This window comes from Cupressus sempervirens, chromosome 7 (genome assembly GCF_028749045.1).
Source record: "Cupressus sempervirens isolate cs-2001-9-10 chromosome 7, ASM2874904v1, whole genome shotgun sequence".
Classification (NCBI taxonomy): domain Eukaryota; kingdom Viridiplantae; phylum Streptophyta; class Pinopsida; order Cupressales; family Cupressaceae; genus Cupressus; species Cupressus sempervirens.
Genome location: NC_143124.1, coordinates 663,357,398 through 663,427,100, shown reverse-complemented (window position 1 = coordinate 663,427,100; position 69,703 = coordinate 663,357,398). Strand labels below are relative to the sequence as shown.

The following is a 69,703-nucleotide window of genomic DNA, read 5'->3' as shown; positions in this document are numbered from 1 at the left end:
TCTATCTAGTCTAACCTGAATACACTCCTTGCCTAAGTGTTTATTGGACCAAGTAAAGTCACCACCCATAAGGTCCAGATCTAGAAAAGCCAAATCATTGATGAAGTTAGAAAGATCATGCTTGCTATCCCAGTCTTGAGGTAGACCACCCTTCTTCTCCTTATCCAGAAGAGGGGTATTGAAATCTCCCATAATGATGCCTTTTTTCAAGTTACTATTCTGAACCAACCCTTCTTCTCTGGACCAGTAGGATTTTCTTTCTCTCTTGTTGTTGGGGGCATAAATGTTGAGCAAGAACCAAAATTCATTGGAATGAATATTGTACACTTTACAAAATAGAATGTTACCTGCATTGGAAACCGATTCCACCCTGAAAAGTTTTGACTTGTATAAAGTTAGCAGGCCCCTAGAGGCTTCATTAGAGTCCGAAGCCTCACCGCTCATCATGTTACTGAACTCTATGTTTCTCAAAGAATCCTTTTTCATTTTTGTTTCTTGGATCATCAAAATATCTAGTCTCTGATCTCTAATCAAATTCCTAATGATTTCCTATTTATGGTGCCATTTAGGCCCCTAATATTCCATGAGATGATCTTCATTTTTTACTCTTGGAAAAGTCCTTCAAGGTGCTTTGGCACCCGTTCGCCAAACACCTTCTGGTCTCCTCTTCTCTGGACTCCCTTTCTGATTTCCTACCTACTTTGGTTGTAGAGCCCACATCTGGTTTGCAACTGCTCTTGGTCACCACCGGAGAAGCCTTGGAAGGATCTCTGATTTGATTCTTCCTAAGTATCTCTCCCTTCTTTTCAAACTTCAAGGATCTAGAAGCCTTATTAGCATTCCTTGGGGTGCTGTGAAGATCAACCCTTTGGTCCTGATCTTTCACCAAGTCCTCCTTATTTCCTGTTCTGGTTGCTTCATCTCTGGTGGAGACCAAGTTTTCCTCTGGATCTTGGAAGATGATAATTTCCTTATTTTCTCTTTCCTTGATCTCTTCCGTGGAGCCTAGAACCGGTTGTTCCTCTCTAGGGAGAAGGTCCAAACCAGCCCCCTGAAGACCTTTCTATGAGACATCCTTAACTTCCTCTTCTCCAAGCTTGAGGGTCCTTTCCTTGACCTGATCATCCCCTAATAGCTGGGGTTCGGTTAACGGTAGAGAGGAACTGGGTCCTGACTTGAGTAACTCTCCTTCTTTACTTGTCTTTCCGTAAGGTTCTTGGTTTGTCCTCTTTGGGGCTTCTACTGCATACTGGGTCTCTGTAGATAGGTCCTTATGGCCTTGTGCAGCGGTCTTCTTTTTCCAAAATTTCTTCATCCTCAGTTGAGAAGAAGAAGGGGGATTCTTCTTTCTAGTCATCTTAGATTTCGGGCACTGAAATGCCTTGTGATCAGTTTTTAGACAGTGAAAACACCCAAAAGGAACACTTTCAAAGTCCAGCTGCTGGATATGGGTGCCAAGTTTGGATTGAAAACAAACCACTTTGGGCATATCCACCCCTTCCATCACTCCAACGCAGATCCTTGCATAAGTCAGCCTACTCTTTGAAGTAGTGATTGGGTCGATGGAGAGAAGCTCTCCGAAAGAGCTGGCCACTCCCTTGAAGACATCCTCATTCCAGAACTCCAATGGTAGCTCTGGGAGTCTGACCCATACCGGAGCTTGCTGGAGGAATGATTCGTTTAAGTTCAATTGGGACGACCATCTCTGAAGCATGAGGGTGGCCCTTCCAAAGCTCTAGGGGCTTTCACACAGAATGTCAGCCATGTCCTCTTGACAGGTGAACTCAAAAGAAAGAAAACCGTTAGCCATTGTTGTGACACTGACCTAACCTTTCAAACTCCATTTTTTCAGAGTGTAGGCCCAGACCACATCAATATTTGGTCTTGGGCCAATAAAATTTCTGACGAGCGTTGAGGACATAGAGGCAATGCTGTGATCAACAATCTCGTTTGGAATAGTGATCGTGCAAGATCCCTTTTCCAGACCTGACACAACCTTAACCAGAGGGAAAGAGGATTTACCTGTTGGCTTGACTCCAAAGAGTGAGGCCCAACACTTTGGGAGATTCCCTGGAATGTCCTCACGTGGGTCCCCATCTCCTGACTCCTCTTCGATGCCTGCCTGGATCACCTCCAGCGTGCCTGGTGATCGAGGTCCGCCTCCCTGTGAATTCCAGCCTGTCTCCATATTTGAATTTTGAAATTGTGCTCCCACTCCCATCGTGTCTCTTGATTAGGTGATGGTATTTTGAAATGGATTAGTTATTGTTATTTATTGTAATTATTTTATTTTTTATGTGTTAAACGAATTCAAACTCAACACCTCCTACATGAGAGACTCACAAGTTACCATTGTGTTGCAAGTTCTTGCCTAATAATAATTATGTTTGATGAGGTTTTATATGAATTATTAATTATAGAATTAATACTTTCTAATAATGAAATTTTATTCATCAAGAAGTATTTATGTGAGTGAATCTGTGTGATTGTTGTATTTGTGGTTGTGGGTTACTATATGGGTTTTAGTTGGCTACAAGGTTGTACGTAGAGGCTTGGGAAGTTTTTGATTTTGTGATGTTTCTATGTGAAGTGTTTATGTGATGTTTCTAGTCATGATTATTCTTTCTTCACCAATGTTCTAAACTCATGTATTATATGATGGTTTGAGGACCGATCTTGTTATATTGTGGTTTGAGGACCACACATGTGAGAATTATGATTTGAGGACCATCTATGTGAGAATTATATGTGAGAATTATGGTTGAGGACCAATGTGTATGTTCCTATTTACCTTCTTATGGAACCATACTTGATTATCATTTGATTTATGAGATTTTTTCTATGTGTTGAGCTTAGGGTAAGTTATCTAGATGTATGGATGGGGGTGGCTTGCAATAAGCATTGGATCCCATAAGTGGATGCTAGGATCACTCATTGTAAGTAATGTAATAAAGTGGTAACATGATACATTAAATAGGGGTTTTTATAATGAATTAATAAGACATGTTTCTTGTCCATGCTTCAGTACTTGATTGAGGTATTGGCTAAGATGGGAGTAGGAGAAGATTGAATTTATCTAGAGTCAATCTCTAATGTTTATTGGTTAAACATTATTGTATTTGATTAATTGTGATATATATATATATATATATATATATATATATATATATATATATATATATATATATATATATATATATATATATATATATATATATATATATATATATATATATATATATATATATATATATATATATATATATATATATATAATTGTTAATTATTAACTCACCATAGCCAATATTGATTAACATAGAGACGTTTCTCTTCTACTCCTATATATATGCATTTGGATTTGCACTTGGAACACACAGAAATAAATGATAGTGCATAGTACATTTGTAGAGATCCTTTCACTTAACATGGTATCAGAGCCACCCCGCAAATGTAAATAAGTGATGGAAGAATAGAGGAACTACAGAGAGTCAGGCATTATGGAGTAATCATAGATATGGAGAACACCATTTGTGTGAAGAATATATCAGCTCTAGAAATGATTTCCCTATGTAAAGTTCCTACAATAGAAAAATGAAGGTGCAACAAGAGCCTAAGAATCTACATTGCCACATCTTCTCTCCTAAAATAATTCTACATAGGGTAGAGTGTAACACTCATATAACCTATTAGTGCAAAATAAAATCTATAAATTGGTCAATCTAGAGAAATAAAAATCCAATTTTAAATGAAGTCTTCATATAGAATGGATAGAACGTTTGCATGAAATTTGGGTTAATCTACAAGTAATAGACCAAACAACTATCGATAGTCAGATGTGTGTGTGTGTGTGTGTGTGTGTGTGTGTGTGTGTGTGTGTGTGTGTGTGTGTGTGTGTGTGTGTGTGTGTGTGTGTGTGTGTGTGTGTGTGTGTGTGTGTGTGTGTGTGTGTGTGTGTGTGTGTGTGTGTGTGTGTGTAGCATCAAATTACTATGAAAAACTTATTACAAGAGCATACTAGACCAAAGAGATCACATAAGAGATTATTGTCTATATAGAAAGATCACAATTTAAATAAGGGGGTTTGCAGTTTATAATGAAGGTTGTAGTTTATGTGAATGAAAAATATATGATTAGGAGAGAACATATAATGGAGAAATTACTTTGACTGAAATAAATGGAATTATTAGGGCACACACAGACATGTGAACAACTCAAAAGGAGAAACACATTGAATTTCACTTTTTCTTTTACCATTTAATAATCTCATATGAACTAGTTAATGCCAGCTAAACATCAAAGATACTTAGAGGATGAGATAGATAATAGTCAACGCTAAAATATATATGTCATCATAGAGGATTTGAAAAAGAAAAAAGAAAAAAAAAAAAAGACAAAGAGAATAATCCATATAATACAACCTTCACAACTTTCTTCCTAGACTAGGAACAATCAGCAAAGTTTTAGTTTACACAGGTGGACAACTGACGCGGTATAGTACATGGATTAAAGTTAGCACCCTTGGCTAAAATTGTGCACCACAATATACATTAGTAGATGAAAAATTAAAGTGACTAGATATCTGGGAGCATCCATCATCCACACCCCAAATGAACGAACATCTTCAGAGACATGGAAGAAATATCATAAAACACGCCAAAAGAGAAATTGATTTACAAATAAGATACCTAAATTTGCATCAATCAGTGATTAGATCAAAGACAAATATATCTTGGTTGTGACAAATGGTATTGCACCTATAAAATATCATCTTACCAAATTGATTGGGTGGTCATATCGGGTAAGACAAATTCAAACTAGTGACTCATATGCCACATACAAATGGTGGCCCACCACTCAAGAAATGAGGAAGCGTGACATGTAGTAGGGAGACATACAGGCATATTCATAAGGAAATTGAAGGGAGATAAAAAGTAGACAAGAAGAGGGCTAAGGAGAAGGAATATATAATTGATGATAATAGGGGAATTATTTACCATTAAAAAAAAAAAGTCAATGTTGAGGAGTCAACAAATACAAAGATTAAAAGAAGAAGTATATAGACATTTCATGCACAAACAATAAGACACCAATCATTGCAATAACATGGGAGTCAAATCTAAAGAGAATATGATTCAATCAACATTGAATCTGAACCAATGTTACATTCCCCTTTGGAGGCATTTTCTGATTTGATGCATATGGATCTTCATTGGAGAAATTAGTATCAAGAATTTTGATGTACAACTAAGTAATTATTATTCTTAAGTATTACATTTATCTATTCATTAAAGTCTCTCTCTTATTCATACTTGTATATGTACTATATGACCTATTGCCCTTTATATTGTCCTTTGTATCTAAATATGGTATGTACAAGGCCAGATATTGCACATGTAGTGGGAGTCATGAGCAGGTATATGATTCATCCAGGGCTTGAGCATTGGAATGCAGTTAAATGGATTGTTAGATACTTGAGAAAAACATCCAGTAAGTGTCTACATTTTGGGGCTCTACTATTGATTTACAGAAATATGTTGACACAAATTTGGCAAAGGATATTGATACCAGGCAGAGTACTATAGGTTATGTATTTACTATTGGTGGGGCAGTCGTGAGTTGGGTTTCTAGAGAGACACAATACCTTGCTACTATATAAGCAACCAAGGAGATGATATGGCTTTAATTCTTCTTGGGAGAATTGGGACACCCTCAGAGGGATAATTATTTGTTTACAAATAGTTAGAGTGTCATTCATCTTGCAAAGAATTCAGCTCTACATTCAAACACAAAACACATATAGTTGAGGTACCATTTCATTTGGTCAATTTTGGATGATAGATAGTTAAAGTTGGAGAAGATACACACAGATGCTAATCCAACATATATGTTTACGATGGTAGTAACTAGGGAGAAACTGAACTCCTCTTCAACTTTGGTCGATCTTTTAGACTAAACTAAATAAAGGAACAACAGAGTCCAGCGTGGTTTGATATATTCCAGTGGGAGATATAGATTTAGTAGTGCTATGATCAGTCTCCAAGTGGGAGGTTATTATTGTGGAGTTTGATTAGCCTCCAACTGGGAGATTGTTGTGATGTGAAGCCTAATCAAACTTAGAGGTTTACTCAGTGTGGTTTCCCTAAAAATGACCTTATTTTGTAAAAGACGTCGGCTACTATTTTTATATTATTCTAACCCCAATTTTGTAAGTGGAAAAAAACTTGTATAAAAAGGCTTAGGGTTAGGGATTTTTCATAATGTGTGATGAAAAATTAGCTTCTTGTAGTGGTATTGAGCTGTAAGGGATTACAAATTGTAATTAGGTTGTAATCACTAGATAATAATAATATTAGACTTGCCTTTAGTGGTTGTAGCCTAGGGATTGGGTTAACCACGTTAAATCCTGGTGTCTTTTGTTCTCTTATGTGCAGTCTATTATTTTCTAATATTGGTTATATTTGCATGTAATTATTATTTGTCTGACATTAATCTTAACATTAGTTTCAAATTGGACTAGATCAAATGGATAGAAAGTTGCATCAATACCCTTAGGTTTTCTATTTTAGTTAATGATAGTCCTCATGGATTCTTTGATTCAAAGAAGGGTATTAGGCAAGGAGATCCACTTCCCCCTTTTGTTCATAATTATGGTTGAGGTTTTATAAAGATTGATCACTAAAAAAAATATTGGAAGGTTTGTGGAAGGGTATCTCTATTATAGAGGGTATTAACTTGTTATCTCACTTAAAATTTGCAAATGATGCCTATCTTGTTGAGGAGGCCTCTATCAGGGAAGATCATGTCATTAAAGATACTCTTCATAAGTAGAGTTGGACATCTAGGCATTGTATTAATTGGCACAAGTCCATGGTATATTTCTTTCACACTAGTCCCTAGAAACAATTGAAAATTTGTCAAATTTTAGGGCTGAAGATTGGTCTCCTCTCAAAAAAATATCTTGGGATTCCTTTATTTAGTGGTGCTTGTCATGTCATTCTATGGAAATGCCTCATGGATAGCTTCATCAAAAGGTTGGATGATTGGAAGAGGAAATGCTCACCTCAGCTGGAAGGATCATGTTACTTACATATGTTATTTCAGCCATCATAGTGTTCTCTATGAGTTACCTCAAAATCCCAAATAAAGTATTGCAAGTTATTGAGTAAGGAATGTGCAATTTTTTTGGGTATGGGGCTAACGAGGAAGATAAATGGACTCTTTTAGCATGGGACATGATTTGTAAATCTAAACCAAATGGCAAGGTGGGCATTATAAATTGGAGTCTAAGAATGAGGGTTTGGGTGCTAATCTTGTTTGGTGTATGTATTCTAACTCAAGGCTGCTTTGGGTTAGGGTCCTTAGAGATAAATATTTGGGAAACCATGAATATTCTTGAATACTTACCATCTTGAACCCTCCTAATAGCTCATCCATTTGGCATTTTATCTTGGAATGCATGCATATCATCACTAACCATATTACTTAGCAAATTAGTAATGAAAATCAGGCTAAATTTTGGGATGATTCTTCTAAAGGACATCTCACTTTGGGCCTTGTTTTTTATCTACACGATCTTAGAATTTTTTCCATGTAGCATTGGTGAGATAAGATCACTGATTACTTGTAGTTGAGACACCCTCATTTGGGTAGGAATGACATTGGAAGTGTTTGGATGGACTTGAGCTAAGTGAGAAACAAAAGTAGAGTATGTACTTGATCTTCAAAAATAGAGTTTTGATCAAGACTCAATATGAAGATAGGCTTATAAGGTGCTAAACCAAAAGTGGTGAACATTTAGTTGAGATAGGTTATCAAATGCTAGAGAGAGGTTGTGGCAAGTGATTGACCTATCAAGTTGTTATGGGGAAAAGATTTCCTTCCTAAAGTTGGCTTCTTTATTTGACTTGCAACCAAGGGAAAAATTCTCATTGGTGATATGAGGATAACATTTGGTTTCTAGGGTCCCACACTGGGTGTATTATTTGGAGAAGAGGAGAAAGGTGTAACCCATTTTTTTGTTGAATTGTAGTGTGGCTATGGAGTACTACAAAATGGTGTAAGGTAAATTAGGCTAGCAAGGTCCCTTCCTAAAGACTCTAAAGGATTTATTTTATTGTTGGTCAATCTCAAGGAAACAATAATTTTTTTCTTGGATTTGGTTTTTATTTCCTTCCATTATTGTTTGGTTATTATGGAAAGAAAGGAACAAGTGTATTTTTTTGGAAAAAAAAAAATCATTGGACATGATATATTTCATAATCATTCATGCCATTGAAGAAGTGCAACCTCAATAGACCTCAATCTGACTACTCCCTTCACCAAGTAGTATTGAAATCTACAAATATTTTGGTGGGGTTTTAGATACAATTTTAATACTTTTCATGGTGAGGGACCAAAAAAACTAAACAAATTAGATCTTAAATGGTAGAAACTAGATGAATGATGGATAAAAATAATTTTTGATGGTGTTCTTTATGCAAAATTAGGGTCTTCACAGATTGGATTCATTATTAGGGATCACAATGGAGATACTATAGAATTTGGAGCTCAAAGACTTGCGTTGGAATTTAATAATGAGTTGACGATAAGGTTTCCCTCACAACTTTCACATTTGGTTGCTCTCTTGGCTTGAGAAGGATCCATTTGGAGGATGACTCTTTAATCATTGTGAGAGATATTGAGCATGACAACATTACTACACGACACTTGAAACTGAGTTACCCCATGAGGATGTTATTCCTAATATTGTTGTAGAGGGGGAGGTAGCAAATAAACTGGCCAAGCTTGATGATGTGTTAAGAGTAGAAAGGGAAATGAAGAGAATAGATCCCAATTTCATGGGATTTTATATGGATATCCCCTATCCTCATAGGATTAGGAAGATGGTCATTGACCATGCTGAAATCATGGCCAAAATGCTAGGGGGACCCATGGGAAAAGAAGAGAGGATATTTCTTGACAACCTTGATCCTGATGTAATTGAGGAAGATGAGCATGTTGGGGTATCATGGGTCACAAAAGGGAACAAGAGACAAAAAGTTGTCCATATACCTGCAGCGGTAAAACAAAGGACTCTACAAATTTTACCAGGCAATAGTCATTATTTTGCTGACTTCAGGAAAAGCTAACTACAAGATAGAATCAATGCAGCTAAGAGCACACTCACAAACTTGGAACTAGCTGCAACAAGGCTGGATGATAGGATCATCAAGCCCAACAATTCATAGAAGATGATAACTTCATCAAGTCAACTGAGTTCAAAAGTTTTTGGTACAAGATAAAACAGAGTGAGTTGGTGCTTAAGATGAACCTAAGAGAATCATATGAACGAAAGCTAGAACTGGCTGAGAAGTTGTAGGCCAATGATCCTGAGAGTGAATTCATGACTCTAGAGGATGCAAGAGACCTTGTACGAAGGATTGATATGTTGTTGGTACCCAGTTGGGATTTGGAGCAAGCATTTATGCATGATCAGATAAGGATACAACAGAATTCCAACTCATATGAGGCATTTGGTGATGATGGGTTGTGGAGAGGAACAATATTCAACATAGATACCAAATCTCTAGTAGTTTGGAGCATAGCCCCTGCATCAAATAAACCAAATTTGATGGATGTGTAGAGCATAGAACAAGGTAACACGATCATATGGACTTTGCAAGGCATTTCAAATACAAAAATCTCAAAGGCCATGAAGCATTTCTCATTCATGAATGAGGCCAAGTTAGAGGAGATAAAGACCGAGCTTGCCAAGTCTATACATGATTACATTGATGTGAGGATGAGCTTAGGAAAAGCCATGTATACAAAGAGAAAATTGAAGAGCTTGAGGCTAAGGTCCAAGAACTAGAGGTTGAGGTTGCATCTCTTAGAGAGCAACTTGTAAATGTAGAACAAGTGGTTGTTGCCAAACAAAGCCAAGAATAGAAAGATCGGGAGCAACCAGCTAGGGACACAACTGAGGCCCCAACACAAATAGATGGTTTGGAGGTAGAGGATACAACAAAACCAAAGAGAATTAGCATTGATGTTCCACCTACTCGACAAGGAGATGAGATAAGGATAGTTGTCCTTAAGAGTTTAATGAGCCACACGGTTGAAACTCTGAAGAGTATATCACAACCGGCTCACAATTTTTATGTTGCTTTACAAAGTGTTGAGCAATTTTGCAATGAGGAACTTTCATGGTTATCAACCACATTTAATTTGTGGGGGGCATAGACATAGTTCTTAGAGAGGCTTATTGTATTGATGGCTGAAAAGCTAGATTTTCCTGATAAGATAATCACAATGAAGGAGGTCTTAGAGGTATCAAGGAACTAATTGGCTTCTTCACTAGTAAATTACAAATTATACAAGGGAAGTTGAAATTTCTATCTCAGGGAATTCAGCCTTGTATATCACAAATTTTGGATGCCACTAGTACAGTGAGAGATTGGTAGGACTGGTCTGATTCCTTTGGTGCCATTTTGACATAAGAGGCCACTATGGCAATTTTTGAAGAAAACTCTAATGCTCCTTATAATAAATTAAGTGATTCCCTATTCAGAGCAGAAATAGACATGAACAAGTTTTCTATTGAGTCTAAAGTCATTATAGATGTTAGGTGGACTAAAGACACTAAGGACCTAGAAGAGGTTAGAACTATAGAGTGGCCCACCAAAAGGGAGATCTATGTTTGGGAAGCGGTGGGAGAGATCAAAGCCCTATCAATAGGAGGTAGCTAAGATATTACTCACTGAAGATGGTAAAAGAAAAAGGGGAGAAAAGTTAAAGAGCATGACATAAATTTTCACCTGTTGACTTTTTCAACTACTTCCCCTTTTGGATTGAACACAGAGGAATGTCTTGTATATATTTTTGTTTATGTCTTGCCACTTCTTGTGTCCATTCATGTTTTGACTTGTGTCCTCCTCCCATCTATAGCTTGTTTCAATCCTATATAAGGATTTCTAGGATGTGGAGTTGAGGTTGGCTATATGTAGAGTTTTCTTATTCTTATATCTTTTTTACAGTCTATTCATTTTTCTATAGCTATATGAATGTAATCAATTTTTGTATACTTAAATATATACAGTGAACACCAAGTATCAGTGGTCAAGTTCTGAGTTATTTATCAGTCTTTGTTAGTATTGTAAGCATTTTCAAAGGAAATCAATGCAAGAAGAAAATTCTCTATATATCTGTGTCTTTGAGTTTTGTCTCCTTTCTTATGTATCTATAATCTTGAGATTGAAATGAATAAGTTTCATTTAGTTTAATGCAATTCATATAAATTGTATATCTCTTACTAATTGTTGTTGATTCAAAGAATTAGATAATCACGCTCTGTAATTGATAGGGTTTAGGGTTTATAAGAAGGATATGGTAAGACTGAAATTCAAAACTCATTGTTGATAAATTTAATTACAAGTTGATTAAATAGGTCCAAGTTTGCTGGTTTTGACTCTATATATCTATGGATAAGACACTGGTCAATTAAGTTCAAGAACACGTTGATGACTCACCTAATTACAAAATATACATAACAAACAAGCAAATCAATTTACCATTTTATATAATGATGAACTAGAAGTGTTGGTTGTTACTTATTTGTTTTTCCTTTCCCTTTGATTATAGTTAGCTACTGTGATCAAGAAGTTTATAAGCAAATCATAGAAGAACATTGACCATTTCTGCTATAGGGGATAGTCTTGAAGAGAAGAGTATCAAGTTAGTAAGATTAAATCCATAAGGTTTTCCCACCTTGGCCCCTATAGAGCCTAAAGTGAAGTGAGTCATGATGGCTCTATTAATATTGGCCCAGAACTAATATTTAGCCCTGGTGAATATAGGATTTAGTTGATCCTTAGGTTTGTCCCTATCTTATGCTTCTTAATACTAGGTTTAACCCCACCTAATATGTTCCTTACTAGTAAGAACTCCAACAGGTTAGAGGATACTAGAATCTTGTTAGAGGAGTGATTTGTTCGGGACTTGTTGTAAATCTAGTGGTAAAATCTGCAATGTGATTGTGGATGGTGGTAGTACTGACAAACTTGTTGCTAGGGAGATGGTTCAGAAATTTGGTTTGAGGAGAATGTTACATCCTTATCCTTATAGGATTGGATGGTTGCAAGGTGAGCATGCTTTGGAAGTAAGGGAGCAATGCCTTGTTGATTTCCAGATTGGGCAGTATAAGGATCAAGTGTTGTGTGATATTGTGGACATGAACAATTATCATTTGTTGCTTGGTAGACCTTGGTAGTATGATTGTAAGGTTATGCATGACTGTGTCAAGAATGTGTTTTTAATTGTGAAAGTTGGCAAGAAGCATTCCTTAATTCCTTTATAGAATGAAGAACTTGATAGGAGGAACCTAAGTATTGGCAATTAAGTTGAGTTGAAGGATTCTGAGAGGGTTAGAGATTTGTGTGGAAAGAAAACCTGCGGAACAGCAAGGATGGATCTGAAGAAGTAGAAGAATATCAAGAGAAATAGTGTACAAGTTGAGGACTTGGAGGATATGTATGTGAAGAAATAATTTGGGATTTATGTTTTGAATCCCAAAAGATGTTCTTCTAGCTATTAAGAACATCTTTTTCGAACATGGGGTGTTTGATGTAGGAGAATCCTTGGTTAGCTAGCAATCCTTGCGGGATGGTGTGGTTTGACCTTGGAGTTAGAGGACCCAATCAAAGAAGGATGAAGTGCTCGATATGTACTTAGAGCTCAATGATGCTTGGTTGCAGTGTTGACTAAGTAGCTTAGTTATTGAAGGGACTCAATCATCAAAGGCACTTGACATATACTTGGGAGCTCAGCTAGTTCAGTTGTGTTGACTAAGTGGCTCAGTCAATGAAGGGGCTTTGCTATGCTTGAGGATTTTCTAATGCTCGATGGTGGTTTCTAACACTCAGTCATCTCTTGGTTTTCTGTATTTCCTAAGTTGTCTGTGAACTGACCTTTTGGCATTTAATTTGGGTTGTAGGTATTTAATGAGTGTTGCAACTAACTTGTGGCTTATGCATATATTTAATGTAAGGGTTATTTTAATTTTTAATGGGCTAGGCTGACCTGTGTCTTAGTTGGGTATAAGTAGGCATGTCTTGGACAAGAGCATGGGGCTAAAGAGAAATTTTTTAGAGGGGCTAGTATCTAAGGTTTGGGAAAAAAGGAGATTGCTTGGTGGGCTTGTGAGCACAAGTTTAGATCTTCCTTGAAGGATTCTACCAGTGTGGATCTGGATTAGCTAGTGTTGGGATTGGATCTTAAGGGATCTTGTATAACTATTTTTTTAATTGTTGTTGTATTTGGCCAAAACCTAGAATGCCTTACAGTCGAGCACATTGCATGTAAAAAGTTATTTTATGATTAAAGGGTTGCATTTGGTATCAGATTGTGTATCTTGTGTTGTGTTTATGTTGTGTGGTCATTTGCAGGGATCCAAATTACCTCCAATAGGGGTACCTTAGATTCTCATTGTCTCACCACCTTAGGGTGATGTTTTAGACTATAAATGTTACTATAACCATCTTTGGAGTTGTATTCACCATTTTTGGAACCATCCCAAATTAACATATCCTCATGTCTAGTGAAAGTGATATTCCTTTCTTTTAGTATTGCATTAAGGCTTTCTGCTTCCTTAGGGGGATATTGAAGACTGAATCAAGCCATCTAGAGAGCTATCATCTTTATCGACATAATTGATTAGATAAGGACCAAGACTATCTTCTAAAATTGATCTAGTTGTATGTACATTTACCTTATTTGTAATTATTTGATAGCCTCCCTAAGAGTTTATCTAGATTCAGGTTTGATCTCCCTTTCCTATTTTCCTTGTGACTTTATTAAGGATAATGGTTTTGCAACTAAGCATAAACTTCCATAGGTTGGAACCTTAGTGGATTTTTGGTTCTAAGGATAACGAGTGGGTCATTTGAATTCAAATATTTATTATTAAGGACTCTAGCCCACTTTAGATAGAAAAATCTAATCATTCTCCAAATGAGTTTGGCCTTGAGAGCCATAGCTTGATCCTTTAGGTTTCTAATTCCAAAGCCACTCTCTATTCTCCATTGGCTAACCATATCCTATACCAAGAGAGAACTTTTTTCTTACTTGTTGAGCCTTGCTAGATGAAGTCTTCTAATATCTTATTAATACTATCCCTTTTTTGGGCCGACAATTCTAAAAGTGATAGTTTGTAGATTGGAATACTTGACAATACTGACTTGAGCAAGGTAATTCTTCCTACTAGAGATAACTATTTTCCTTTCCAAGACTAAATCCTAGATTCAACCTCGTGTATGAGAGTATCCTAGCTTGAAGAGATTCTTTTCCCCTATTCTAACTGGAATATCTACAAGGGAAAGACCCTTTTTAATATTCAAAGTTTTGCTAATCTATTTCCAGAGCTTCTTTATGTTGAAGAAGAAAATTTCTGATTTGGATAGGTTGATTTCCTATCTAGAAGCTAACATATAGGTCTGGAGAATCTCTTTAAAGGATTTTTCCTCCTTGATTCTAGCTTCCCCATGCAACATTATATCATCAAAAAATGTTGGTGAATTGTAGCATCTTCTACATTATTGGATAATTGGATGCCCTTAAGAGATTGATTTGATTTGTAACTCCCAAAAGCCCTTCTTAGAGCTTCAGACATTAGGATAAAAATAAAGGGAGTGATAGGGTCCCATGTCTAAGGTCTCTAGAGGGAGAGAAAAAATCTTATGGGGTTCCATTAACTAGAATAAAAAACTTGGGAGTGGATATACATTTGAAGATCATATTGATTCATTGATTTGAAAATCCAAAGGCTTGCAATCATTTGCATAGGAATCTCTAGTCCACCTTATCATAAGCCTTGTTGATATCTAGTTTGATAAGCATGCTTGAAGATCCATTGTACTAAAGAGAGTGGATGGCTTCTTGAGCGATCACTATTTCATCATAAATGGACCTTCCTAAAACAAAGTCTTTTTGTTCCTCACTAATGAGAATGGGAAGAAGTTTTAACATCAGATTAGCCAATATTTTGGATAACAATTTATAAAGTGAAAAACATAATGCAATTTGTCAGTAGTCCTTGAAAATTTCCACAAAATCCTATATGGGAATGAGTGCTAGAAAGTTGTGGTTAACTTCTTTGAGTAGATCACCAGATTTCCTAAAACCCTCCAAGGCATTTGTGATTTTGTCACCCAGAAAGTACCAACATTTTTGAAAGAAACAGGTTGGGAAGCCTGGGGATTTATTAGGGTCCATCTAGAAGAGGGTCATTGTGACCTCATCTTTAGATATTTTTCTTAATAAGGCTTTGTTATGGTCTTTTGTAATCAATTTTGGAATATTATTTAAGAAATACTATTGGGAAGCTGGAGAAGATCCTTCCAGATTATTCAACATGTTTTCATAGATAGATACCTCCTCCAAATAAATATTAGAGGTCGACTTATCTAACATGTTATTTTTATTATCTTTTATCTTTGAAATTTTATTACTTGCCCTTTTCAATTTGGTGCTATTATGGAAAAATTTGGTGTTTCTATCCCTTTAATTTAATCAAGTGTCTTAGGATTTTGTTTCCAGAAGATCTCATCTTTAACAAGATATCTTCCAATCTCAATCTGAGATATTTTTACTTAAGATACATGATTTCATCCATCTCTCTCTTCATTACCTTTGAGTTTACATTGGCTAAGTCAGATTTGTTCTCATCCTTGAGATAAAATATGTTCCCAAACCTAGTTTTACTTCAATGGATATAGGTTTGCTAGATAATTTTAAGTTTATACACCACTTTATACATTTTGGAGCCTAAAAATTTTGATCTTACCCATCAATCTTCAACTAATGTGAGTAGAGACTCATCTTTGAACCACATCAATTCAAATTTAAATAGATTTCTAGCCAAGGTGCTACCTGAGTCTAGTGTTAGAAGAACCTGAGAGTGATCTGACCCAGAGAATGAAAATGTTTCAAATTCCATAAGAGAGAACTCCTTGGGGGATATCCCCTGATATGAAAAAACTATTTAATTTATCTACTATTTGGCTAAAGTCTTTCCTTATATTATTCCATATAAAAGAGTTATTCTTAGATTTTATTTCTAAGAGGGCAGATTGGGAAATCCAGTTATTAAAATCCATTAAAGCTTGTGATAATTTAACTAGGTTTCCTCTTTTTTCTAAAGAGATTGATATCACATTGAAGTCCCCTCCCAATGCACAAAGGGATTGAAGGGGTTGCATATTATGATCTAACTCTAACCATAGGCTTCTTTTGTTTCGTTTTGGGAGTAGGTCCATTAAGGTTAATTAAAGTATATTAGAGATTGAAGTTTAGACTCTTTATATGAGAAGATATCCAATATCTTTCCATTCTCAAGGGAGTAATACTGACCATGTGAGGATTCTAGATGATTTTAAAACCACCAGAGGCCCCTATGACTGGGCTTCCAAAGATTTCTCCAAAACTCGATCTTTTTTTTTAAAACCATTTAACTCCTCCTGATTTAGTTTCCTAAATAATGATAATGTTTGGTTTATGTTGATTTAGACAACACTTCAAAAAAATAAAATTAGTAGGGGCATTGAGGCTCCTAACATTCCTTGTAATGACCTTCATTTCTCCTTGAGAAGGAACTTACCCTTCCCCACATCAAATAGATTAGTTAAATTGGTTTAGCCTCCAACCTCTACATCTTAAGTTCTAATCTCATTCAAATATTTTCTTCCTCTCTTTTTAGGGAACTTTATAAGTTTAGAGAAGCCAAAGGTTTTTGGAAATTTTCCAATCCTCTTAGCTTATCAGGATCTTCCATTCTCAGTGAATCATTTCTAGGGTTCTTCTAAGTATGGCCTTTACCCCCAAGTACGAAGAGTTTTTCAATTAATTTGTATTTTTCAATAGTAAATCCATCCCGAACAAAATCCTTAGTGTATGTATTAATTAGATCTTCAATAAATTTCTCACAGAAATCTTCTTTTTCCTCCTCACTCATCCTATAGCCAAAGGATTCATTACTATTTTGAGATAGAGAATCCCCTTCTATAGAAGGCATCCAAGAAGTTGTTTTAAAGGGAACAAAGGCTTCCTCTACATTTTGAATTTGAGAAGGGGAAGAGATAGCTTGAATATTCCTTCTAGATGCTTCATTGTTTACTAGTATAGGTTTTGGATTATAATGCACATTATTAATTGACATAGATAGCCCTAGATCACCATAAACCATAAAGGGAGGGGTCTTGAGAGCTTCTTCCACTAACTCTTGATCCTTGGAAATTTCCCCTTCCTCTCTAATAAGGTCTAGAGGGAAGCCCTTAACACCTCCTACAAGAGGAGATACTCTCTTTGAAATAATAAGTCCTCCACCCTTGGGATTGAAGGATATATTGAGATCAAGGTTAGATTAAAAAACCCCTGAGGTATCCAAAGTTTTTAAGTCTTTGACTTTATTACATTTCTTCCATGGGGATGGCTTCCATAAAATGATGTTTAAAATTATCCCTTTAAAAATCTCTAATTCCAGGTAGTTTAGATAATTATTCGTGATTATCAATATTTTCTTGAAATTAACTTTTGAGAATTCCATTTCAATCAATAATTTAACATTATTAGAATATACAAAGTCATTTTTTAAAACCTCTAAAAAGCCCCAGAGAATTTCCAATACACCTAAGAATGTCACTTTGTAGTAATTCTACCGGAACATCTCTAAATAGATCCCATTTTAGGACTTTGATATTATCAAAGGAGTTTGGATAGAAGTCGGGTTCCCATTTAATGAATTTTAGATGACAACGCCCCTTCAAAAAAATTGGATCACCATGCGGTAGATTTTTTCTTTGTTCTAAAGAAGAGAAATATAGGAAAATAACATTATTTTTAAGAGAAGAAATTCTTACCTGGTCGCTGAAGGTCAAGCTAATCTCACAGTAGGGTTCTTGAAGGATCTGCGTTGCACCATTTAGCGAAAAGGCCATTAGTTTGATAATACTCCTAAAGCCCATTAATAAAGATGACATTTATGATGAGGGTTTGGGGTTTATTTGTAGGTGGGGTCTTCAAAACCCTAGGGGGATTAATCTGAATACCTGCCTCTAATTCTAGGCGAAGAACTAAATTAACCAGATCTTTTCCCCAATTGAATTTTTAATAATTGGAAGAATTGATGGAGATTCCAAATGCCACCTAGAAGGGACTAAAGGAACAATGTTTTTCCCTGAAGCTTTACTGAAAGAAATTATGGGAAGAACCCATATGCTATCACATTCCTTGAACGACCAATAGGATTTCCAAAATTGTCACTTGGGCATCATTCCTCTCAGTCCTTCTTTTAACAACATAATCCATTGGGCATCTATCCAGATTCATACAATTAAAACCTAGGGCATCTTTCCTCTTCATTGAAGCCAAACAATCTTCCATCAATGTAGAAAATAAACTCCTTGTTGGAACTGGATCCAATGACCTAGCATATAAAGAACCAGACTAGGAAGATTAAACATAACCATCCAAAGGAGCTGAAGCTGCAACATCCAAACTAGTAGGCACTCGCTAAAATCGTGAGCGAGTCGAAAAGTAGAGCAAGCTCGCTTCCAAGCCATTTTTTGTGTTGATAAATTAAAATATTATTATTTCTACGAGGATACAAAAATATAGATTTGTAAATTAGTATGTTATTATTAGTATTATTGTGGGGATATTCTTGCATTTATTAGATTTGATTTTTTAAATTAAATCAATCTAATTTGAATATTTTTGAGTTTTATTTATTTTTCTTGTAGTCTTAATATTTTGGCATATTTGAAAATTTCAAATATTTTTATTCATATTTTTCACTTGAGTAAGGAGAAATTAATTTTCCAACAAGAAAAATTAAACAATAATAATATTATAATTTTTTTATAATTCATATTTATCTAAAAAGATTTTAAAAAATATGTTAAATAATAATAATTAATCTTTAATTTTTTAAATAAATATAATAAGATTTCTCATTTACATTTCAATATATCCCCACTTATTCATATATATCATTATATTATATTTATTATTATTATATTATAAATAATATATTATGATTTAAAAATCAATTGAAATTAGACATTTGATTTATATAAATTTTAATTAATTATATATCTTATAGAATTATATTTGAATGTATTGAAATTCAAAGATTAATTGTATATCCCTGGTGTGGAATGAAAGTTCACATTATCAGAAGGAGAGATAAATAAATAATGGTTGTTTAAGAAGCAACTTCCTAGAAAAGATTCCACCCACATGACCAGATCCGATCCAAAGATTATATTCGGGCAGCTCAAACCTTAAATCTTCATCAGAAATAATACATAGAATGAAGAATCTCTTACAAGCCTCCATGACAAAAGAATGATTATGAGTCATGTCATACACGTTAGAAGCAAATATTGACAGGATTTGCCAAGGAATCAGGGCACGCTAGGAGATGGGAGAGAGAATCTCTTCACCATCAATGATGTCACAAACAACATAAGATAGGAAATGTTGAAGAACTTACCAAGATCCGCATCAGATACATTTTCAAAAATAGGGTCAAGATCTTATAACACTAGCAAGGATATCCTGAGGTTGAATGGACGACGCTCCATCTGGCGTCGAATCCAAACAAAACACCCACTATAATCTTCTTGATCAGGAAACCTTACATATGCTTGTTGCCCCTCAGCTGATGACTCAAAGGAACTCATTTCTTCAAACAAAAAATCCACAACAAACATAAATAATGATGAGTGCAGAAAATACAGGCCACTTCGAGCATGTGTATCTATATCTGATTCTGAGGTTGGGGTCCTATAGGCACCTGCTTCCTTAAAAATAGAGCGAGTTATATTTAAAAGAAGAAACAATTATAATTCCGAACAAGCGTCTAAAATAGATGAAGACGACAAGACCACTCAAAAAAAAACTCCACATGCAGATGTCAATAATACTTGCCAACAAACTAGAAAATTGTGGGAAGGTGGAACAACACCAGCCATTTGTTTATTTTCCCAGAAAGCGAAAACACCCAAATCATAAAATAATGCGATAAAAATAATCTCCAACTATGCACCCCAATTGTGATGTAAATATGAGAAGGAGTCATGACGTCATGGTCCAAAATTTGAAAGAATTTTGGAAAAAAGTCATGACATTCAGAATTGGTAACAATTGACCTATGCCCAAAATTGATAGTCACTTATGAGAAATCACATAGGAGCTGAATTTATCTAATAAGACCCAACATTTTGAAGAATATAACGAATTTTCCAATTCTGAGAAGAACTCTGCAGTACAGCCTGAATAATGATGATTTTTTAATCCCCCTCAAAGTGAACATCTGAATATCCCAATTGAATTACAGCTTGGATTCCATATAAAAAAGCTAAGAGCTTCTGCTTGATTATTAGAGCCTGGTCCTGAAGGAATAACCATAGCCTTAATTAAATTACCTTGAAAGTCCTTAATACAAATCCCTACTCTAGACGCCCACAGATTTCCCCTCGAAGCTCCATAAAAGTTCAACTTAACCATAGGGAATTTAGGATAGTGTCATTTAATCTCCTTTCTCTTCATTTTAATCTTAGAGCTTGAAGTATTAGATGTTGGAGTCCTTAAACCAGACCAATCTTTAAGAATATCATTGTTCTGTGATGAAAAATTATCAAGACTAGAAGGATTGCTTAGAAGAAATGTATTTAAGGATTCCACAATAAAAGCTTCCATACTGAATTGAACTAATTGAATAGAAGAAATAACTTTTCAAAATATCCTTTTATTCCTCTCCCACCAATTGAATAGAAGAAATAACTTTTCGGAATATCCTTTTAGTCCTCTCCCACCAATTGAATAGAAGAAATAACTTTTCGAAATATCTTTTTATTCCTCTCCCACTAGATAGACCATATGACAATAGCAGGGATGATTACCCAAAATTAGAAAATAGAGAGTTTACATATGGTATAGACCATGATTGCAACAAATCCCAAAGCTTGGATGGAAAAGAGAAACTAAACTTAAGTTTTTGAAGAAGAAAGCACCAACATACATATGCAAATGGACATAAAAGAAAAAGATGGTCTACATATTCAAGAGCCTCCTCACATTCAAAGGTCACATTTTATGTGTTCAATTTTTTGTAACTTACTAAGTCTATTACTCGTTAATACCTGATTCTTCAATGCTAACCATGTAAGGCTACGAGTTCTCGGTGAAATATAATTACTCTAGCAAAATTAATATGCTCTTTGGGGTCCTGATTGAGTCTCACATGCTAAAAGATCCTTGTAACTAGCCTTAACTGAATATTCTCCTTAATTATATGGAAGCCACACAACACGATCTAGTTGATGTGAAAGAAGAACTATTCGGCTATCTAAAATATTTTTTAAGTGAGATATAGTGGTGTTATCAATAGGAAGAAGCTGAGGGTCTTTCCAAATAAATTTACCAGAAGGAATAACTACATGATCAACATAATGAACCAATTTACTACCCCAAATATAACAAAACAAATCATAAATTGCTTTAAATCAATCATCCTAAATTAATGGAACAAATCCATTCCAAGAATCCAACCATAATAGTACATCCTCCCCATTATGTACTGCCCAAAGATATGTAATTTATAATTAAGTGGTGGGAAGACATAATGACGTCCCAAGTTGTAGATCCCTTTGGAAGATTCTTCGTTGTAAGCGCTCTTATGGGATTCATGAAATCTAAATACTTAGCACGCATCAACTTGCACCAAGACGAATCTAGTTTACTAAAAAGTTGTCAAACTAGTTTAGCACCAAAGGCCATATTTCTTTTTGCAATATCATGCAATCCTGCCCCCACCAAATTGTTTATCTGAAGCCAAACCCATCAAGGAAATCAATGGAATTATATTTTTTCCATGCAAATTATTATTCCAAATAAAATTTCTGATCACTTTTTCAATTTGTTTAATAATTGATTTAGATGTTTTTAGAATAATAAAGAAGTAATTTGGTATCGAAGCAAGAACAAAAATAACAAGTTTAGTTTGTCAACAAATGATAACATATAATTTTATATTACAATAGTAATTATATATTGTATTTTATGCAAGAACAAAATATAACTTAAAAGCTAATTGAACTAAAATTAGATATTTGATTTATATTAAAATTCTATTTATAACTTAATATTATTTTTAATTTTCTTTATGCTATTTAATTTTATGTATATATAATATAATATATCATCATATAAATAAATAAAAATATAATCTCAAATAATTTAATATTATATCAAAAAAATTAAATATTATATTAATGTTTAAGATTTTAACAATTCTTTAACAATATATAATAAATATAATATACATAAATAAATTGTAAATTTAATTTATAATATATTCAAGTATCTAAATTATAAGATATAATTCTTCATATATATATATATATATATATATATATATATATATATATATATATCTTAGGCAAGAGCCTACAATGCAATGATAAATTGTGAGCCTCTTATCAAGGAGGTCTTGGATTTGAATCTACTTGAGATTAACACATAATAATAACTAATCCTAACAATTTTAATAATAATCTAGGCTTCAGCCGATTACATATTAATAAATAAATAAAAACCATATCTTATATAATGTTTTGTATAGTATAGTTTATTCTCATAGAATGTTAAATATTTTTAAATATTTGATGATAAAATCATATTTAGGTAATTTTCTTTTTAAGATCTTAATTGGATCATCAAGTTTTTAAAAATGGACTTGCTTCCATTAGCAAGTGCAAATGTAAAACTTTGGCCACAATATTTTTTCTTTAACAAGACGAAAAAATGTCGAGAGGTTGTAATTAGGGTTAAATGGTGATCTTCTTATGTGATCTAGAAGGAATTAGGCTCCCCCTCTTCAGTTAGATCTAGAACAAGGATGTGAGATGGTGAAATGTAGGAGAACTAGAAGGTTGAAGGCAAGAAATTTTAAGGAAAATCACTGAGAAGGTTGTCAGCTTTGACTTCTTCCTAGAATAGTCATATCCCTCTGAGTAAGAACAAATTTCAACATTTTCATAATTTAGAAGAGGGTTCCCTAAAACTAGCTCCTTTGAATGATTCAAGAAAGATTGGATCCCTACAATCAAATCCTAGGTGGCCTCAAAATGATTATCTATCTAAACCCTAGAAGAGGTAGAACTTAAAAGCAATTGGTTTTTCCATGAGTCCTTAAAACCCCCCAAAATCTGCATTGGAAGATGAATTAAAGAAAAGAGGATAAGAAAAAATCCTTTCAAAACTGATTCCATCTCCCTTGAAATAAATGATGGGATTTTTGAAGAAATGCATATGCAATGTAAAACCTATGGTGGTTTGGTAAGATGGTGTAGCTTTGGGATTTGTTGAGTAGAGGTTGCGAGTTAATGGTTCCAAGAAACCTAAAGGGGCTAGGTTGGTAGTACTATTCTACTTGAATATTTCTTTTTTGTTGACTACCATAATTCTAAGTTCAAGAGACTATTTTTGAGTGGGAGATCATACTGCTTTAAATGACTTTGTTTTACTTTCTTAGACTAGTCCCCGAATTTAAACCCTCGTGAGCTTAAGGTTTTCAAGGTAGAACTCATGGAGAAATGATTTTTTAAAGAAAAATGGTAAATTTCTCAGGGATTTATAGGTTATGATGAGGATTTTTTTCATATTCTTATTGTATTGGCATGGTTAAAATAGACAATAATATTTAATCTTTGAAATGCATTAAATTGAATTTTAAGGATGTAATTTATAATATTAAGCCCATGTTTTTTAGAGGATCTTTGAATAATAAGACAATCTATGAGCACAACAAAGATATGCCTCAACCAACATGAACCCCTCTATCTCAATAGATCGACATTAGGCTTAATAATCACATAGGTGGTTTTGATGTTAATACACACAATTATATGAATGAGGATAAAATGATAAAATCCTTTCAACCAAAGGAAAAGAAAGAAGATGAGATGATTAAAACTTGTTGGCATTTGGCATTAACAAGAAGATATTATAGGTTGCACCAAGACAAATATGATTGGTGACATGTTTTCATTAAAGGAAACTAAGAGGAACAACCAATGATGAAGAGCGCCGAGAGTAGATTATTGGTGACACTCAGTCATGATCGATGTATCAAGGAGAAGACATGAATAAGCATAAATCTAAAGGAGCAATCATAAAAGGATATTCTATGATATCTATACAGATTATATATGTCATAGAAACCCATAATGATGAGAGGTAAACATGAATCTACATGTCTAAACATGATTAGGTAAAATGTTCATAGGATTTCCTATGATAGAATGATAATCAAATGATCAGCATAATTGATGTAATCGAAGACAAAGGAGTGATGATGAGCTTTCTTGAATAGAGTATTCTAATTGTCATAATTAGAAGATAGAAGCATGACATGTAGGAAGATTCAAGAAGAAGAAAGTGAAAGTCAAACACATTTTGACTATTCTAGGGAATTGCACAAGAAGACTTGATGATGATCAAGATAGAAATCATAAACGTGTTAAGAATGTATGGATATGTGAAGTGAAAAAGGCATGAGAGTGAAAAGTTTGTAATTTATATGAATGATTGAGATTAAGTGGTTCAAAAAGAGTGAGTACATGTTAAAGAATAACAACAATGAGTATGAGAAACAGAGAGAAAAGAAACATAGTAGAGAGATCAAAAGGTGAATGATGAGGCCAATTATTGCCTCTATTTTATATTAATTTTAGTACTCTATTTTTAGTACTGCTAGGACATTTGTGAACTCATAACCAATTGAACTTATGATAAATTCCATATAGAACGGTTAAACCATGGGTAAATAGTTATGTCATATTTTGCCAATATTATACATATAATGCATTATTTCATATAACCATTAGAATGTGTATTCTAATATCTGGTTTTAGTTTGATTGTGCTTATTTTCATAAATATTTATGCATCATAGCTAACTTGTTAGGAAACAAAGAAGCTGGAAAGTGGTCAATAGCATTCAAGGAGTGTCAAGGTCCAGCTCTGGCGGAGGAATCATTATGGCACCAGAAGACACGACTACTACAAAGGAGGAGCCATTATTCCAAGAATGCAGGGATGAAGTATCGCTACATTCCCTCTGCATTTACTATTGTGTTGAATTGGTCGCCCAAACTCTATTGCTTATTCCACGGGCTGTTATATTTCCCTCTTCTTCTCTGGTGGATCTTCAGTCATTTTATTTTCTTTTTTATTTTAGAAAAAGTGTCGATCCTCTATTTATAGGAATTGGATCAATAGTTTAAAAAGGTTGGAAAAAGTTTATGGAAAAACATTGTTGTATCTTGTAGCGAGTTATCTACAGATTTATGTATTGTTCTTATGTAAGGAGTTTTTCAAATATAATGAAGTAATTATTGGTGTATATTATGTGTTATTAGATTAGTAGAAGCCAACCAAGGGGTTCCACTTGGGAGGTGGATTATATTAGAGTAGTGTAGATTTACTTCTAGCATTTCTAGTATTTCAGATAGAAGTTATAGTTTCTTCTTGCAGCATCGTACTTTGTGAATGTTCCTACAACATTCGTGAGAGCAGTTATAGTGGATGGTCTTGGTTGAAATATAGGTTAGCATAGAGTTGCATTTACAACATTCATTTTAGTAAGGAGTTAGGTGTGTTACTTTCCCGCATCACTAGTGTAGGTTCTTTATATGCATTTTACTTTCTTGCAGCATAAGCATAATGACTCTTCAAGGAACCTACTGCACATACCATGTCAACCATTTCAAGAATATGTCCCTGGTTTGATAAATTAAATGCACCTCATGGTGGGAGAAGTAATCCTTAGATTGAATAAACTATTCCTAAGTAAGGCTTTGGGCATGATTATCACACACCTATTGTGAAGCGGACCATTTTTTCCATTGTTGTCAAGGACAATGTCAAGCTAGGAACATCTTTTTTAGTCAATTTTTTTATATAGCTTATTTTCTTTAAAAGAGATTTGCAGTCCTAAAAATTGCTTCACAAGCATGTAGTATTCAATTGCATGCATGAAAGAGGAAGACGACAAGATGAATATGGTAGATTTCTTCCATGAGGGTCTGTTAATTTGAACAATGAAGTTGAAGAAGTTGAGTTGCATTTTGAGGACACCAGTCCTGATTTTCCTGCAACATCTTCCTCTAGAGCATAATCTTTGGATATAAGTGGTCTTTAGCCTTTTGCTAAAATCTTGGCCAGCTTTCTTAATAGTTTTGGTCCAAATACACTTGTTGTTAACAATCTCGTAGCTAATGATCTTTTTTAGCAACAACCCCATAATCAAATGCCTCTAGTAATGGCAAACCCTACTTTTCCATTTCCTCTCTTGAGCCTCATAAATAATGCTAATCTCAAAAAAATACCCACAGTTGCTCTTCCAAAGTTTTATGGCCTTCTAACTAAGGATCTTGATACTTTCTTGTTTGAGTTTGCTTTGACTATAACATTGATGGCCACAAGCTCAAGTTGTTTCCAACAACATTGAAAGAATTAGCCTTATGATGGTTCATGGGCTTAGGAGCCAATACAATAGGTACTTGAGATGAGATGCAGACTCTATTTTTGGAGAAATATAAAGATTGATGCAAGGGGAGTGATCCAAGGGGAGATGACACTTTTAGAATGTCACACTAATACATTTGGCATCGATTTGCGACGGCTAAGTGTCACAATTGCGACGACAATGTGTCGCCACTGCAACAGTAGTAGACGTCATTGTTTTTTAGTCACAAATTACGACGTCTATCCTTAGACGTTGCAATTTTGATGCCTATCCGTCGCAATTTCACCATTCTAACCCGACACGGCTCCCGTCACAATGCATGCGGATCGCGTCGCAATTCTGATGTCTTCCCTACGCATTGCGATGGGGTGGCATCAGCATCTGCCCACAGGTTCGCTAAGGCGAGAGCCTTTCCAATTCTTCCATGGGTGTCGCACTTGCAACGGCCTTGGAAAACTGTGACGGGGACGCGACGGTGCTAGCGGCGTGGTAGCATTGGTGTCGACATCGTCGGCCGTCGCAATTTTTCCAAATGTGTCGCAATTGTGACGCAAAGCCAGGAATTGTGATGGTGTCGCTATGCATGCGACACACATTTCGTCGCAATGCATGGGCAGACGTCACAATTGTGACGTCCGCAATTAGCAATATGGCGGGGCCGCTGTGGCGGCGATGCCAACTGTTGTCATCGCCACAATAGCCTCACCACAAGCATGATGCATCATGGGGCATATGAATTCATATGCCCCCAGGTGACAGAAAACATGCATTCTTTCCAAACGACAGCAATCTCTTTTAGTGTTGCAGGTGTAAACAAGATATCCCAATAGGTAGAAAATTTGTCAAATGTCAATTTCATTTCAGAAAGTCTAGAAAAGAACACAAGTTCTGGCCAGTCATGCAATAAATCCAGATCATCAGTAGATCATGGTGCATCATGCTTGCGACGAGGCCGCTCACGTTGCCGCCACAGCAGCCCTGTCGCAAGCATGATGCATCATGATCTGCTGATGATCTGGATTTACTGCATGACTAGCCAGAACTTGTGTTCTTTTCTAGACTTTCTGAAATGAAATTGACATTTGACAAATTTTCTACCTGTTGGGATATCTTGTTTACACCTGCAACACTAAAAGAGATTGTTGTCGTTTGGAAAGAATGCATGTTTTCTGTCACCTGGGGGCATATGAATCTTGTAAGTGGTTTTCCTTTGGATGTCCAATGTTCAATGACACCCTCTTCTTTAGTTTAGAGCCATTATACTAAGATTCAGACCCACCTGTTGTTTGAATGCTAGTTTTCTTATCTCGTATATAGAATGGCATGTAAGCTTTCTAGGAAAGCACACTTTTCTCACTGACTAAATAGACCTAGAGTACAAAATGTCATAAGAATAACTTCAATCAGTCTAAGCAACTTCAGTATAACTAGTGTTACCATATAAAGAAAAGTTTCTACATAAAATTGTAGTTCTTTTGTGTATCCTATTATACACAAATTATAATGAGATTGCTCCACAAAATTAAACATGTCTTCACAACTGTAGCAAATGTATACCCGATTATCATCTAAAGCATGCCAGATGCCTATGTATGAACGAATAAAGTAGAAATAATGACCAGAATGTGTGCTCCAGCCATCATGAACAAGAACACCATAAAGAGTGTTCTTAAAATTGCCCTCCTATGATTGATCAATAGACAGAGAAACTAGAATATCATTCAAATGTGCAATATTTATTAAAAAACCAGTAGATATTGCAAAAACTATATTATTAGATTCCACTGAAAATGTGATCCACTGGCAAATAATATTGTAAGGGCTACTTACATGTGAACTGCTAACAAATGGTTTGAGATCCAACGTACAACCAAAGTCTACTTTTTTGTCAATTTTTCCTCCAGATCCAACTACACTAAAGCGCTTGAGATGAATTGCAAGAACATGTGGTGCTTGATCAATTTTGAGTTGTTCTAGAGCCTTCACTTTTACTTTGCATTGTTCACATTGATCTCTTTTCACACCCCCATCTAACTGCTCCACTGCCGTGTAATGGGATAATGCTTTCAACAAGGAATCTGTTCGAATGATCTCTAGGCTCAAATCTAAGAAAGGATCAAATTTATTTGAGCAATAAGAACATTGTGTGCACTTCACCTACAAGCCAGATTAAAGCAATTGTTAATGAATAAAATACTTTTCTAAGACTATAACCTAGAGTTCCGAGCATAAAAATAATTTTGAAAGGTTTAAGTGACTCAAAAAAGTAGAAATAATGACTAGAATGCGTGCTCCCACCATCATGAACAAGAACACCATAATCAATCATTTTTTAACATCTTTTTACCCATTGTGTACCCATTGCACATCAATGTAGTATTGCTAGTTTTTTATTCATGTTATGCATGGAAAAAGCATACAGTAAGGGTCACATCAAAGTTTTCATTGGTAAGGAGAAACCCAACAAATTACCCACCATATTACATGGGCCTAAGGAAAGCTTTATGCTTGACCAAAGGCAAGGCACCTGCAGCTAAAAGTCAGGATGATCGAACTGGAGTGAACAATGACTTTACAGAAAACACTTTGAAAAATTGTTAAGAAAATCTATCAACCTGCAATAAGATTGTATTAAAACTAGAATTATACAGATCCATATTATTAAAACTTAAAATACCTGTCAGTATTAGGTGTTCAAAAAAGCACACGCCGGACACCTCTTGGAATGTTCAGGGCCTCCATAACCTTTGCTACAATAAGAAAGAAATCCAAATAATATTAAATCTTTTCTGAAACTCCAATTCACAAGGATGTATAGTTATGTTCTAATAATCAAATACTAACAGTAAAAACACAAAGCTGAAATGGATATGTCACTAGTTTTTCTCCATTCATTCATAAAACAAGCTTGATACTAAAATGTAAGTGTTTTCTCTTTAAATTATATCATGCTGATCACAAATTAGTTATCCAAAAGGGTGCAATAATGACAGAGGAGCCAAATACTAAAAGATGCAATGAAGAGTTGCAATTCTTCAAATGATATTAAAAAGGCATCAATAACCAGTCCAAGGACATTATTCAGATAGAAGATTACTTTATATTCTATACAGATATAAGTGGTAGTAATCCACTAGACATCAGAAAGCCAGATCCCATGAGTACAATGATTAAGATCAGGAATAGTGACATTTATATCACATAAGTAATAAGAGTTACATCAGAAATTGCAACAGTACAGATCACCCATCATTGGGTCATCACCATTACAAAGATATTATATCAGACAGAGATCAAATAAATATCCAACGTCTTTATAAACCAAACAGAATCAATCATATCACATTTCAATGACGCAGATATCAGATACAATGAATAACCTCAGACCAGTATGGTACATATCACTTTTACATTATGATAAATCTGTAACAGTGATTACTTGGTCTTGCAAATTGCTCTACAGAAATTCTAATGATACTTATTGCAGATCAGTAATCAACATTAGATCGTCAGGATCTATGACATTAGGTCATTTAGTTGACTATCACTATACTTCCAACTTCAATATATATAATCCTTGTTTAGTCTTTGATATTGATTGGATTGGGAATTTTCACAAAGTCATTTCCATCATTATTGGAAGTGTTTTTGGTTATCAAAGTTTGATTGAAGATATCAGAACTACTTAAAAAGGCATTTTCATATTGTTCATCTATATTCTTTACCAAAGATCAATTGCATCTCTCTAGCAGTGAATTAAAGAATATAGCAGAAGCATGGGTGATATTACTTGTACATAACATCAAGATACATGCACAATTGCATTGATATATATATCCCGAAAAAATATTGTTATTAATACCTAACGTTTATTTGTGGCAAAATAAAGAATTGAGTATAAATAATAATAGAAAGAAGTTTATTGTGATTTAAAATATAAGGATTTAGTCGCAGACCCTTAGGAGTCATATAAGGGAACATCAAACATTAGCTCTAACCTCAAATAAGGGATTATTAACAAGCTGAAAGTTATCCTTGTTTCTGAAGTCAAATCTCTCTTCTTCCAAACTTTCCTTGTCTAATTTCTCTGGACAACGTTTCAGGTCATAGGTCTCAGCTAGGTTGTCCACTTTATCATTTCTTCCTTTGTCTTTTGGTTCCTTGAAGTGTTTTGTTCGTACACCTTGATTTTCTATTTTTTATGTTTTCATGAACATCTATCAACTTATCATTTTTTCGCTTATATCAATCCAAGGTCCTACGATATATAGCTGTTGATCTATTCTTGCTTACTATCTTGTTACCTCATCCTTAAAGGACTTCAATGCTATATGTTGAGATTTTTGACAAGGTATATGTGAGTGAAGTTATTGAAGCAATATTTGAATTACAATACTTAGTCTGAACAATCTCTCCTATTTAATTTGCTGCAACTTCTCTCTTTCTTGTGAAGCTATTGTCTTGGCATGCCTAGATATCATAGAGCTCTTTCAACATCTTTAGCACGATCCCTTAATTTCCCTAGTTCTTCGCTTGTCATAGTTTCATCAAAATATTTTCTCACCTACTTTTTCCTATCCTTCACTATCACATCTCTTTGTCTATCTTCCTCGAGGTGATTAGATTTCACACACAATGTATTTTTTGATTGACTAACATTAGAAATATTACTCTTCTCATGCAAAAACATTGACATGCTAGTCAATTTCATGTACTTTTTAAAAGGTGGAGGATAATTTTGATCAACATCCTTATCTCCAAGCAGCTTCGCATAATCTGAATGATGATCCCTAGATTCAATCCCTACTATGTCATCCTCAATCTATGGCGTTGAGATGCAGTAAGAACAATCTCATAATCATCATCAATCCATGTACTCATTTCATTTGTGACAGAAGGAGGACTCAAAAAATTAACTGCTTCTATTCCTTCCAAGTGTCAAAAACTATTTTCTCTCCTTGTATCTTGTTACCACTATCTTTGAGAGCGAAAGGTTCCTAAGAAAAGAGGAACATGGTGAATCAATGGAAGATGTTTTGATCAAAAAGTATGATGCTTTGAAGCAAATAGCTAATGAGAATGAGGTTGAGGAAAAAAACCTAGAAAAGGATGATATGAAGACAAGTTGTCCATTTGAAGGACAAATAACAAATGAGCAGCAATCAAGTGTTGAAGAGCAAGGAGAACCTAACACCAAAAAGGTTCAAAAGGTTGTAGCAGAGGTAAAGAGAAAGGATGCTGATGAAGATAGAAAAATATCAGGTCTTGAAGGGCTTGAGGGAAAGGAGATGATTGGAACAAAGATGAAAAGTACAAATGCTGATGTAAATAGAAAAGAAACAAGGCTTGGAGAAGCAGATATGATATTGATTGGTTCTATATGGTGTCCATTGAAAGTTGGACAAAGAAAATTCACAAAGACAATGATGACTGAATCGGATAGAACAACCACCAACTAGGAGTTGGTATACCAAGGCAAATGGCAAGGGTGTGAAGACATGTTGCAGACAACAGTAGAGGTCTCAAGGTGCAAAGAGAAGGATGAGAAGACAATGGAGATGAAGAGCCAAGGGAAGGCTAAACAAGGTGATTATATTCCAAGCATGGAGAAGTATGAAAATATGAGTTATTTTTGGTTAGTTATTCTAATTTTGTTGCAGGCATATGAGAATATGATGGAGATTCCTAGTGTGGGGAAGATAGCAATAATTGGGAAGAGTTATGTTCTAAAAGGAGCTTGTTATTGCTTCTTGTTTCTACCCATTGTTAGTATCTTATTGAGCTTCACTTTGTTTCAAGAATAGTTTAATATTCTCTACTAAACAGGGCCAACCACGTGAAGGTGGAAGCTCATTTGGGCCCACCCCCCTCCCCCTAACATCACTCTACATTCCCCATTAACATCTAACATTCATTCATTCTTTCAACCATTAATAAAATGTAACATTCAATCAATATCACATGATAACATTCAATCAATATGACATGATAACATTCATTAACACATTAGATTCATTAACATGCAACATTCATCAATATTTTGCATTAACACATAATTCATGAACATTCATTAGCACATAATTAAATTCATTGAGACATAAAATTCAGTCATTATCAATTAAGGTATGTAGATGACAATCATTTCTTTTTTTTCTTTCTATTTCTTTTTTCTATGTAAGCTCTAAGAGGAGCATCAGTGTCATCATCAATTCCCCCCTCATCAGTTGTTCTGTTCTCTGTTCTTGATGATCTCAAATTCCTATGCTGTTGCAAAGGGGGGTCCTCTGCAATAACAAATAAAAGAGTTAAATTAAAAATAATTTATTATAATTGTTACAAGTACTTAATTATTTTAAATAACATAACTGTGGCGCTCTTTACCTAATCTGACCACATCATTTTTTCTGGACTCAATGTCAACACGATCATGAACATCGACCCCTCAATTCTCTACAGCTGCTATACAAAATGTTACTTTAATCCAAACACCAATTGCAATTACATATAAAAAAATTAATAGCAAATGTATACCTCCACCACTGGGATGCACATCATGCGAACCTTCGGCATACACAGATTGTGTAGAAGGATTGTCAGGCTGCATTCCAACATCCTACGCATTGTTATCATTGCTTGCTTAAAACATATATACTCACTTTATATTGGAACTTAACATCAAATAGACTAATTGGTAAAGTATTAAATTTGAAATAAATTTCATTTAGCTTATTTACCTGTGGCTCAGATGCATCATTATTAGAACCTTCCACACTGATTTCAGCTTGTAGCCGTTCAGCCATGGCTCTATAGCCTTGTTGGAAGCCAATTCTCTTATCCTCTTCTGTGAGGCATCTCTTGAACTCTGAGCCCTGCATTTTTGCGTGGTATGGTGAATTTTACTTGCATTGTTTCATCAACCAATGGAGGGTAGTTAAAATATCAACAACAAATCATCTATATCCATCACAACATAATAGGAGAAAAATCGAGCAGTTTTGATGGAGCAATCTACTATATAAATGTTGCGTGTTTGTATGCTTTGCTTGTACCAACATATTTTCTCCAAATTCTTAAGTTGGGTATGAGTTAGTTCAGCTCTTTGGAAATAAAAATGGCTGCAAGTGTTGCTGCATTCCCTTATTCATCACTGCCTTTATTCTCAACTATTGGAGGAAAATTCAGTCTCAACCATGGCCTCCATTTGTGAGATTTCTTCATATGAGGATTTTGTGAACGAAGAGAAAAGTAAAATATTACTGATTGGAGCCACTAGTTATATTGGTCGCTTTGTTGCTCTTGCAGCTGTAAATGCAAGCCATTCTACCTATGCTCTCATTAGACCCATCACTGCCCATGATTCTACCAAAGAAAAGTGCCTCCATGAATTGAAATATTCTGGTGTTAACATTGTCTATGTATGTCACTAGCTCTGTTCATAACTAGGATTTTGTGGTAGATATGTATGGCACAGTTGTAAAGTGTGTGTACTTGTTTAAAATATTGATTTTACAGACTATAGATTGTTTTGATTGGTCATATAGGTTTAGAATATATGATTAAGCTTTGCTTGTTTTTTCATGGTAACTACTATTGCAACTGTTTGCTAAATTGTTAGATAGCGGTCATCTCACAAATAATCATGTTTGATTGTCTTGTTGTGAAGTTGGGTATTTAGAAATTATGTTAAGAAGGGGTGTTCGGTCAGTGATCTCCTTATCAATGAGTCTAATTTGGTTGGGATCATGAGCTATATTATAGTTGTAAAAATTTGTGTTGTAATGGGTTTTATTAATGTCTACATGTTCTGTAATGGGTCTTATTAATGTGCATGTATATTATAATGGGTGTTCTGCAGGGAGATTTAAGTGATCATAATTCAATGGTAAAGGCCATGCAAGGCATTAATATTGTTATTTCAATTGTGGGCGGTGGTCAACTTATAGATCAGCTTAAGATTGTAGATGCCATTAAAGAAATTGGCACTATTAAGGTCAGAACATAGGACCCTAACATTATTACCATGAATGCTTGTTAACTGTAATAGACTTAAGAATTGTTGAACTTTGATGCAGAGGTTTCTTCCTTCAGAATTTGGGCATGATATAGACAAAGCCAATCCAGTAGAACCAGGGCTAAGCTTTTACAAAGAAAAGAGAGTTGTTAGGAGGGAAATTGAGGCATCCAACATTCCATACACTTACATCTGCTGCAATTCTATTGCTGGGTGGCCTTACTTTTATCATACCCATCCCTCTGAGCTTGCTCCTCCCCAAGATCAGTTTGAAATCTATGGAGATTGAAATATCAAGGGTGAGATTTTAAATAATGTCATATTAGTAAATGAAGGAATCTTCACTAATCTAGATTGCAGAGTCTGACTTCAATTGTTGAATTGTTTATATTGAATATGAAAATCCACTACTGTTATTATATTCTATTGACCTATTTATAATTGATGAGCTAAATAAGGGAGTCCTAGCATTTCCCATCACATTATATAAAAAATTTGATAAAAATTTTCATTTACTAATACTTACAACTCTTGCTTGAAGTTTTGAAAAACCACCAGAGCCGAGCTTGTGTGTCCCGTGCTTTTCTAGTCTTGCCTTTGTTGCCTTTGATGTGTCAGGAAATCTATGAAAAGTTTGAAATATGTTAGATAGTATAAATATAGAGGTTAATTAGTACATAATTATATTCTCAACTGTATCACATACCTTGTTGTACTCTCCACTGGTGTAATATTATTTTTCTTGTCAGCTTTATACTTTCCATCCAAAATCAGAGCCTGCCACTTAGCCTCAGGAACATAGGGCGGACGCTCGTACCTGGGGTTATCTCGTAAATTTTTTCTATACTAGTCCCTAATATACTTCAAACATAAACCAACTTTTTCAAGGAGCTTGTTTCTCTTGAATGCACGAGGTCCAAAGAGTTGGGTCATGCTCTCTATAAGATCATCCTTCAATGGTTTGCATTGGTTATTCCACCTTTTAAGTAAAAAAAACATGTTAGACTCATAAATGAAGTGAAGCTACCTTTAATATAGTTCAAGAAATGGATGAAAAGGAAAACTATTATAGCAATGATATGAAATCAAAATAGTGGTTTGGGGTTTTAGTTAGGATATGATGTTCCACCAAGTACGCATGGTGGGCCCGAATATTCGCAAACACTCATCACCAAGTTTTCTCCAAAAAAGATCATTCCCTACAAAACAATCATGGGATCATTAGTCGATGAAGAGTGATCAAAAACTAAATTACTATTATATCACTATAGAATAATAATAACTTTAAAGTACCTGAAACTTTGGCTACTTTTAATGGAATGCCTTCATCGTCACTGACGATCAATGTGACATCCTTCACCGTTCCCATACTAGGAACATAGGAACATCCAGGAAATGATGCTGCAGCTCCTATTGCAAAAAGTTTCATAATTTTCATAAGTCTTTGTCACGAAGTATAAAAGAACAAATGATAATTGATGTTAAAAAGTTGTAAAAAAAAAACTATTTGTTGCTGTCATAAGAGAGAAAAAGAGGGATTTGTGTACCAGTAGATGGTGCAATAGTCGATGCCTGTAAGCTACGTGTTGTTGACTCAACAATCGGAAAGAGATTTGTGGTTGTTCTGGATGGAGGCGGCGTCATCATAGGATTCAATTGATGTGAAGCTGAAGAATAAAATTGTTAGAGCATGCATAAATATAGAACGTGTGGACTAGCATGGACAAGATTGTTAGAGCATTAAAAAAAGGATTGTTCGAGCATGTATTGTCAATGATTATGATCATTCCTATATATATTCAGTGGAAAAAAAAAGTGGGGAATGGAACATGCGATCTACCTGAACCACCTGCAGCACCCTCATCATGGGAACGAGGCTCGAAATCACGCAAAAAATTATGTAAAGACAACGCATCCATATTTTAATTAATGCCATAAAAGAGCATAACATAAAAACCATTATTGAACTCTTGTTATAATTAAAAATTTCATTAATACTTAATTTTAAGGTTTCAGAGGTGTGCATCAATTCAGCTCCCCTTTCTCTTATTTCCTGAGTAGTAGGCTTTATGGTTGCCAAACGTAAAATTTCTCTGCCAATTTTCTTTAGCAACTTTTTAGTTGAATCGATCGGGTCATCGGTGTCTGCTAAATCAATATAAAAAGGGTCCTCCTCAGGGGGGGGCTGCTGATCAGGGATTGCAGGTTCCTTTCCCTCCCTCCGACCACTGGCCCTGTGTGACAACAATAGTATTAGTATTATCAAAATTACTCCAAAACAATGAAGAAAACAACATTAAAAAAATAACATTTTGCTTCTATCTAGTTTGCATAATTACAATGAGTTTTACCTGCTCGTGTGTAGATGGGTCGGGAACATCGCCAGCATCCCCTCTGGGCGGTTGCTCCATATTGTACCCCTGTGTCAAAGATCAAGTATAAAAATGTTAGCCAAAAATTTATTGACTAAATGGTATGTTGGAGTCATTGATTAGAAGTTGGTTTAATAGTATGTACCATCCCCATGATAGTAGCCTCGTTTGTATCTATGCGGTTCAAATTGTAATCAATAAGAAGCTCTTCCCCTGCATGTATTGATTTTATAGCACAGATGAATACACGATTTCCCTCGCGTGCCTCAAATATGCAATTGGGTTGCTTTATAGTTGACCCAGGTCATGTACTATTTATAAAACCCGCAATATTCCCTGTTGCTTTTGGCCTTCCATCAATGTATATAGCCACACTTTTACTTTGATTATTGTCTTGCTGTTGTATATAATTTTTTGAGAGGGCATACCTACGCATACTTTTTTTATATTTAACAATATGCATCCAACTTTTGTAATCCTAACATGGTCCAACATACTCCATCAATTCAGAAACTTTGTTGTAAGACACCTTTATGCCATCCATAGAAAATAGGCCCAAACCATGTAGTGATGATGGTTTTATGCGATATATCCTCTCGTTAACACAAAAATCAGTGTTTATTGGAGGAAGTTCCTTGGGTACCCAATGTTTCTGTAGATGTTGGTACCTCAAGGGCACCTCGATGTCGCCTTCCGTCTCATCATCATAAGAACATGACCCCCCTTGAGCAAGGAAAAATTTCATGCGTTTATTGAATTTCCTTCTAGTCCTTTGACCTCTAGTTAATCTCCTTGTTCTAGATAAACTGCATGTCTCACTTTCCTCTTCTATTCCTATATTTCCCTCACTCGAGGAAGACACTTCTGACAAATACCTATTCGCTGGTACTTGAAAATGGGAGAGATCTTAGAAGACATCAATCTTACTATTGATAAGTGTATTAAATAGACTGTCTATAAGGAGTATTGACTTATACCTGTCGATCCATGAGACTGTGCGGGATGCTCCTGAAAGGGGTTTAGTTTCCTGCAAATGTAATTCAATTATCGTGAGCATAATCACATCATAATCATAATCACATCCATCATTAGCATCACATAAAAATTAAAAACATTAAAAGGTACACAATAAAACACTTAAATTAGGCTCACATTATAAGCCTACTAGGGAAGTAGGCCTATTGAAGGGCTAAAACTGGGTTTTTGTATCAGCTGATGAGTTGAGGGCTTAGTCACCTTGGGGACATGCTATTTGAATTTGTTTGATGTGTGTGGAGGTGGAGGAAACACCTAGTTAAGGTGAAGTCAAGTTTGGCACCTATTGAGGCATTGTGAGCATTTGATAGTTTGTTGATTAGATTGCTTGGATGAATCTATTGGATGGATTGAGGGACATTCATGGGATTATTCCAAAGATGTAGAACCTAAGGTGGCATAAGTATTTGGTGTGCACTTTGATAGGTTATGGAGTTGGCTTGGATCAAGGAGAGGGATCTTATGAAGATGCTTGGTTGGTGTTGTAAGAACACTATGGAAGTCCCTCTTGTTATGAATGATTGCAAGACCACCTAGGGTCTCTGCATCACCTACGGAGGCAAAATTATTAACCAACAAATTGGGTAAGCACTTATATTATGTTTTCCCTATGAATTTTATTCTAGGTACAACTCCCTTTTATAGATATTTAATGAATTCCCTTTTCTAAACTAAACACTTACAAATGCTTTTGACTTGAAAGAAAATAAGGCTCAATAAATTCACGCATCAATATGTGTTTTAAATAGTTTTATTTAATTAATTTAGATTAATAGTTAATTTAGATTAGCAGTATTCTATTTGTAGTTGAAACTTGTAGCTTTTAAATAGATAATGAATAAACTATGTAACCATATATATAAGACAAATATATTTCTATCAAGAAATGAATATTAAATAGATTAAGAATTGATGGCATACCTCTAAATTCCATCATCATCATCCTCGTCATCGTCATCATCATCATCATCATCATCATCATCATCCTCGTCATCATCATCATCGTCGTCATCATCATCATCCTCACCGTCGTTGTCATCATCAACATCATCATCAACATCAACATCATCTTCATCATCATCATCAGTAGCAACATCATCGTCATCATCTTCTTCTTCTTCTTCATGAAAATTTGTGTCAGGAACATCATCCAATAACTGTCGATCGTGATCACCATCTACATCATCTTCTACTTCTTCGAAATCTTCTTCTTCCATCGCATTATACTTTATTGACCTTCCTCTTGGTTCATGTCTAACAACAAATGACCAACCCGATTTATGTGGAACCTCTGAGTAAAATACCTGCTCACATTAGCTTGGAAGAACATAAGGCTCATCCCCAACTGGCTCAAATGACCTTGTATTAACCATTGTAAATCCATTATCATGTTCAATAACAGTTCTATCAGGATCATTTGGATTAAGTCGTAGCCTGTACCATTTGACAATGAAGAGTACTAATTTGAAGGAACTAAAGTCACACTCAAGTATCTCATCCAAAATGCCATAGTATCGATTTTCAGACTCTTGAAGATGTAACTTGTTTCTAGATGAAATATTAGTCACTTGAAAGACTGCAGTTATTCCTAAATCACAAGTTTTTTTCGTGTCATCCAACACTTTGACGTGAAATTTCTGACCATTACAGAACATAGCCTTGTGGTGTTTAACCTGCAATAATATGTGAAACATATCAAAATTATTGTATAGTGAGTTGATAAACATACGGGTGATTAATAAATTTGTACGTACCTGGAAATCTCTTGAACCACGTGCTAAATCTATTTCCCTTTGCGTAACATTGGAATCTCCATTATGATGAGCTTCTTTAACCAATGAAGATACACCTTCCCATGTTAATGTGCGACCAGAATGTTGATATCGTTCAATCCATACCATCATCCAATCAAGATTGTTTGCAATATACAAATGTAGTACATCCCACTCTCAAGCACCTGTACCAAAAAAAAATAGACAACTTACAACCGATTTATTTTGAAGATTAAGAAATAATTTATTACAATAACATCTTATAATTTATTACCTCTCGCTTTCTTCAATGTACCTTTCCCCATCAAGTACTCCCCTTCTAATTTTTTAAAGGCTCGAGATCCCAAATGTGATCTACATGGATATTTGATGCAAACTTAGGAAGATATTCAGTAATGTACACCATAGTCTGGTATACCATATATCCCTCTACCATAGAACCCTCAGGATGTGCTCTTTGTCGAACCAAAGCCTTCAAAGATTTCAAATGCCTCTCAACCATCCACATTGACCTAGTGTGTACAGGTCCACACAATTCAATCTCCTCAACTAGGTGTATGAGGTAGTGTTCCTGTGCATTGAAAAAAGTTGGAGGTAGACACTTTTGCATTTCACATAGTAAATGAGGAATTCTTCTCTTCCAATAGTTTATATCTTCTTTATGGATTTCTTTAGATGACAACCACCTACATTAAGAGATTCAAGTCACAAAAAATATATAGATATGAGGCCTTACAAAATAATATACAATAGATTACATAGCAAGAAAAACAAATCGCGAATATAATAAATATATACAACAAATTGAATAGATATTACTGCTTACCTCATATATTTTCCAAGATTGTATATCACTTGTTTGATGTTATTGTTGAAGTTCTCTGGGAGAGATAGAGGAAGCACGTACTGCAGTAATTATAAACCAATCATTTCATTGTTTTCTAACATAACATAACGAACAATACACATAGTTTATGAATATATTGTAAATACAGAAGAACATAAGTTACCTTGATGGAAGTATGCCAATCATACGTTTTGAGCCCTGGCCCAAATTCACTTTTTTTTGATATGAGATTGTTTATGTTCGCAGCAAATCCTGTGGGAAATCGAATTTTTCGTATGACTTCTTTTATGGCATCACTTTGCTGCTTCGTTAATAACCATGGAAGGGCACTTATATTAATCTGATCTCTGTTGCTATTTGAGTGAATGAAATTTTTCAATGCATGATTGGATTCATGTATGTCATTACAAATTTTGACAATTTTTTCTTTGTCACGTCTTCCATCCAATATTTTCCACAATGTCTCTGTTATATTCTTTCCAATATGCATAGTATCAAACAAATGCACAATTTGTAAGTGCTCGTAGTAGGGCAACCTACTAAATTTTTTGGGATAGCTTTTTAGTCCCTTTGGAAGGTTGTCAGTATTGCTTTGACGACCTTCACGATCATCAATTACACAATTAGTCAACAAAAATCACAATAGAAATATACAAATTACAAACATAAACCATTAGGTGGAACGACATTACCTCGATGATTAATTCTATTATATTCCAACTTCCATAGGCAAGGTGTCATTCTTTGTGGCTTTGATGTAGTCTCTTCTTTCCCATTGAAAAGAGGTTTTTCCGTACTTCGATACTTATGATTCCTATGGAGGAAGTGTCTACACTCATCAAACACCTGCTTTCCTAAACTTTTTGAATGATGAGATTTCATCTTTGGACCACAAACTGGACATGCAAATTTTCCCTTTGTTTGAAGACCTACAAGATAATGATGTAATTGGATTATTAAATATGTTGATTTTTATAATTAGAATTATTGTGCGCAACTTGAATTCACTATAACATACCACAAAAATGTGTTAGCCCTGGGGCATCATGTATTGTCCATGCAAGTATTATATGGAATTGAAATTGTCTTTGTCATATTGTTCTAGACACGTCATACATAGTGACACCGTTCCATAACTCCACCAACTCATCGATAAGAGGCTCAATATATACATTCATATCTTTTACTTGATATTTACCTACTTGAATGAACAGTAACATTACATAATTATTGTGACTTTTTTACTGCAAGATTTGTAAGTACATGTAAATTAATAACTATCAAATGATAAGATACCTGAAACAATCATTGCCAACATAATGTGCTCCCTCTTTATTGACATCCATGGAGGAATGTTATTGTTAATAACAAAAATAGGCCACACCGAGTAAACAGATCTCATCTCTCCAAATGGATTGACATTGTTCGCTGCCAATGAAAGCCTGAGATTACGAGGTTCTTCTTTGAAGTGTTGCCACTTTTCCTCTATGTGCATAAATGTCGAACCATCCGCAGGGATTCGAATAATGTCATCTCGACTTCTATTGCATGCATGATAATCCATAAATTGAGCCAAGCTACTGCACCCGAATAATTGTCGCATCCCTGGAATAATGGGGATGTAACGAAGAACATTTTGAGGCACCTTTTTTGTTAGTTGATCTGTTCGATATCTACTCGTATGACATACAAGGCATTGTGTTGCAAATTCATGTTCTTTATAATATATAATATGATCATTGGGACAAGCATGTATTGCTTCATACTCCATTCCAATATCTTTCATAACAACAGTTAATTCTCGATATGAGCGAGGTAGAATATTTGATGATGGTAACAGAAACTCGCCTATCAATCTACAACAAAAAATATAAGTTGTTAATATAAACAATATTAGTGGTACATTATTCACCCTTTGTTAACTATAAAGACATATATGACATACCTTAACATACGTGACATTTTTATGTTGGATAAACCATTCATAACCTTCAAGTTCAACAACAACAATACAACAAAGAGAAGAGTTTTTTGGGATTCTTTGTATAGGGGCTCGCATACCTTCTGAAGTAGAGGTACAACGAGGCTATCATCATCATCATGATCAGATACACTTGGACTAGATGTGTCATGGATCAATGTATTTATACCATCCTCTTCAATTGTGTTTTCTGGTGCATGATCGTCATCTTCCATGGGATCATTATCTTCACCTTGGATATTTGCACCTCCATGTTCCTCCACTTCGAAAACCATATTCTTTGAATTGTTGTGGTTCATATCATGTACTTCCCTGGGAAGATCAACCTATATAAAATTGTTTAACATAAATAAACCATGATCATCAACTCATCATCAAGTGATTTCATATGTATATAAATTGTTAAAATGATATAATGAATGACTTACCAGTGGATGATAGTCATGCCCCCCTTCAATGTGACCATTCTCCCTACAATGTCTCTTAACTGTTTTGATTAGCAGTCTTCTACGATTTAAGCCCTTACAAATATTGCAAGGACAATAAAATTTTCCATCACCTTTTCTTTTCAAGTTAGACCACAATCTAGCGATTGTCTCCTTGTTTTGTTCTTCACTTATATTATCTGACATGATCGTTCTTTGCAGGAAGCAAAAATCAGGCTATGAAAACTTCAGTCTACAACTTTCACAAACTAAGCAAAACTGTTGAAAGTACACAAATCTTCTTAGACCTAGCTAAATACTTTAATATTTTAAAAATACTTTCTTTGGCTTTATTCCTAAGATTATTTGTAAAACTTTGACCAACTGCCTGAAGGTCTTATTTCAAGAGACCTTACAACATTAAGCCACTAAAAGCAATTTCAAAACATATAAGCTAAAAGTCTAGTTAAAATATACATTAGAATTTTTTTTTTAAAAATTCATACACGAGAGCGCGGCTATAACTCGTGCAACGGCCTTCTTGCTTAGCTGTAGAAGCTCTCCAGCAATCAAATTATACAAACTACAAGGCCTAACAAAAATTTCAAAACATATAAGCTACAAGTCTAGTTAAAATATACATTAGATTAGATTCAACAATAGCAAGCAATGTTATTCAGAATTAGATTCAACAAACCTTAGCAGTGTAAATAGCCATCTCCTCTAAACTGGACTCCAGACACGAGGGGGTATTCACATACTCTTCCCCTAAAGGTATCCTGAAGAACAAAAGCCACTATTCTTGAGTTTTTGAATTGCACCTCGAGATGAATGAAGCTTAAAAGGAATGAAAATTGTTTTCATACATTTAAATCAGGACGTAATATTTATTCATAAGTATATACCTTGCAAGCACTTAAAATTGTTGTTATATGTGTTGCGGGAAAAGAAGAAGTTTATACTTATGTGTATAGACGCACTTCTTGTATGTGATCCAAAGCTTGAATGTTATCAAGTGTGTCCAATGACGGGGAGAGACCTCCATGCAAGCAGAAGATCTGCAATGAAACAAAAGAAAAGAAAATTTTCTTATAGTAAGAACAAGTTTGTTGTGTTGCATAGGGTACCAACAAAATAGTGTATAATATATTTTTCTTTACCTGGCTTTCAATTCAGCATGAGAGCCTTTAATAGAAAAGTCAAGTTGATAACATATTTAACAAGAGCTGCAGGGCAGCATACTTCCTGCGTAAGTCCAAGAAAATGTGTGAGGATTGACATAGATTTGCGTAAGTCCAAGAAGATGTGTGAGCACTGACATAGATTTTATGAACATTTTCTATGTAATGAAGATTTTACTACAAATGGAATGAACCTAGGGGTCAGTTGGTAAACTGATTATTTGTATCAAATGGTGTAAAATTGAAACTAACACCATTTCAACTGGCCACACCACTCATGGACTGTTCCTCCATATGTTATAATACTTGCATCATATATCACAAATATGAAATAGAATATGTAGCACACAGAAATAAATCATTAAAAGATAGTGTATAAATGTAATTAAATATATGGAACTGGTTATAAGAATCTGTACAAACCAATCAGAATGGGTTGAAATCAATGCATCTTACTTCAGCATTTCATGTAACACAGCCAAATCCAAAAGAAATCTCATAGACAAACTACCTGAGATTTATAACCTTTATCTTACAATATCCAATGGCTCCTTATAGGCGTTAATACAAAGAAGCCAACTGTCAAAAACTGTGGCAGTGATAAACATTTTGAAAAATAAAATTGTATTAGGTATAAATAAAAAACAGTGAAGAATGGTGTAGACTTGTAGCCAGAAGATAACACAGTGAAAATTGATGAGCTCTTTGTTATCACCCACCTCAAAGAAACATGCATATCAACTCCAAGTGTCAAATGTCAGGTGTAAGTGCAATAATGCAAGTTTTCATCTGTGTAACTTGTTTTTCTGCTACAGTCAATGCTAATACATCCTGCTTTAACATAAATAGATTAGTCACCAAACAAATTATCAAGAGACCCTATGGTCATCGTCATGATTATTTGCTAAGCCAATTTCAACATCAAAGCCTCTAATATGAATATAGAGGATCATAACTAGATCCCATATGATTGTCATAGAGTGAGATCTGAAACATTGTGATTCAAAAAACATATACAATCTCTTCTAGAAACAACATCAAGTAAAATCTTGGATAGCAGAAAAATTGTTATGTATAACAGAAAGTTGTTTTTAAATAAACTTAAGCAATTTTTAATTTACCAAAGTTTTTGCTAAGCCCACATTTGCCAACTGTATAAGAAACTTCATATGATGTTGCGAGGAATGTGTTTATGAAGCCAAAAAATGTGATTTTTTGATTAATCACTAATTGCCAACGTTCATGATTATGTAATTGTGAAGGACATGTCTGAATTGTATCTACTTTGATTTACAATCAATTTTCATCCTATCACTGTCAAAAATGGTAGTGTGATGTTGCTTGTATTAGAAAAGGGATGTTTCTTGTCAATCTTGCTAAGGGTACTAACCCCAAATCCCTATAAGGGACATTGCCACTTGACCCTTTTAGGTGCTCCATCCCTAAACCTGTGCCAACGATTGTCCCCAAATCAACCCTTGCTAACCACCATCCCCAAATCAAGATCCTAGGTCCCACCCTTCCCAAGACTCTAAAGGAACATAGAATTTTTTGCAACTTTGTACTTAGTTTTTAGGTTGACTTCATACAAAGGAAATTGTAATTGAAAACTATCAACAATTAGTTATCATTTATGAAGTGTGTAGTATGTATTGTGCAATACAATTTAATCAAATACAATATGAACATAAATAAGAAAAAATGTATCTCATAGTTTATGGAATAAGCTTTCATTTTATTTTATTTTTGTATCTCTATTCTATAAAACATGTTTTGTTAATTTTTTCATCTTTATTTTACGTGTGTTGAAAATATGATTTTTTCTTGATTGATTCGTGATAGTTCGATAATTTTTGAATCTTTTGGTTTGCCTTTTTTTTACTAAGAAGATTTTTACTACTATGGTAGATAGTAGGAAACCACTGCAAACTTTCATTTACATAAAATATAATGCCATGATCAATAATGTTATAGGCTCTTTTAAAAAGAGAGAATTACAATTAACTCTTGAAATGAGCTGGCCTATTACAATTAACTTTATCAGTGTGTTGGACTATTAAAATTTTGATTGGAATTACACGATATAACAATGCACTTGCAGTCTGGTCTATTGCAAATTGACCACTGTTTCCAAAAGAATATGTTGCATTTTATTCCATTACACAGAATATGATACTGCGAGCCTGCATTCCCTTCCAAAAACCGTACTGTATTATGGTTATGGTACACAACTCAGGAATTTGACTTCAATTCTTTTGGCATCTTTACTGCTCTTGTAGAAAAAAATGATATTGCAAATATATAACCATGCAGCTCAAGACAAAATTGTAAACCTGCTATATTATAAAACCCATTGCAACCATACAAACTCAACAAGAGAATCATCCATAGGACAATGCAGGGTTGTTGTGCCTCCTACCAACATTCCTCAGGGTGAACTAAAGCAATAACCAACTCAGATCACCTTGAAAAAAGAAGTGACTAGGTTACCCCCAAATTTTCTCAACAATTGGGTTGCTGCCATCAAGAAAACCCATAGTTAAAGAAAGCGGTCAGACCAACCATCGACCGAAAAGCATAGAGCAACACCATCAGTGACTACCTAAAAATCAGATCCTATATGCACAAACAGACATCATCCATCTATCTGCAAAAAGATGCTATAGATGAGACAGTGTAAGTCGGATATAAAGAGGAAATGTTCCACTTGGAGCCAAATTGAGGGCCAAGTAATATTTACACATCAGAAAACTAGATACAAAACATATATAAACAAGTGCCATGTTGAAATATCTATATTTCTCAACCCATGTAGTGAACATCACTATTGCTCCTTTCAGGATTTTTGTCAACCAAATGGTTGTTTCTCTTGGGGAGACTTTACCACGTCCAAAAAGCCTCAAAACTATGCCAAGTTCTTCTAGTCTCTGCTATTGGAGTAATTGTGCACTAAGCTCTAGCAAGCCTTCAAGAGCTTCTGCTCTTTGTTGATATGATTTAAGATCTATTCCTCCTTTTACTCATTTTTGAGAATAATCAGAATCTCTGTTGGAGGTTGAGGTTGTCTTAAGGTGCTGATCTACAATATGATGGCCAGTAATGGTTGTCCCCATGGGAACTGATAGGAGATCTAGATCATTATTGTCTACATCTAAAAATGAATTCACATATGTTCTTCCTTGCAGCAAGCTGCTCACAGTTCCTCTCTCTGACTCAGCTTGATCTGTACCAACTCGAAAAGCACTGTGTCTAATTACATGAATAACATCATTGAAGGCTAGTTTCACGTGAACAGAAGCAGGAGCTTTTGCATTGATCTGGATCGTGCACTTCTCCTGTGTTCTATCACAGTTTGAATCATTCCTATCTGAACCTGAGCTTGATGAGGTGGACCTTTCTAAACGAAATCCATATGGGCTACTCTCTACTCTCAAATGACAACTTTCTTCTCCAGGAATGTCTAAGCGAGTACCCTTAACACGTTGTTTTGCAACGGGCAGAAATTTTTCAGAAGGGGCTATGGAGAACTCCGCAATTCGATCAAGTCTGGGTGCATTAACTGATACATCAGGAGACTGCATAGCTCGAAGCCCTGAATATTTTTTCCTGTTAGAATACCACAAAGTGGCAGCTTTAGAAAAATAAGGTGACTCAGTAGTTGCATCTTCTGGAGTAAGGTTTGATCTCTTAGTGTGTGCTTCAATTCTTCCAAATGAAGATGCTGATGAACATGAAGTTAAAGAAGATTTTCGTGGCCTAGGTGTTACAGATTCATTGTTAACAACTTTTACTTTAGGTGTTCCATTCTGAGGACTGTTAGTAATGAATGTAGGCCGTGAAACTGATGACTTTTTTGGTAGGGGCAGGGAGGCCCTACGACTAGAAATACCTGGAGTTGAACCTGGTACACAAGATGGACATTGAGATTGTTTTGTGTGTGAATATTTACCATCCAATTTTGGTGTCAAGACAACTCATGGTGAAGGTTCTCCATAGGGTAGCTGTCCAATTTATGACTCAAGTTAACATTACAGTTAAGATAACAAAAGAAAATTGTAGAAATAATAAGAATTTGGAACTTACAGATTGCCTGCCTTGAGTAAGATGTGCCTTCTTTACAGAATCTGTTTTTACTCTGGGAGTGGGAAAAACTCGATTAGGGGTCTGAGGGCTTCCCACTCCAACAATCTCTTTTGCAATTCGCTTTGTTGCATTTGCAGGAGAGCTTTTCTTATGAACCATGGGGTGCTTTACTTCTTTATTTCTATCTACAAGACTTGCTGGATTTTCTGCAAGAAAGCTATGGCCACAATGCCTATCCAATGGAACATCCTCTGAACATAAATTTGATTCCTCTGGTTCCTGCACAGCTGAATATTTATTTAAAAAAACCTTCTTGGAAGATTTTGGTAATTCCTTTCCTGTGTATGACCATGTACCTTCACTTCCAATGTTATGCGAAAGGCTATCCTACAATGCACTATCTCTAGCATTCACATAATCACGAGGGGGCCTTACTGGACAAGTTAGATCACTATTACTGGAACCTTCTCTATCACAACTTCTGTTGCTTTCATCTATATTTTCCTGTTCAAGATGGTATCCACCCCTCAAGACCCTATCTGGGGTCGGACAGTGAACAAGGCCAAAATGTGTCCTGCCTTTAGCAATGTAAGGCTGAAAATGAGGATGCCTCAAGTTAGATACTATAGACCTTCGCAATGAGGGCCATACTTTCATAACTATGCCAGATATATAATACCACTGCATTTCTGTGTAAGATACATGCAACCAAATGTACTTTTTATTACTAGCCATTTTGTGGACTTAGGGCCTTTCATTTCCAATGAAAATAATGTTCTATTATTACTTTTATACTTGAATTAATGAATATTGAGCAAGGATTTTTGAATTTTATTCATTATATGAATGTTTAAACTTGAATCTTGATCTCATGTAATGGGATACTTGTAACAATTTTCCAACTTGTATCCCAAATTTTTAATATATAGTTGTAAATCTGTTGCTACCATCCTACCATAATGGGCTTCGGGAGTGAGATCTTACCACCCAAGGCTATGCAAAATAAAATAAGCGTTGATGCATTGGGCTATGAGGAACAACAAATTTTTATGGATTTCGCATGTCTTTTTGTTGACAAATCCAAGCACATTGCCATGGAAGTACGGGAGGCATCATCATGGAGCTCTCGGCATGCAATGGAAACACTTAAAAACAAGTGTCTTGTTCAAGAAATGAAAGGGAATTCATGAGGAACATTAACAATTATAATGAGAATGCATGACCATCTTTGGGACATGGGAAGATAAATTGCAAATAGCTTGAGCCTAGTGAACCAGAATACAATTACCAAAATGAATTTATCTCTTAAAGGTTGATATTTTGCAATTTTCTTTGGTCAAATGTAGATTGCCATATTGTTGTCAAGACCATAATGTCTTATGACGTTTAAACTGGAACCTGATGTTACTGAACGTTAATGTCTTGTGATGTTACTGGAGAAGGATGTGCAAAAGACATGCAGAAGAATGCGTAGAGCTCATTGGCAAGAGCCTCTCGCCAAACACAACAAAAGCTCACCAGCCCCAATTACTGATGTGAGGAAAACAAAGGATTCATTAAGAACTGGTTTTATGGCTTCTTTCTTCTCTGTGTGTACCAAGGTTGAAGTATCTGAAATGAAGAGTGTGAATGCAAAATATGTTGATAATTCCTCACAGTGCAAACACATTCGCCCACCACGACGTCCACTAGGGGGTGATCATGACAAGTTAAAACATAAGGGAGCAACATCTTCTATCACTGTAAGATAAGCATCCAATTATGGTGCAACCGCATGGATTGTTGAAATAAAAGCAGTGGAAGAACTGTAATTTGTTGGCATTTAGATTGCTCTCCTGTTCATGGGAATTAAAATTTTTTTTCATGTAAGTTGCTTTCTAATTTAGGTTTATTCCTACTAACATAGATATTTTGTGCCTATAAATTGAGAAATATACTAATTTGGGGCTAGTTTTTTTAATCAAAAAGTGTTTAAGATGGAGGAATTTAATGATCTCTAAGGTTTTCCAAGATTCTCAAATTACCAACAAAGTAAAATTCCCATTATCTAAGTAACCAGAAATGTGTCCTCCATCTTAAAGAGAATTATTGGTCACCAACTTCTTATCTCTATATTTTCAGCCTTAGGAATGAATTTGATGTTTCATTTTTCACAATTATTTGAAGAGAAGTAGTTATATAAGCTTCATTATATACCTACAAAATGTTGAGAGCAATTGTGTCCCATAGAATTATAATAGGCATTGAAATGATAGTCAACATAAAATGTAACAAAAACTTAATTTGGCCACAACAATCATCATAGGGCCGCATAGCGCAGTGGATTAGCGCGTTTGACTTCGGATCAAAAGGTCGTGGGTTCGACTCCCACTGTGGTCGAGTTTGTCAAAATGAATTTTATCATTTCCTTTTTGACATGTTTCTCAAAGTTCGCTGCAAAATGCGAGCACTGCTCTGCTTTCTATGAGTTTAAAGCTCTTCTTGTAGCATGGTCTTAGGTGATACTATCAATATGGCTATTTCCTTATCTTTTGCAACTAGTTTTCTGAATGACTAGAGGATTGTTTTAAAACATTTATGTTACCATATATGCGAAGGTAGTGATAGTGAAATGCATATTGATGTTTTTTCATCTGTACATATTCATAGATATATGCCATATCTTAATAGAACAATTGTTTACCCTAAATGTCTACTAAAAGGCCTCTTGTTTTCCTCTTTTGCTCTGTAGTCGTTAAAAGACTTGAAGGAGCTCAAACATTTGGACACTAAAATGAATGGGCATGCTTTTGATCCTGGAAAACAAGGAGAACAAAGGAGTAATGGGTTTATTTGTCTTCCACCTTGCCGATGCGCGTCTCTGCCCGACCCTTTGAATGCCTCGAGTTCGCCTCAATGCCCCTCTCAATGTTGTTGAAGTGATCTCCCGCACACGCACCTTTCCTTTTAGAAGAACCCTGTGTCACGTGATTTCATTCAAATGAGGGTTTTTGGCTCTCTTTTTTCTCTTATATCCCACTGGTGTCGCAATTGCGACGCCTGTTGTCGCAATTGTGACAGCATCGGGCTAAAATTGAAAAAAAAAAGCCAAAACCACATTACCTTTTCTTGCCATTGCAAATTGACCCCTAATGTATTAGTGTCACAAAAGGAGGACAAAACATTGGAAGATGATATTTCACATTTTTTGTAAACAATGTAGAAGAACCCCCATCATGTACTGATAAAGGATTCACATAAACTAGTTTTCTTGAGAGGGGTAAACGGTAATTGTCTGGAAGAATTAGACCTAATGGCTAGTGGTGATATATACCAATCTTCTGGAGATGACCTCAAGAAAATTTGTCTTAACTACTCAAGGTCAATTGTGAATAAAGGTAGAGGGTATTGGTCCACAGTCACTAAAGGGATCAATCAGGGCATTTCAAAGCTCGAGATATCTAATTTACCTTAGATTTCAAGCAGGACATCATAAATGATGTTGCTACACATCTCGGCACCATGACTGCAAAGAAGAAGCATATAGAAGCTGAATTATGATTGGCAGAGTATTGTCCTCACTACCGCAAACAAAAGAAAGACTACACATATAAGTTGATAGCCAACCTGGAGAATCAACATTTGCCAACTAAGTACATGAAGATAGACAGGGACAATGATCAAGTGTTCTTCGTTGCTCAACATTGACCATGGGCTTCAAGACAAGGTATGCCTCAAGATCCTCTACAATTTTCAAATCCTTACAACAATCAGTGACAAAACCAAAGTTATCATAATCCTTCTTAGTGCTCCCAACCTCCCTGGCAAAACCAACAAAACAAACAATGGCCTAATCAGAAAAATAATCAATGAAAAAACTAGTAAAACAACCAGTGGCCTAATCAACAAAATAAATAGTGGAAAAATTAGTAGAATCAATGGCAACCATCTTAAGGACATTGGCAGCAAAATAACCAATGGAGAGAGCCTCCACAGTGGCCTAACCAAAATTTTGGTAACCCACAACTACCACCTTTAGTGTAACCACCTGCAATAATGCCACTTCCTACAACAAATAATGCTAATCCTAAGCCAACCCAATTTACTGCTTAATCTCAACCAAATCCAAATAACAAGCAATAGTAGCAACAAATGTACACTATTGATACTCAGCAGTGCCCTACTTATTAACTAGAGATATCTGATATCCATTTGAGATCTAGTAAAACTCTGCCTACACAAGAATATCCTATTATCATAGAAGTTGCAGACACTCCTATAGCACCACTTCTAGAAGCTACACTGTCAAATACCAACCTGCCAATTGATGTACCCAGGAGGACTATTGACCACACCTCAGTTAATCCTCCCTTTTCACATAGGCTAAATAAAGAGATATCTATATCCCAAGAGGAAGAGACATTTGATATTGTTGAGTAGCTGAAAAACATGTACATCCAAATCCCTATATTCCAAGCTATTAAGGACATCCCTCTTTATGGAAAGGCTATTAAGGAAGCATGCCTTAAGAAGCCAAGGCAAAAGAAGAAAGATCCTCAAATAGTCCATGTTGTCAGGCAATTAGCAAATATCATGTTAGGAAAGGTAGTGATACCAAAGTATTCAGATCCTGGTAGTCTAGTAGTTAATTTGATCATAAATGGACAGGCTGTGAAAAATGCTTTAGTTGAGTTGGGAGAAGCAATTTGAGGTTATGCATAAAAGGCTTAAGGACAACTCCCATATTGTTACAACTTGTTGATAGTTCAACTATCACTCCAGATGGTCTTATAGAAGATGTGATAGTGACTTTAGATTCATGGGAATACCCTGTTGATTTTCTTATCCTATCACCTAAAGTAATACTTGTTGGTTATCCTATCATATTAGGGAGACCCTGGTTAGCCACCACTGATGCTAAAATTAGTTATAGATTAGGTAGTATGACAATTTCAAATGGTCAAGCCATAAGGAAGCTAGCACTATATCCACTTGCCCAACCCCAACCATACTTGGGAGAACCTATTTGGCCAAATTTAGTGGACAAAAAGGAAGAGCTGAATTTTGTAGCCCAACTCATGATGTTGCATAGGAACTATTTTTTGAAAATGTAGGAGGAAGATGATGTAATACAAAGCATTCTTACCAATGAATGTATAGTGGCCAAAGATATTGCTGAGAGTTTTGTCTTAAAGTTATGTACCTATGAAAATTGTATCTGCCCAGCAAGCCTTGAGATAATTGATCAATTACATAATTGATCAATTACTACCAAGTGAAGTAGCTACAAGTCTAGTACTAGAAGTGTCAATGGTAGAGTTAACAACTACTGTGGAATTTTCTCCTGGTCATAATCTCCATGTAAACAACAAGTTGTCCCAATCACAATTGGGATTGTTAACCAAGCTCCTCAATCAACATGAAAAAGCCTTTGCTTGGGATTATGGGGATATGGTAGGATTGAGCCCTAAACTCTACACCCATAGGATCTACATCAATGATGGAAGTTTGTCACTCCGTCAGCCTCAGAGGAGAATAAATCCAACATTGCGTGAGATAGTTAAGACTAAGTTATAGAAGTTGTTGGATGTTGGATTCATCTATCCAATCTCTAATAGAAAATGGGTATCACGATTAGTTATTGTACCTAAGAAAGGAGGTAAGTGGAAAATATGTGTAGATTATAGAAAGTTAAATAATGCCACAAAGAAGGATCACTTTTCTTTGCCCTTTATTGATCAAGTTTTGGATACTTTGGCTGGAAAGAAATACTTCTCATTTCTGGATGGATATAGTGGTTACAATCAGATAATTATTGCTCTAGAAGATCAAGAGAAGACCACATTTACATGTCCTTAGGGTACCTATGCTTATTATGTATTACCATTTGGCTTATGCAATGCACTTGCTACTTTTCAGAGAGTTGTAATCAGCATCTTTGCTGACATATCACATGATTACATGGAGATATGCATGGATGACTTCACTATGTGTGGTTCACATTTGAGAAAGCCTTGAAGAACTTGGAGAAAGTACTAATCTGATGTGAAGAACACAACTTGTCTCTCAATAGTGAGAAATTCATTCTGATGATGCAGGAAGGCATGGTCTTGGGACATTTTATCTCTGAAGCTGGAATCTAGGTAGATCTTGCAAAAATAGAGGTAGTTCTCACATTCCCTGTTCCCACAAAGCAAGAAGAAGTTAGATATTTCCTAGGACATGCTGGCTATTATAGGAGGTTTATCCAAAAATTTAGTCAAATAGCTAGTCCTCTATATACTTTGCTTACCAAATAGGTTGAATTTTCCTGAACAAAGGAATGTGATGACTCCTTTTGACATCTCAAGTCGCTGTTGACAACTACACCAATACTTAGGGGTCTTGATTGGACTTTGCCTTTTCAAATACATACAAATGCTTCTGACTATGCCATAGGTGTAGTCCTAGGACAAAAATCTCAAAACCTTGAAAATGCAATCTACTATATCAGTAAGAGCCTTCATGGACAAAAGTTAAACTATACAGTGATTGAAAAAGAACTATTAGTAATAGTTTATGCTCTAAACAAATTCTGGCATTATGTAACTAGTTATCCCATATTTGTTCTTACTAACCATACAACAATTAAGTATCTCATGAACAAACCTACCATCACAAGCAGGTTAGCAAGATGGCTACTTCTTTTATAGGAATTTGATATCACAATCATTGACAAACCTAGGAAAGCAAATGTGGTAACTGATTATCTATCCAGAATCCACCATGATGAAGAAGATACTACTTTGATAGATGATACATTTGTAGATGAGCATTTATTTCATATTTTTGTCCAAACCCCATGGTATGCAGACATAGCTAATTACATTGGAACTAACAAAATGCCTGCATATTTCTCTTACAAGGATACGAGGCTACTTGTAGAGAAAAGCTTCCATTTCTCTTGGATTGACAATACACTATTTTACACTGGACCTAATCAAGTTATGCGGAGATGTGTGCGAGAAGATGAGACATACGACATTCTACATGCATTTCATAATGAACCATGTGGGGGGCACTTTGCAACAAAAAGAACAACATTGGAGTTAAACATTGATCTTCCTGTAGCATAAGAGAGCACTTACTGCATTTTAATTCTTTAGATCAAAATGTGCAAGTTTATCCTGGAACGCACATAAATCATACAGAAGCAAAGGAAACAATGACATGACTCTCACATTAAGGGTAAGCAATTTCAAATTAGATATTGGGCATTACTTTATGATTCCAGATTCAAAGAAATACCAAGCAAGTTGCAAACATGATGGTTGGGTCACTATGAAATAAGCCATGTATTTGCAAATGGAGAAGTCTAGTTAACCACAATTGATCCAGTACACCTCAAGTTATTAGTCAATGGATATTAGCTAAAATTGTATCACCAACTCTAAATGAAAGAAGACTTCTTGTAGCAATTTCAAAAGCTAGTTTCAAATGAACAATATGTAACACTTCCTGCAGCAGAGTGTGTCAACCTTCTTCCTACAACTCTTCAATTAGAATTCCTTCGAGCATGCCCATAATAAAAACTTTATGTTTACATAAAGTTCAATTCTCCATTAACTTTCTAAATTCTTCTTTTTCAATTCATTTCATTTCTTCCTCTACCACCCACCCACCTTCCACATCACCATTTTTCTATGATTTCAATAATATGACAAGTCCACTAATGTATTCTTTCACTACCATTCTTCCACTCTTGCCACCTTTATCTGGAACATGCAATGATCAAATTGACAGGTATAATCTTTTCACATTTTTTTCATTTTTAGCACATAGATTTAGTTGGTTATATCTACTACTACATTAAATATATCGTTGCGGCATTATGCCAATTCTGTACCTCATGCCAAGTATGTCAAGTGAGGACACTTGTCCATGTTTCGTAGGGGGCAGGGAAGGTTACTAATTTCAAATGACATTTCTATTTACTCATTAAAGATCCTCAAATCTATACTTTCCCTTTGTTTGATTAAAATCCAATTGCCATACTACACAAGTGTCAAGTATCATACCTTTATTCCCAAATAATTCCTCATTGTTAGACTACGATGTGACCCGAATTAAATTTTGAATTAATTCTTGCATATCTATGATTCATTTTGTTAAAACCATATTATTATTGTTCATGATAGAAACACCAAAAGAATGTGAAAAGGGTTTGTGGTTTTATAAAGAAGAAGTTTGAAATTCATAGAAAGGAAGAGGGTACTTGTTGAAAACAAAGCAAAGGTTGAGATTAGTAAGCACAAATGGGAGGTCAGTTGTAGCAACATGAACTAGTAGATCATAGTGTTTTACTTTTTGATGTAGAGGCAGTAAGAAGATTCAATGCATGTGGTTGGCTAGGATATTTCTTGAAATTAATGAAGTTTGATGAAGAGGTAGCTACTGAATTTACAAATACATTTGAGGAAGGTGAAGCAATAGTATGGGGATTGACAGTCATTGCCATAGAGGAATGAATAGCAAAAGTAACTGGGCTACCAGCAATAGGGAAACACTACCCCAATGAGCATGATGCTAGATCAGCCAGGGCCCAATTTACCCTACCAGGTGACCCTCCATTGGAGATTACTAAGTAGGGATGCAAAAGAATGTCTATTCTTCTGCCATACAATGAGTTGGCCATGTATATTATCAAGTATTTTACCTATGAAGGAAGATTTTTTAATTTGTACGCACATCATTCTAAGTTACTCAGTTATGTAAGGCATAATCTTCCAATAAATATCCCCAATTTCTTGTTCAATATGTTATGCATTAGTGCTGAGGAAACCCAGAAAGGAAAGGACAATTATATTACTCACCATGCCCTAATTAAATTGCTCATAGAAAGATCTCTTAGGGACATCTCTCCTATGGCATGGGCAAAATTTGTCTGGCATAAAATCCTACAACCTTAGATTGCCCCTAATGTGCAGCGTAGCCAAGATAATTTAGTCTCCATTGACATAGCTATTGAGCAAGGTACCCAAGGCACATAAATTTAAAATGTGTAAGAAAATATGCCATTACCTACTCAAATGAGAAATGTACCTACTTATGCCTGAGCAAAGAGAAAACATAAGTTACAAGAAGAAACTTCGATTCTTGTAGTAGAAAAATGAAACCCTACAGTCTCAAAACAGAAGAAAATAAAGTTGGTTCCTATAGCAACTACTCATGCAATAGAGACACCGAAGAGGGTTACCAAGAAAAAGGTTATGGTCCTTGAAGAAACCCTTGTGTGACGAAGCCCTAGAAAGAAAGAATAAATTCCTAAAGTTCCCTTAGAAACCCAGTCCACTTTACCTAAACAATCTGATGAAGAACCTCTAGTACAAGTTATCCCAAATGATTCCCCCAAGCAACCTAAAATTCTAGACATTCCTTAGAATCATGATGAGAAATGTAAAGATGAGATGAATGAATGCAAAAATGATTCCCAAGTAAGCCAAAAGGATACCCCAAGCCATGAAGAAGAACAAGACCCAATAACGCACTCGCTAGCTTGTTTAGAAACTGCCCTAGTTTCCCATAAGCAAGCATGGTTTATAAGCTTCTTAGAATGCTCATGGAGGGAATAGATGAAGAAAAATATTTGGGATGAAGAAAGTGGCCCGATTACCTTACAAATGCTTCTTTTTCGGCTATATAATGAACATGTGTTAACAAAAACTCTATGGGAAGAAGAGAAAAAGAAAATGAAGAAGGTAATAACCGACTAAGGTGAAGAAATTGTAGAATTGAAAGAGAAATTGGTGAGACAAAAGAAAAAGAAGGATCATTCCCTTAAGTTGGCTAACCAAATAATTACTTGTAGGCCACCACCTAGGATCTATGTCATCTATTTAAAAGAACAATTCCTCTTATTCTAGTTGATGATGAGCCTCAAAGATATAGACACATAATTTGGGTCACTTCAAGAATTTTATGGCTTGTACCATACCTTTCCATCATGGCAACAAAATTTACTCTGTGAATTGTATATGCATAATTTCATTGTCCCTATAGAAACTAAATGGAACCCTCTACTTTATATAGGGGATATACACCTTAGGGCCCTAATGTCTTGGAAGCACAATGAGGCCAACTATGATATACAACTGAACAATTACAGAGAACAAGAGAGAACAAAACCCCTACCATTAAGAGTAGAAAGAAATACACTAGAAGAAATCCTTAGGTATTGGTCCAGGCTAACTTATGGATACATTCACAAGGAAATAAGAAAACAAGTCCTTGAGGCTAGAATAAAAGTGTATGCAGAGTATGCTAGAATGTCTTACTTTTTCTTTCAAAGAGCCATGGCCAGTGTCAGAATAAAATGAACTAGATTGCCTAAGGGATTCATAAGGTCAGAACCACATAGCCCTATCAACCTTGAGGCAGCGCTTCATTGCACACCAAAATACATATAGCTAGGAAGGCAAATTAGACAAGAACTCTGACATCCATTAACAATGCAGCCACCCATGCTCCTTTGGCCTCTGTATGACATCAACACTGAATGAATTGATAGGTTGTAGAGGGATCATAAGAGGGAATTCTAGGAAAGAACAAGAGGATTCTACTACACTTTCAAGAGGCATAGGCGAGGGAGGTAAGGTTGGAGACTTTTGATCAATTGCCAAAAGATGCAATGCTTGAGGACAAGCATTAAACTTACTAGGGGGCAAATGACCAGACCAATTATTTCCTCTATTTTATATTAATCTTAATACTCTATTTTTAATACTACCAAGACATTTGTGAACTTATAACCAATTAAACTTATGATAAATTCCATATAGAATTGTTAAACCATGGGTAGATAGTTATGTCATATTTTACCAATATTATACATATAATGCATTATTTCATATAACCATCAAAATGTATGTTCTAATATCTGAATTTAGTTTGATTATGCTTATTTGTGTAAATATTTCTGCATCACAACTAACTTGCTATGAAAGGAAGAAGCTGGAGAGTGGTCGACAACATTCAAGAAGGGGTGTCAAGGCCCAGTTACGATGGAGGAATCATAATGGCAAAAAAAGACATAGCTACTACAAAGGAGGAGCCATTATTCCAGGAATGTAGGGATGAAGTGTCGCTATATTCCCTCTACATTTACTATTGTGTTGAATTGGTGGCCCAACTTTATTGCTTATTCTGCAAGCTGTTATATTTCCCTCTTCTTCTCTGGCAGATCTTCAGTCATTTTCTTTTATTTTCTTTTTTAGACTAAGTGGTGATCCTTTATTTATAGGCATTGGCTCAATAGTTTTAAAAGGTTGGAAAAATTTTATGGAAAAACATTGTTGTATCTTGTAGCGAGTTATCTGCAAATTTATGTATTGTTCTTATGTAAGGAGTTTTTGAAATATAATGAAGTAATTATTGGTGTACATTCTATGTTAGTAGATTAGCAGAAGCCAACCAAGGGGGGCCACTTGGGAGGTGGATTAGATTAGAGTAGTGTAGATTTACTTCTAGCATTTCTAATATTTCAGATAGAAGTTACAATTTCTTCCTACAGCATCGTACTTTGTGAATGTTCGCACAACATCTACAAGAGCAATTATAGTGGATGGTCTAGGTTGAAATATAGGTTAGCATAGAGTTTCATTTCCAACATTCATTTCAGTAAGGAGTTAAGTGTGTTACTTTTCTACAGCACTAGTGTAGGTTTTTTATATGCATTTTACTTTCCTGCAGCATAAGCATAATGACTCTTCAAGGAACCTAGTGCACATACCGTGTCGACCATTTCAAGTCTATGTCCTTGGGTTGAGAAATTAAATGTACCTCATGGTGGGAGAAGTAATCCTTAGATTGAATAAACTATTCCTAAGTAAGGCTTTGGTCATGATTATCACACACCTATTGTGAGTCAGATCATTTTTGGCATCGTTGCCAGGGATAGTGTCAAGCTAGGAACATCTTTTTGAGTCAATTTTTTTATATAGCTTGTTTTTTTAAAGAGATTTGCAGTCCTAAAAATTGCTTCACAAGCGTGAAGAATTCAATTGCATGCATCAAAGAGGAAGACAACAAGATGAATATGGCAGATTTTTTCCACTTGGGAGGTGGATTAGATTAGAGTAGTGAAGATTTACTTCCAGCATTTCTAATATTTTAGATAGAAGTTGTAATTTCTTCCTGTAGCATCGTACTTTGTGAATGTTCCTAAAACATCTACAAGAGCAGTTATAGTGGATGATCTAGGTTCAAATATAGGTTAGCATAGAGTTGCATTTCCAACATTAATTTTAGTAAAGAGTTAAGTGTATTACTTTCCTACAGCACTAGTGTAGGTTCTTTATATACATTTTACTTTCCCTGCAGCATAAACATAATGACTCTTCAAGGACCCTAGTTCACATACCGTGCCGACCATTTCAAGTATGCATCCCTAGGTTAACAAATTAAATGCGCCTCATGGTGGGAGAAGTAATCCTTAGATTGAATAAACTATTCCTAAGTAAGGCTTTGGGCATGATTATCACACACCTATTGTGAGGCGGACCAGTGAATGCAAAGTGTGTGTGATTACAAGTTAATGAGAAGAAAGAAGATACAATAAGAGCATAATAGAAAGGATTTGGTACGCAAATAGTGCTAGAGATTAATCATTCATTTGTTGTTGCCTAACACTCATAGCAAGGGAAATCCCTTAAATGGGTGGACCTTAACTGGCCTTTTCTATTGTAAATCATTTAATAGGGTGGACTTTTAGAAGGATTTTTGAATCCTCTACCTAAGGTGGATCTTAAGACATCTCTGTTTACTCTTAACAATGTATAAAACACTCCTAATAGGGTGGACCCTATAAAGGGTGTTTGTAAGCTCCTAACACAACAACGTTTTAACTATAATAAAAGGCTTGTGGGTATCATCCCCACCATAGTTTTTACCTTCTAATGAGCTTTTTTTGGTGATACCAGAATGACTATGGCATGTGTCATGTGTTTTGATTGATCAATGAATTGAATATTCCCCTAGGTACCATTCATGCCAACAATTAATATCAAATCCTAGGCCCTCAAGAAGATAAGCCTACTAGGTAGAGGAAAAGATTCCTAAAGATGGACATATAGGCATGAGATAGATCATGAGGAGACAACTAACATGATTGAAGAGCTACATGAGAAGCCAACAAGGAAATCACTCATGGTAAGAAGATAGTTGATTGATAGGTTAAATGAGAGTAAAGACTATATTGAGTAAATTGAGAAACTATGTAAGGGTGTCATATCTGAAGAATCTAAGAAAGCCATTGAAGAAATAATGGATAAAAACATGAAAAAATCAAGGAGAAAATAGAAAAACTAAGAAGGGAACTTGAAGGAAAAGTTGTCAATGTGTGTGTAAGTCGTGAAGCAAAAAGGGTTGCAGAAGATGCTAATCAATGTTGAAGGTGCAAAGAAAATGGCTCAATATACATTTAAGGTAAAAGAGGGTGAACTCAACTAGCTCAAAGAATAATTAGCAGTAGTACATAGGCACAAGCAGAATACCACTAATGAGAATCAACAAGTTCTGAATTAGAATGAAAAGCTAAGGGATGAAGTTGAAAAACTAAAAAGGAATTGAAGACTGAGAAGGAAAACACTAAGAGACTAAATAGAATAATGAAAGTTCAAATAAATTTTATTAACAACTAAATAATCAAAGGAAACAAAAGGACACAATATGTTTGGGCTACACTACTCAAGGAACATATTAAGTCAGAGAATCATCAAAGCCAAAGGAGACATTAAAAGACTCAAAGGCACAATTGGGCATGAGTGGTAAGAAACTAGATAAACCTACTTGTTTCAATTTTGGAAAAAATGGTCATACTTCTAAAGTTTTTATAATTAGGTCGATGATTACTAAGCCTCAAATATTTAATAGCCATTTCTATAATAATGAAAAATATGGTCACATAGCATATTAATGTAGATCCATTATAAGCAACAAATCCAATTGTAGTATACTTTATGGTAAAGTATAGGCATAAAGCTAGAGATTGTAGGTCAATGGTACATGTGTTGGAATACAAACACCATTCAGAGAGTGGGGAGGTGGGGTGAATCAGTGGTTTAAAATACTTTTCAAAACTTGAAATAATCACAAGTTGTAAAATTTAACAAATGATAAAGATAGGTATTGCATAACAAAGTGACACAATATTTTAACATGTAAAACCCCTTATGGTAAAAAGCCACATTAAATCTGAAACTTTATTGGCCTCTTGGGAAAATCTTTTAGAGCTACCAATTTCAAGGAGCTCCAATCCCTTACACTTGAAGCATCAACTTAAAAATAATAAGAAGTACCAACTTCCAAATTGAAGAAATGAGATACAAAATTAGAGGATCATATATGCTATAATACCAATCATAAATCAAGAGTTCAACTCCAAGTTGAAAACATAAAGCAGGATATAGTTCTCTTCTTCTCTATTTTGTTGGTTCTTTTACATTAACAAATTACACCAAAGTGTACAAGTATCTTTCAATGAAGTTATCAGATTATGAAATGTATAATCAAATCTAAAAACAACATATTTTAATGCAAGAAGATGACTTGAGTTAATGTATTTCAAACTACCAACATTTTAAAGTGATAACCCCTTATTTTTCTTCAAAACATATCAAATTATGTAATCATTTGTCATTCAAGGATTTGATTGAATGCTGATTTAAATTTCTCATAAAATAGAATATAAACCTTCTTCAACCTCTAATATACTTATGCAATCAATATCAATTCATATATAACAAGTTTAAAACAAATATCATTACCCTATCTTTTGATGTCTTGTTGATCTGCAATAAAACCTTTCGGTCTACAACCAATTTCTCACAACCTCTATACTTTCCAGCAAAAACACTTGTACCATATTTTGAAGGGATAAATCCCCTACATATAAATGTTTATGGTTTAAATTTTGGATATTTTTACATACCCCAAAACGTAATTAGACGAAAAATTGCCAAAACTATCAAACTGCCATAACCATTCTTTATTGTTTATGGTCGACATTATTTTTATCTATCTATACATGTGTTACCAAAAAACTAAATTAGAATTATTTGAGAGGACACTGAGACCTTTCCAAAAAGGTGTGATAGTTTTGGTCTAAGTGGTGATTAACCCTATCAACTTTCACATAGACTAAAACTATTTTTTATAACTGCTTCTTAACCAATATGAACATTAAGTGTTAATTGTATAACACTTAAGTATGTCTTAATTTATTTAGAATTTTTTTTATAGAAATTAAATAAGAGAATTTCATGATGTTAACCATACCATATGTCCATTATAATCTTATTTTGTGTACTAAATGACTGAGATATTTGACATTTTGCATTGTATATACTAATATCATAACTGACTGTCATAATGATTAAGAGATCGTATGGATGAATTATCGACATCAATGACAACAATAAATTACCAAATACCAAGGGTTCAATATAATCCCCCTTTGTCATTTATGTCAATACCAACTTCTACATGAATCTGTATCATTTGAATATCCATGTGTACTTGTATATCCATGTGCACCTCCCCATTAACATGTCATATTAACTGCATTTTCTCCCCCTTTGACATTAATGACTGAGGAGTTATACCAAGGTTTCGGTGAAAAAATAATATAAACACGCTCCCCCTAAAACCTATCACTCACTGATTAACCTATGCAAGGGAAGAGAGGGATATAACCCCCAATCTTATTCATAAACCTTCAAACACTTCCTTTGGTAAAGGCTTAGTAAAAATATCGGCCAACTGATAAGTAGAAGGAACAAATTCCAACATTACATTGCCATTTAACTCACACTCTCTTATGAAATGGTAGTGAATATCAATTTTCTTTGTATGTGAATGCATAACTAAATTCTTAGAAATGTTGATTACACTTTGATTATTACAAAAACTAGAAACTAGCTTAGAAATTGTTACACTCATATATGACAATATTTGAACCATCCAAAGAACCTGTTGACAAAAAGAACATGTTGCTATATACTCAGCCTCTGTAATAGAAAGTGTGTTACACTCTTGTTGTTTACCATGCCAACACACAAATTTGTTACCCAAGAAGAATGTTGCCCTTGAAGTACTTTCCTATCATCAAGACAACCTGGCCAATCCTAATCAGTATAAGCAAAAAATCTGAAATCATCATGTTTAGGATATCGAATACCATAATCAAGAGTACCCTTAATATATTTAAAAATTCTTTTGACTAAATTTACATGAGATTCCTTAGGTGAAGACTGAAAATGTGCAACAAGACATACAACTTGCATAATATCAGGCCTTGAAGTAGTTAGATAAATCAAACTTCCAATCATAGACCTATGTCTTATTTGATCAACATCTAATGAATCATCAAACTTAGTAATTTTACAACTTGTTACCATTGGTATTCCCATAGGTTTGCAATATTGCATATTAAAATTCTTAAGCATTTCTATGGCATACTTAGTTTCAGACAAATACACACCATTTTTCAACTACAAAATCTACAAGCCAAGAAAATATGACAATTCTCCAAGCATTGACATTTCAAATTCAGATTGCATTAGCTTACAAAATTCTTGACATAAAGCATCATCATTAGAATCAAATACAATGTCATCAACATAAACAAGGACCACAAGAACATCATCGTCATTAACCTTAACATATAGATTATTGTCAACACCTCCTCTTGTAAAGTCATTGTTAATGAGATATTGATCCAATTGTGAATAGCAAGTTCTAGGAGCATGTTTCAAACCATAGAGTGCCTTCTTTAACCCGTAGACATGATTAGGAAATTCTTTTCTTTCAAAACCTTCTAGTTGTTACATATATACCTCTTCATCAAGATAATCTTTGAGAAATGTGGTTTTAACATCAATTTGATACATTTTAAAACCTTTATATGTAGAAAATCCAAGAAATTTTCTGATTGCCTCAAGCCTAGCAATAGGTGTGAAAGTTTCCCCAAAGTCTACACCTTCTATTTGAGCATATCCTGTACATATTAACCGTGCTTTATTTCTTGCTATATTTCCATTTTCATCAAGTATTTTTCTAAAATCCCATTTAGCACCTATTAGATTTTTATTTTCAGGACTAGGTACTAAATCCCATGTCTTAGTCTTTTAAATCTAACTTATTTCTTCTTCCATGGCCTTTATCCAAAAATCATCAACTTTTGCCTCATTATAACTTTTTTGTTCTATTTTGGAAAGCAAGCAATGGCTAGCATGTTCTCTTGATCTGGATGCCATTTTTCTTATTTGAATACCTAAATTTTTATCCCCTAAAATTTGATCTTCAAGATGATACTTCTTTAGCATTTTACCAGTAGATTGTGTTCCTAATAATTCCATGACATGAACCTTCTGTTCTGTTGTTCTTGTCATTTTTGGGACAAGAAAAACTTATTCTTCTGCTTCATCTTCACTCTCATCTATTTCTTTTTAGATTCTGACTTGGCCTCACTTTTTCCATATTTTTGAATAAAAGTATTTTCTACATTCAAATTCTTATCCTACACAACTTCATCCACTTTGACATGTATGCTTTCAATAATTTTATTCAACCTTTTGTGAAAACATTTTTAAGCTTTACTATGAGAAGAATATCCTAAATATATTCCTTCATCACAATGTGAATAAAAAATTCCAATGTTCTCTTCTGAATTTTTAATAAAGCATCTACTACCAAAAAATTTAAAATGCTTAACTAAAGTAGGATAACCATACCAAAGTTCATATGGAGGATGCTTAGTGTTTACCCTGAGTTGTCCCATGTTTAGTGTTTACACTACTATATGGACAACTTCTTTCCAATACCTATTTGAAAGTTTGGATTCATCCAACATAGTCCTTGCCATCTCTTTCATAGTTTTGTTATTCCTTTTAACAACCCCATTTGTTGAGGAGTCCTAGGTGCTCCATACTATCTTTTGATGCCATGTTGTTCATAATAGTTAATGAACTTTTCGGAAGTAAATTTTCTACCTTTATATGATCTTAAACATTTTATTTTCATATTTGATTCCTTTTCCACCATCTTCCTGAAATATTAAACTTGTTAAATGCTTCTGATTTATGTTTCAATAAAGTAACCCATGTCATCATGGAATAATCATCAATGAATAACATAAAATACTTCTTACCATTAATAGATATTGTCCTTGTAGGACAACATAAATCAATATGCACTAATTTCAATGACTTAGAAGAATAATGTTCTTTAGATGCAAAAGAAACCTTTGTTTGTTTACCATGTAGACATCCTTCACAAATAGAATTGGTTGGTTTGTGTATGAGTGGCATACCTCTTACTTTTTGATACTTACTTACTCTCACCAAGTTATCAAAACTTAAGTGTCCAAGCCTTTTGTACCGTAACCAACCTTCATCAACCTGTCCCATAAGACAAATACTTTCATGATTGTTAGTATTTGTGATATCTTTCAAATTTTACACATTTCCTTTAGATCTTTTACCTTTTGCAACAATCTTTCTTGTTTTTTATTTTATTTTAATGTCATTTTCATCAAATAATACTTCATACTCATTATCAAAGATCTAGCTTACACTTAGAATATTGTATTTTAATCCTTCAACATAATAGAAATCATGTATAAGCATTTTTTCATTAAGCATAAGGAACCCAAACCTTTAATTTGTCTAGAGGAGTCATCACCAGAACTTACACATCCACCTTTATAACTTGCCAAATATACAAACTTGTTCTTATCACCTATCATATGTTTAGAGAATCCGCTATATATAATCCATATATCTTTCTTTTCATAATATAAATCAACTTGCACAAACATTGACTTATTCTTTGGCATCCATTTCTTGACCATGTTAACCTTTTTGTTGTGTTCTAAATATACATTTGATTGTTTTCTTTGAAACCACATAAATCTACAATTTTTCTTAGTGTGACCAAAAAGTTTTCATTTGTACCACCTTAGAATATTCATCTTTGAAAAATAATAACCATGGTGTAACTTAGTAAATCTCTTTGACACAAATCTACAATTTCTTAACCTATGTCCATATTGATGGCATACAAAGCAATACCCATCAAAGAAAGGATAAAATCTGATTTGTGATCTTTTATCCATGAAAGAATAACTCAAAAACACTTTTTTTTTAAAACATGAGAGACTTGTTTAAAATCTGTGCTTTTCACACAATCTAATTTTGGAGCAGTGGATTTCATATTTGAACTCATATTTTCAAACTTGGATATTTCATAAAGAGGTTTATCCATAGTGTTACTAGAGTACAAATCTAATTCTGGTTAGATTATATGACCTTCTTTGTTTACTTAATATTTCATCCAAAGTAGTATTTTCATATTTTTCAAGTTTCTTTTTGTGTGTTACTACTTCATTTTCTAACCTTGTACATTCTTCTTCTTTTGAATTCAATTTATTCTTAGTAACATCAAGAATTCTTATTTGTTCCTCTAATTCTAGTTTTAAATATGCAATTTGATGATTTAAAGTCTTAACCTCTTTATCGTGAACCTCTTTATCCTTTAATAACTTGTTCTCTTAAATATTCAAATCTCCTTTTAGTTCTTTAATCTTCTTAAGTGCATAGTAATACTCACATTCAAGATCAACCTCGACAAATTCTACATCACTATCACTTTCAAATTCTTTACAAGGAGTTTCTATAGCCATGAACAGTACTTCATTTTCATCACAACCAGGATCACTAGATTCACCATCTATTAGATTAGAAATTAAACTTTTCTTCTTTTTAGAGACAAACCTTTTTTTTAAAAGCTTCTTCTTACCGATGTTTTCTTCATCTTCATCTTCATTTTTAAGTGGACATTTAGAAGCAAAGTTCCCTACCTTACCACAATTAAATAACTTGAAAGGAATTTTACCTATGTATTTACCTGAACCTTTTCTCATCTTTCTTGAAAGATGTGCTTCAACAACTTCAAGGTCCTCTGATTTAGATGAAGTTTTCTTACACTTCTTTTCCACCTTGAATGTTGCTTCTTTGCTTATAGATTCTTGTTTTCCATCATTCCTCATCTCATAGGCTACTAGATATCCATGAATATCATCCATAGTGTACTTGTTTATGTCTTTGGCTTCTTCAATAGAAGAGATCTTGGAATCAAACATATTTGGAAGTGATCTTAAGAATTTCTTCACAACATCTATATCTTCTATCTTCTCTCCAAGACCTCTTATGGAACTTGCTATATCTTCAATCTTTACTAAGTAATCCTCGACCTTTCATTGTCTCTCGTCTTCAAATCTTTAAATATTGCTTTCAGATTTTGGATCTTTGCTTCCTTAACTCTATCATTTTCATGATAAGTATTTATCATTTTGTCCCACACTTCTTTATAAGATTTCCAATGCATAACCTTAGAAAAAAGATCTTTATACAAACTGTTAAGAATTGCAAATTTAGCCTTCGTATCTATTTCATAATCCTTTTTAGCATTAGTATCTGTAGGAAATTTAGTGGGAACATTAAAACCATTCTCAATTGAAGCCCATACATTAACACTAATAGACAATAAGTAGTTTTCATCATGACTTCCCAAAAGGCATAATCTAACCCATCAAATATTATAAATTTTGAAAAACTAGCTGGAGTCATAATGATAAAGTATTCCACCCAACCAAGACCTACCTAAGGTGGTTAAACCTAACAAATGCAACTTGGCTCTGATACCACTTGTTGTAACACAAACACCACTGAGAGGGTGGGGGGGGTGAATTAGTGGTTTATAATACTTTTCAAAACTTGAAACAATCACAAGTTGTAAAATTTAACGCATGAGAAAGATAAGTAATGCATAACAAAGTGACACAATATTTTAACATGAAAAATCCCTTAGGTTAAAAAACCACTTTAAATTTGAAACTTTATTGGCCTCTTCAACAAATATTTTAGAGCTACAACTCTGGAAAGCACCACTTTCAAGGAACTCTAATCCCTTACACCTTAAGCATCAACTTCAAAAATATAAGAAGCACCAACTTCAAAATTGAAGAAATGGGATATAGAATTAGAGGATCATCTCTATTATAATACAAATCATAAATCAAGAGTTCAATCCCAAGTTGAAAACATAAAGTAGGATATAGTTCTCTTCTTCTTCCTTTTGTTGATTCTTTCACATCAACAAATTACACCAAAGTGTACAAGTATATTTCAATGAAGTTATTAGATAATGAAATGTATAATAAGATCTAAAAACAACATATTTGAATACAAGAATATGATTTGAGTTAATGCCTTTCAAACTACCAACTTTTTGAAGTGATAAACCCTTGTTTTTCTTCAAAACATGTCAAATTATGTGAGCATTTGTCATTAAAAGATATGATTGAATGTTGATGTAAATTTCTCATAAAATAGTATATAAACCTTCTTCAAATTCTA

At 34.6% G+C, this 69,703-nt stretch overlaps 1 non-coding gene and 2 pseudogenes across 1 annotated transcript; 2 read left to right on the top strand and 1 right to left on the bottom strand.

The window, feature by feature from the left end:
* Window positions 1-33,755: 33,755 nt before the first annotated feature.
* LOC149548413 (leucoanthocyanidin reductase pseudogene) lies at window positions 33,756-34,943 on the top strand (annotated as a pseudogene).
* Window positions 34,944-46,991: 12,048 nt separating this feature from the next.
* LOC149548412 (serine/threonine-protein kinase Nek1-like) lies at window positions 46,992-49,007 on the bottom strand (annotated as a pseudogene).
* Window positions 49,008-50,577: 1,570 nt separating this feature from the next.
* Window positions 50,578-50,651, top strand: TRNAR-UCG (transfer RNA arginine (anticodon UCG)). The gene has a single exon. It is a non-coding gene; the product is annotated as a tRNA-Arg (tRNA).
* Window positions 50,652-69,703: the final 19,052 nt, after the last annotated feature.